Genomic DNA, 72,089 nt, shown 5'->3' on the forward strand with positions numbered 1-72,089 from the left:
AGCCAAATTCACAATTGCTGACATTTAATCCTAGTAAAAATTTGGATCACCATTTTAATTTAAGAATGTGAAATGTTAGAATAATAGTAGAGAGAACGATTTATTTCAACTTTTATTTCCCAGTGGGTCAGAAGTTTACATACATTCAATTAGTATTTGGTAGCATTGCCTTTAAATTGTTTAACTTGGGTCAAACATTTTGGGTAGCCTTCCACAAGCTTCCCACAGTAAGTTGGGTGGATTTTGGCCCATTCCTCCTGACAGTGTCACGCCCTGACCTTAGATCCTTTTTATGTCTCTATTTGGTTTAGTCAGGGTGTGATTTGGGGTGGGTATTCTATGTTCTATTATTTGTATTTCTGTGTTCTGGCCAGATAGGGTTCTCAATCGTTGTCTCTGATTGAGAACCATACTTAGGTAGCCCTTTTCCCACCCGTCTTTGTGGGAAGTTGACTTTGTTTATGCCACATAGCCTTTAGCATCACAGTTTGTTTTGTAGTGTTTATTGTTTTGTTCGGCGTCTTTTCTAATAAAAAATCATATGTACGCTCACCACGCTGCACCCTGGTCCTCTTCATTCAACGGCCGTGACAGACAGAGCTGGTATAACTGAGTCAGGTTTGTAGGCCTGCTTGCTCGTAAACGCTTTTTCAGTTTTAAAATGTTCTATAGGATTGAGGTTAAGCCTTTGTGATGGCCACTCCAATACCTTGACTTTGTGGTCCTTAAGCCATTCTGCCACAACTTTGGAAGTATGCTTGGGGTCATTGTCCATTTTTGGAAGACACATTTGTGACCAAGCTTGAACTTCCTGACTGATGTCTTGAGATATTGCTTCAACACATAATTTTACTACCTCATGATGCCATCTATTTTGTGATGTTCACCAGTCCCTCCTGCAGCAAAGCACCCCCACAACATGATGCTGCCAACCCCGTGCTTCACGGTTGGGATGGTGTTATTCGGCTTGCAAGCCTCCCCCTTTTTCCTACAAACATAACGATGGTCACTATGGCAAGTTTAATTTTTGTTTCATCAGACCAGAGGACATTTCTCCAAAAAGTACGATCTTTGTCCCCATGTGCAGTTGCAAACCGTAGTCTGGCTTTTTTTATGGAGGTTTTGGAGCAGTGGCTTCTTACTTGCTGAGCGGCCTTTCAGGTTATGTCGATACAGGACTAATTTTACTGTGGATATAGATATGTTTACCTGTTTCCTCCAGCATCTTCACAAGGTCCTTTGCTGTTCTGAGATTTGCACTTTTTGCTCAAATGTATGTTCATCTCTAGGAGACAGAACACGTCTCCTTCTTGAGCGGTATGACGGCGGCATGGTCCCATATTGTTTATACTTGCGTACTATTGTTTGTACAGATGGACGTGGTACCTTCAGGCATTTGGAAATTGCTTCAAAGGATGAACCAGACTTGTGGAGGTCTGCAATTTCTTTTGAGTTTCCCATGTTGTCAAGACAAGAGGCACTGAGTTTGAAGGTAGGCCTTGAAATGCATCCACAGGTACACCTGCAATTGACTCAAATTATGTCAATTAGCCTATCAGAAGCTTCTAAAGCCATGATATAATTTTCCAAGCTGTTTAAATGCACAGTCAAATTAGTGTATGCAAACTTCTGACCCACTGGAATTGTGATACGGTGAAATAATCTGTCTGTAAACACAAAGTAGATGTCTGAACCGTCTTGCCAAAACTATAGTTTGTTAAGAAATGTGTGGAGTGGTTGAAAAACGAATTCTAATGACTCCAACCAAAGTGTATGTAAACTTTCAACTTCAACTGTTTAAGGTAATCAGTCAATTTTAAAATAAATACATTAGGTGCTAATCTATGGAGTTCACATAACTGGGAATACAGACATGCATCTGTTAGTCACAGATACCTTTAAAAAAAAGTAGGGGCCGTGGATCAGAAAACCATTCAGTATCTGATGTGACCACCATTTTCCTCACACAGCCTTTATCTCCTTTAAGTAGAGTTGATCAGGCTGTTGATTGTGGCCTGTGGAATGTTGTCCCACTCCTCTACAATGGCTGTGTAAAGTTACTGGATATTGGTGGTAACAGGAACACGCTGTCATACACGTCAATCCAGAGCATCCCAAACATGCTCAATGGATGACATGTCTGGTGAGTATGCAGGCCATGGAAGAACTGGGACATTTTCAGCTTTCAGGTATTGTGTATAGATCCTTGCGACATGGGGCTGTGCATGAGGTGATGGCAATGGATGAATGGCAAGACAATGGGCCTCAGGATCTCATCACGGTATCTCTGTGCATTCAAATGCAATTGTGTTCATTGTCTGTAGTTTATGCCTGCCCCACCACCACGGGGCACACTATTCACAACTCTGACATCAGCAAACTGCTCCCCCACACAATGTCATGTACCATCTTTCCAGTACAGTTGAAACCAGGATTCATCCATGAAGACCACACTTCTCCAGCGTGCCAGTGGCCGTCTCTGGATCCGAGAGGTACGGGCTGCCTTAATCAACATCATAGGTGCAGAACTGCAGATTTGTCCACCTTGCTGCCTGGAACCGGCATTTCACTGAGCCAACCTTCCGGTTACTGACCAAACGCTCTTAATCGCTAAGCTAACTTAGTAGCTCTACGTGCTCTTTCTCAATGCTTCAGTGAATTCCAACTTAATACAAGAGACAGCTTACCGAGGTAGGGTATAGTAAAAAAACTACTTTCACCATGGGTGTTTGGGTCGTTTAGTTCAAACCCCATCTATGGTACAAACTCCTTACGAACTTGCCACTAAGCTTGACAACTGCAAAAGCAAATCACCAGTGAAATAGACTACCGATAGCGTCAGAGTACTTGATAATTGTATGGTGTAGTAAATAACTTTCAAAAGAGACAAATTACCTATGATTTTGAGACATACAGTGCCTTGCGAAAGTATTCGGCCCCCTTGAACTTTGCGACCTTTTGCCACATTTCAGGCTTCAAACATAAAAATATATAAAACTGTATTTTTTTGTGAAGAATCAACAACAAGTGGGACACAATCATGAAGTGGAACGAGATTTATTGGATATTTCAAACTTTTTTAACAAATCAAAAACTGAAAAATTGGGCGTGCAAAATTATTCAGCCCCTTTAGGTTCAGTGCAGCAAACTCTCTCCAGAAGTTCAGTGAGGATCTCTGAAGGATCCAATGTTGACCTAAATGACTAATGATGATAAATACAATCCACCTGTGTGTAATCAAGTCTCCGTATAAATGCACCTGCACTGTGATAGTCTCAGAGGTCCGTTAAAAGCGCAGAGAGCATCATGAAGAACAAGGAACACACCAGGCAGGTCCGAGATACTGTTGTGAAGAAGTTTAAAGCCGGATTTGGATACAAAAAGATTTCCCAAGCTTTAAACATCCCAAGGAGCACTGTGCAAGCGATAATATTGAAATGGAAGGAGTGTCAGACCACTGCAAATCTACCAAGACCTGGCCGTCCCTCTAAACTTTCAGCTCATACAAGGAGAAGACTGATCAGAGATGCAGCCAAGAGGCCCATGATCACTCTGGATGAACTGCAGAGATCTACAGCTGAGGTGGGAGACTCTGTCCATAGGACAACAATCAGTCGTATATTGCACAAATCTGGCCTTTATGGAAGAGTGGCAAGAAGAAAGCCATTTCTTAAAGATATCCATAAAAAGTGTTGTTTAAAGTTTGCCACAAGCCACCTGGGAGACACACCAAACATGTGGAAGAAGGTGCTCTGGTCAGATGAAACCAAAATTGAACTTTTTGGCAACAATGCAAAATGTTATGTTTGGCGTAAAAGCTACACAGCTCAACACCCTGACCACACCATCCCCACTGTCAAACATGGTGGTGGCAGCATCATGGTTTGGGCCTGCTTTTCTTCAGCAGGGACAGGGAAGATGGTTAAAATTGATGGGAGGATGGATGGAGCCAAATACAGGACCATTCTGGAAGAAAACCTGATGGAGTCTGCAAAAGACCTGAGACTGGGACGGAGATTTGTCTTCCAACAAGACAATGATCCAAAACATAAAGCAAAATCTACAATGGAATGGTTCAAAAATAAACATATCCAGGTGTTAGAATGGCCAAGTCAAAGTCCAGACCTGAATCCAATCGAGAATCTGTGGAAAGAACTGAAAACTGCTGTTCACAAATGCTCTCCATCCAACCTCACTGAGCTCGAGCTGTTTTGCAAGGAGGAATGGGAAAAAATGTCAGTCTCTCGATGTGCAAAACTGATAGAGACATACCCCAACCGACTTACAGCTGTAATCGCAGCAAAAGGTGGGGCTACAAAGTATTAACTTAAGGGGGCTGAATAATTTTGCACGCCCAATTTTTCAGTTTTTGATTTGTTAAAAAAGTTTGAAATATCCAATAAATGTCTTTCCACTTCATGATTGTGTCCCACTTGTTGTTGATTCTTCACAAAAAAATACAGTTTTATATCTTTATGTTTGAAGCCTGAAATGTGGCAAAAGGTCTCAAAGTTCAAGGGGGAACGAATACATTCGCAAGGCACTGTAATTACTATACCCACTCCACTGTGCTGTTCAAGGGCCCTGGGTTGTCCTGGGATGTGCCTGTTTCTACTAAATAATTGGCTGCAATGTTTAGGGGGCTGTGAGATTACAAGTCCTCCAGCTATGGCAGCTCCTGCCAGCCAAACAGTCTCCGAAGACCCCGAAACCGTTGATTCCTACAGCTTTTCACTGTAATTTGTGCTCTATCAAAAGGTCTCTAGACATCCAGATTATGTGCTAGTCAGTGCCTGTTTCATTTATGTGAAGGGGGAACGTTGAGAAATGTTGTAAAAAGGGTCCCGAGGCATCTGCCCACCCCTGAAGCGTCCCCGGACACAGCCGAGTAAATGAGGATAACTAATCGTTTGTTTACTATGTGAAATATGAATAACACAAAATGTATGATGTTGTCAGTTCAATTCATCACATTGTGTCACAGGCCAATGATTTGAGGAATGTTGTCTTGCGATGCATAGTTCTTTCCCCAAATACCTCGATTGAGATGGTAACAGGTAGCTGCACTACTTACTAACAGGTCTGTATACTATTTTGAGGTGATGTTTTGGTACATAACGCAATATGGGGATGACATTGTGTTAGCTGGATGATATGAGATGACTAAAGTTATTAACCTCTGCCGGTTATATTTGGATTGTGTACTTTAGTATTAGAGTACTGTATTCAGTATATGGGGCACAGAACGGCATGGATTATTATACACTGTATATTGTACAATGGCTGCCTCTGGCTTTGAATGACAGTATACCACTGTTGTTTTATCAGTAGTATAGCACAACATACAATGAGTACTTTTCAATGATTCAAGGAAGTTTCCCTCAAATCCCCACCCTGGTCTGGCTGAATATTCCTCAGCACCTGATTAGCGTAGCATTATAATACCATATTATGCTAATCATCAGAACTGCATAGAGGAAGCCGAAGAAGTAGCAGAGGCTCCACAGGTGTTGCGTAGGGACCCTGGTGTGTCTATGGATTTACGCCTCTAACAGGTTTTGTACTACAGGATGGGAAGCTAGACTCTCATTCTAAATTCACATGCTCTGCTTTTCATTAATGCTAGCTGTTGAAGAAGTACGTGGCAAAACAACAGAGGAGAACCCCCACCGGTGGTCACCGGAGGGTGTTTTTTGTTTGTGGTGTGCATTACCAGCGATCGGTAGATCTTTAATTCTTCAGTATCTCCGTCTTTCATCTCAGTCATTAGCTCGGTAGCTAACAATGAGAGACTGAGATAAATAACTGAACTGGCTCTTTGTTAGTGTTCCTGGCATAGCAGGGGGCATTGATGCCACTCCTGATGTGAAATCTTTATTACATCCATTGTTAAGCTATGTGAGAAAGTATAGATGTTGAAAATATCATACTCCAGAAATATTTCAAAGCCAATGAGGTGATTCAGTCTGAGTGCTCTTCTGATCTGAGTATGTCTCAGCTGCCAAGCAAATTGGCTTTTTTGGATGGAAATATGGGAGGTTTCATGTCAGTACGATGTAATTCATCAGATGAACAACATCCCTGTTCTTAGTGGTTTGGGCTTGTTTCATGACAGGTTTTGAATCTCCTGAAACCAGACCTGGGTACCAAATAGTATTTTTTTTAAATACTTTTGTACTTTCATTGCACTTGATTGAACTTGCCTGGTGCTGCAGGAATAGTCCCACATCTGCAAAACCTGCCCATCTGGCACTCCACACTAGTTTTTGGTTGCACATTGGTTGTGGGAACAAAGCCAAAGGTTTCCTGACTGGTAGTTTTTTGAAAGTTTTGATAAGAAAACTGACATTTTTTTATTTTTAGGTTGCAGGGAGGTTCTGAGAACATTTTAAGGCTCTGAGAATATAAATTATAGGTTATTTTTAGGTTGCAGGGAGGTTCTGAGAACATTTTAAGGCTCTGAGAATATAAATTATAGGTTATTTTTTGGTTTTTGAATAACTTACTTAAAACGTTACGTTTCAGTAATACTTCTAATAACACTGTTAGCTTATTTCAGGTTCACTTTTTTGAACTCCTAGTACAGATAGGACACATGGAAATTCATTATTTCATGCATGCAAACACATTTATTTTTTGTGACACGGTATCAGAGAGAAGCGAACCTATAATCTTCTGTTCTCTAGCCAGGATTTAGTCCACTGTGCTACCAGGATGGTAGGTGCCTGTTTTCTTTTCACCTACAAAGATGTTAGTTCTAGTCTATTCAACCATACCCCATTTTAAAAGAAAACAAGCACTCATTAAGAAGAGGTGTGGCCAATTAGTGGTCGCGGCCAACACACCTGAACACACTTAACAAGAGAGGATAGAGTGAGTCTTATTGATGCTGAGAATGGACATGTTTTTGAATAACATCTTAGCACGTTCTCTGAATGTTAATAATGTTTTGTGTTTTTTTATGCAATGTTTTCTTAACGTTCTGAGAAAGGACTGTACGTTTTTAAATAATATTATAAGAACATTCTCTGAACGTTATTAAAAATGTCTTGTGGTTTTTATGGAAAGTTTTCTTAAATTTCTCCAAACAATTTGAGAACATTACTTTAAATAGAACCATGAGGAAATGTTGTGCTGAAAGTACTGACATTTCCACAGAAGAACATTGTTTTTAACGTTCTCTGAAGTATTTGAGAACGTTCCCAATGTCAAACCAGTTGGAGAAAGTTCATAGAACATTACCAAAATTGAAATAAATGTAACCATGTTTGAAATTTAAGTAAACAGTCTGTTAAAGATGCACTATGCAGAAATCGCTCTGCCATTTCCTGGTTGCAAAGATTTGAATAATTTGCCTGATTTCTGTTTGTGACAAAGTAAGTACTGTGTAGTGTAGAGAGTCACTGTACCATCTAAACCACTGTGACATATCTTTTCCATAACCAAAAATATTGTATTTTCAGCTGCCTGAAGCTGGTGTATAAAACTGAAGTAAAAGACACAAAAATGGAACTTAAGAAATAGAAATAGTGCACATAGAACATGTATACCGCTTCTTAGACACGCTTTCAATGAAAATGACAGATCTACAACTTACAATTTTATGTGAATATGGTCTGGTCGCCCAAAAAGTTACATAATGCAGCTTACAGTAACCAATAAAATTATGTTTTTTTTGTCAAGTTCCTTATATGTGCTAAGAATGTTCCAGAACCCTATGTGCTAGCTGGGGTAGGTCTCAAGGATAGCTATAGAAATCTTTAAAAAACATGTTTGTAAAGGGTGCATTAAAATGATTGTGTCAAGTATTGTTGAGGGGGCTTGAATCTATTAACGATAAATAAAACCAATACCTTAGATGATGATTTGTATCATGTCATATATGCATGATGAGGAGAACATGTTTATATTCTCTTATGAAATACAGTTATCAGTCACTCGATGTTCAGTTACTGCTCTATCCCTGTGTGTGGATACATTTAGCTCACATGTCCCCTTTTCACACTATCGTGCCAACCAGAAACATACTATGTTGGATCATATATTTTATTTTTAACCTGTTCTTTCCAGCACGGTTCCAGTGGTGGATGCCTAACCCGGCCAGCACGGTAGAGCGTGGCTCAGCTTTAACAACAGGGCTGTTTTCATATAGAGGAACTGCTGTTGTACAATGAACACACAGATTTCTTGTTTGCTCTCGGTGGACTTCCAGGGCGAGTTCATTCCTTCCTGTGGATTGTCAGACATTATTTTTAATGCCTCTCCTGAGAGACTCCTCTCCATAAACTCTTCCTCTTCACCGCAGCCCGGCCTCCCCTCGCAAGCCCACTTGTAAAACAGACACACACATTAGTCTAACTCATGTTTCCTCCAAGGCCCACTGGCCTGTCAGCCCAAAGCCTCAGCTAATCATTCAGTGTGTGTGTGTGTGTTTCCTTCATCCTTCTATGCTCATCTCTCTGTGTGTGTTTAAAAACTCTACATTGGCAGATATAGGCCTATATGCTGTACAATCACAATCAAACACCATGATTACAAAATTGGACAGTTGTGAACAACCATTGAATTAACATATTTCAACAGAAAAAAATTGGCCTCCCTACTGAATGACGTTGGTTCCCTCTTGGTAAATAACATTTTGAAAGACAACACAGTGTAAAGGTTAGCGATCCGGGGACGTTGCAACCCCACAATCAAGGAGCATTATAAAGGGTTTGTTCAAGTACATTTGGGCCTTGTCGATGAAATGCTACACATGGGTGGCATAGCTGTTTGTTTGTTTACTCAGCCTTGATTTTAATTACTTTACTTTCCATTTGGATATGCAAATATAACTAGGACCTTTTTCTTTTTAATTGACTAGAAATCTAAACCTTGCCTCACTGAAAATGGTTCTGACAAATTTGGAAAGCAATCCAATTTACTTACAAATTAAACAACTGCATATTTTGGGGACCAGGAGTGCGTCATTTGTAGTGTTTTCAAGTCAATTGCTTCGGTTTCTACCCACTTTCTTTTTCCTTTAAATTAGAATTACAACAAAGGGAAGAGATGGGATGGATAACTCAGATTTTTTTTAATTTGATTTTTAAAAAGTCTGGCATAAATAACACACAAAATAACATGTACAAGCTTGTCACTATTAGACTACAGAAAAACACCCTTATACACAGTCGAAAAATACCCCCTGCCTCCATAAAGTACCATCACATTGCATAATCCCTTCAGCTCTCATCCTCTTTAAATTCAATATGAGCAGTGGTTAGTAGAAAATATCAGAAATTCAAGTCTCTCCTTTACCCCCAGGAGAAAATGTCTTATGAAAGATTACTTGACTATTAGTGACTTCTGCACAAGTGCTATCTAAGATTTACCCAATGGTCTTTGAGACTTTAAATCAACTCCCTCTTGCTCCGTGTGAGAACTACAGTTGAAGTCGGAAGTTTACATACCCTTAGGTAGGTTGGAGTCATTAAAACTTGTTTTTCAAGCACTCCACAAATTTCTTGTTAACAAACTATAGTTTTGGCAAGTGGGTTAGGACATCTACTTTGTGCATGACACAAGTAATTTTCCAACAATTGATTACAGACAGATTATTTCACTTATAATTCACTGTATCACAATTCCAGTTGGTCAGAACACTACATACACTAAATTGACTGTGCCTTTAAACAGCTTGGAAAATTCTAGAAAATGATGTCATGGCTTTAGAAGCTTCTGAATACCTAATTGACATAATTTGAGTCAATTGGAGGTGTACTTGTGGATGTATTTCAAGGGCTACCTTCAAACTCAGTGCCTCTTGGCTTGACATCATGGGAAAATCAAAAGAAATCAGTCAAGACCTCAAAAAAAATGTTTGACCTCCACAAGTCTGGTTCAACCTTGGGAGCAATTTCTAAATGCCTGAAGGTACCACGTTCATCTGTACAAACAATAGTACGCAAGTATAAACACCGCTCAGGAAGGAGACGCGTTCTGTCTCCTAGAGATGAACGTACTTTGGTGTGAAAAGTGCAAATGAATCCCAGAACAACAGCAAAGGACCTTGTGAAGATGCTGGAGGGAACCGGTACAAAAGCATCTATATCCACAGTAAAACGAGTCCTATATCGACATAACCAGAAAGGCAGCTCAGTAAGGAAGAAGCCACTGCTCCAGAACCGCCATAAAAAAAAGCCAGACTACGGTTTGCAACTGCACAAGATCGTACTTTTGGAGAAATGTCCTCTGGTCTGATGAAACAAAAATAGAACTGTTTGGCCATAATGACCATCGTTATGTTTAGAGGAAAAAGGGTGTTGCTTGCAGGCCGAAGAACACCATTCCAACCGTGAAGCACGGGGGTGGCAGCATCATGTTGTGAGGGTGCTTTGCTGCGAGAAGGACTAGTGCACTTCACAAAATCGATGGCATCATGAGGAAAGGAAAATTATGTGGATATATTGAAGCAACATCTCAAGACATCAGTCAGGAAGTGAAAGCTTGGTCGCTAATGGGTCTTCCAAATGGACAATGACCCCAAGCATACTTCCAAAGTTGTGGCAGAATGGCTTAAGGGCCACAAAGTCAAGGTATTGGAGTAGCCATCACAAATCCCTGACCTCAATCCTATAGAGAATTTGTGGGTAGAACTGAAAACGCTTGTGCGAGCAAGGAGGCCTACAAACCTGACTCAGTTACACCAGCTCTGTCAGGAGGAATGGGCCAAAATTCACCCAACTTATTGTGGGAAGCTTGTGGAAGGCTACCTGAAACATTTGACCCAAGTTAAACAATTTAAAGGCAATGCTACCAAATACTCATTGAGTGTATGTAAACTTCTGACCCACTGGGGATGTGATGAAAGAAATAAAAGCTGAAATAAATCATTCTCTCTACTATTATTCTGACATTTCACATTCTTAAAATAAAGTGGTGAGTTCTAACTGACCTAAAACAGGGAATTTTTACTAGGATTAAATGTCAGGAATTGTGAACAACTGAGTTTAAATGTATTTGGCCAAGGTGTATGTAAACTTCCGACTTCAACTGTATCTCTGATCATGGCCATTGATACCTAGTCTGTGTTTGATGCTTTGCATGTCTCTCTGCTTCCCTCCCTCATCCCTCACAGTAAATGTGAATGTCGGCCAGGTACAGAGTAGGAGGCTACTACTCTCAATCTCCCCACTACATGCTTGGTAATCTGTGCCAAGGATGCCTTCTCTCCCCATTGGAGAATAGAGACACTGTGAGACAATGTATTCTGCAGCTTCAGATGGTCAGTACAAACACAGCCCATATGCAGCGTCTCACTCCCCTTCCCTCTGCAGATGAATTGGATTGATACATATGCTCCAGTCGGGTGCATGTTAGTATCAATGTAATAACCAATTGATGGTTTGTTTCCTAAAATTCATAAAAGTACACAAATGAAAGCAATTTGAGTGATTCAAAACATCAAATTCAATGACACTTACATACAACTAAAGCCATGAACAGTGTACACCGACACAAATGGACCCATTGGACAAAATCTATAAGCTATGTGGCAGACATTGTCTCTGATTGGGTTAATACAAAAAACATCACATTGGCCCTGCCCACCGCTCATTATTAACTACATAGTTTGGTTGCTTCGTACTCCACAGAGTTTGATTGTCTGGCACTGAAAGCCTGTAAGGAAGCCAGTATTCTGGTCACTTCAGAGCTGGACAGTTTCAGTCTGTGACGGAGCAGACATGAGAACAGGTCCATCGGTTGAGCCCCTGGAGGAGAGAGTCGGTTGACCCTGTAGCGGATCTCCACCAGCTGCAGCAGGGCCGAGTCCTGGGATCCCTGAGTGTACGGGTAGTCCAGCTGCAAGATCAGGTCCTGGATGGTGTCCGGGTCAAAGTGCATGCTGTATCCAAACAGCTGCATGCTGTTGATCTTCATGTAGCCCATGTTCTGGGATGAAGATGCTACCACTGGTTCCACGGTGCCCTCTGGTGATTCCAGGTACACTGTACTAGCGTTCCTGTGTCCCCTAACCTCTGGCCCTGGAGCCAATCCTGGCACCGAATCCCTAATGCGGCTCCTCAGGTAGAAATGCACTGTCTCGAAAAAGCTCTTCCACCGGTTGCCCAGTGTCAAGGTCCAGTTGTAGCAGTCCAGGGGGATATCCAGCTTGGTCCGCTCCCAGTCGGGGTAGCCATGCTGGCCGATGGGCATGGTCCAGCTCTCCGAGTGGCTGCCCCCGAACGGGTTGACGAACACGGACAGCGCAGGCTCCAGCGTGCTGTTCTTGGTCAGGCACACCTGGAGCGCCACCCCCAGGAGCATGTGCACACGGTTGGACTTGTAGCGGTTGCTCTTCAAGGTCAGCAGCATCCTCTTCCGCCACGACGGGTCAAACCAGGCGTTGAGGCGAACGTCATTGCTGACGAAGATGCCGTGCAAGGTGATGCGTGGGTCCCGGTGCTGGAGCAGGTAGCACAGCTCCAGGTCCTGGAGGTCGCGGTCGCTCTCCAAGCCCAGGTAGGGGTCCGTGGGGTCAGGCACGGCGGGTCGGCACAGCCCCTGGCCCAGGGTAAACCCCGGGTTGCAGCTGGAGCAGCGGGTGCGGTTCTCAGTGGAACAGGAGGTGCAGCGGGGGCCCTCTCCTACTGAGCAGGGGACGGGGCCCTGGCAGGGGGGGTGGAGGTAGGGGCAGGAGCAGCTGCGGGTCTCCACCGAGTACAGGCCGATGTGGTCATTCTCACTGCAGTACAGAAGGGACAGGATGTAGCTCAGCCAGTAGCGAAGGGGTCTGAGGACAGAGGATAGAACATACTGTAGATGAGGATAACTTCTTAGTCACTTTACATTTTGATTGCTTAGTAAATTTACAATTTCTTTTGTTTTGGTCACTTTTGTTAGTCCATTTTCTTGTTTTCTGTCCATGAGATCCAGTCAGGTCCAAAATGATTGCCGCCCTTTATAAAGATGAGCAAAAAACCCAGTATAAAATAAATATTTGTATGCAAAAAGAAAAAGTGAACTTTACCCAGTACCAGGACAGAGGCTGAAACTTGGTTACAACTGGATCTTCCAGTGAAACAATAATCCCAAACACGCATCAATATCCACAAAGAAATGGTTAATTGGCCACAAAATCACAATCTCAGGACTTAAAACCTGTGGTTTGACTTGAAGAGGGGCAGTCCATAAGCACAGACAAAGGATATCAAAGAACTGGAAAGATTCTGTATGGAGGAATGGTCTAAGATCCCTCCCGATGTGTTTAGAAAAAGGCTCAGTGACATTATCCTCACAAGGTGAGGTTTTAAAAAGTATTGAAAACAGGGGTGCCAATCATTTTAACCCTTATCTTTTTGCGGGCAAAAAAATATTACTTGTTAAACTAAATCTTTCTCTGAGCAATTGTATTAGTATAAACATTTTCAAATTGGAGCATACAATATAGCTCAGTATTTATTTCATACAGTCTTATTTGCTAATCTTAATCAAGGGTGCCAATCATTTTTGACCTGACTGTATGTGAAAAACATCTCCTCAGACACAGCAGGATTCATACTGCACATTAACAGCAACAATATCGTAAATTGAGAGGGATAGGCAGATCAGAAGCCCCATTTCTGCTCTCGTAGGCTCAGCTGTTGCAATGCAAGCCAAATCAGACCAAAATGAACATGCTCATCTAGTCGTGAATTCCCCCTGAGTAGGCAGGTGGGTGGCGATGGAGGGAGCCACACACACACACACACACACACACACACACACACACACACATTTTTGTTCAATGTATGAATACGGCATATACTAACAACTCAGTACAATTACAGAGCTTTTAAAGAATAAAAGGTTTCATGGGAACACATGCAATAAAATGTACAAGTTTAATAATACTGCACCTCCATCAAATCCCCCTTTTACTACCAGCGAGGTGTGATAAAGCAGTGTAATTGGATTGAGGAAGCAGAGCTTGCCTATGGCAGGAGAACCAACGTAATTGTGCCATTTAGTTCATTTCCTATACAAAGAATGGCTATCGAAACAGAGCGGTCAGGAGCGAGGAATCCATCACAGTGAAGTTACGATAAAAGGAGAGCTGCTCTGGAAAGCTGGAGTAACTAATTACTGGTGGGCCAGGTAGCAGGGCATAGGGCTGAACCAGGAAACCACAGTAGTCACAGGGCGAAAACCATTCATCGTTTACTCAGAAACAGTATTTTTAGAGGTACAGAAGCATGGTCCCAGATCTATTTTGCCAGCCCCAGTAAAGCACAAAGCCGTCTGGGACCAGGCTATCCAAATTCTAAATTGAATGCACTTCCGACTGTAGTTTTTGGCGGTCAATGAAAGGGATTGAAAGGGATTGCATGTAATTAGTTACTGTAGAAGAGGCGGGATCTCAAGTGTGGACATCCCACATTATCCAAAGACTGATTGTGACCTAGTATGTAGGCCTAGCACAACTCCTGAGCACCGTGGTCTTAGATACTTCGGATAAGAAAGTAGAAACGGTTCTAATTGTACTGCAATAAGCTACTGCCGGTCGTCCAACTATCCTTAATTCGGGTTTTCCCAGGTGAGACTCAATTTCTACCGTCAGCACTTCTTGTCTCCTTTCAAAACCTCTCAGCTTTTGTTTCCCCAAAAGTGCATTTCTTTCTCGTACAGTGCATAAATCAGTTGCATAAATACGAGACAAGGTATTTTAGGGGTGACCTCGGGGTTAACGAGCCCCCTAAAAATACTCTGTACCTCTCCCTCTGCAGCACTATCCTGGGCCGATGGCGGCATCTCTTGCTAAGACTGAAGAGCTTGTTAGCGGCGCGACGTGCTTTGTCAAGGAGCAGGCCACTTGTGGTCTCCAGCTGCCTATAGCGTTGGAGCAGGCCCCCATCCATCCTCCACAAGTGCTCCACGACAGATGTGTTCACGGCGTAATGGGTTGGCAGCCTTCCAACAAAACTTTGGAACTCCTCTGGAATAAATACAAAATAAGAAGAGAAAAAAACATGGATAAGTAAAGTTTTATTTTCTGGCTGGGAGGAGCATGGGGTAATTGGGTAATGAGAAGAATGTGGCAAAAAATTGTCTGTTCTCACTGTCTGAGAAAAGAAGAAAAAAACAAGTATGAATAAACAACAGGTTGTTCTTATTGTTTATGACTTGCTCGAGAACAGAACTGACATGATTTAATTGGAGCGAAAATGTATCACATTCTATTTACCACCTGTCTGTAATTTGGAGTCGTGAGGGATGGTAATCCAACCTCAGTCATTAAAGTGGTAATTTATCAGATGGTGAGTAACTTGGAGTGGGTGCAAAAATACACGTCCAGCTGTCTACGGTATCGAAGCAAGACCATTTAAATCGCCGTGTTAACCTATTATATCAAGGTTTTTGTTGAAACAGGGGTATTTCAGAGGTCTTTCAAAGGAGTGAGAAATACATACGTTTTTGTTATGTGAAGGTTTAAAACTACTATGCACCCTATTCCACGACCATATCTCAATGAAAAATTGGACAATGGTGATTTGTATTATTTCCATACATATGAAACCTTATTGAATGTGAGCCTGAAGACCTGACTCCCTACACTCAACACTACATTGATGCAAGTCATCAACAAGCTGGCTAAAGCAGAAACATACTGGCACCCAGCCTACTCAATTGTCCGCTCATCACCAAGTACATTGGACTGTTGCATATTCAACTAACTCCAGTAAACACCTGATTCCACAAACTCCTGGTTGGCCAGTGTCCAAGCCTCCCTGAGGCGCAGTAGGTTGTTCTCCAGGGCATGGAGGTCCGTCTGCGGACAGTTGCACTGTGGGAAGTCCGGGCTGCACTGGCACCAGCAGTCACTGGCCCTGCAAACAAACTGGCCCTCCGAGTTACAGCCGATGTAGCTGAGGGCTGCCTGAACGAAACGGCTCCGCAGGTAGGCTGGTAGAATTACCTGGAGTCCTGGGGAGGCAAGTGAGACGTAGGTAAGTATTTCGGGAAGTAAGAAGGCACAACAATCAGGCACTGCAGCTACATTTCTTTTGAGGATGTACCAATTACAGTCATCCAGGGGTATGAATACGTTCCTTGTGGGTTAGCCTCGAGAGCCAATTTGATTGCAGATGGGAACTACTATCCCCTGTATTTGCTGCATTGGACCTTCTTAAGAATGCACCCCATATAGAGGCAGCTGTATTACGTTACTGTACAGTAGTCCCTTTAACTTGTTGGGAATAAATGAGTAAACCATGAAAGCCACACCTGATTCATTCATGTTCTTCCAGAGTGATACACCTGTTGACATTTTGTCTGTAGACTATGCCTGCTGACATTTTGTCTGTAGATCTAGTTTCAGAAGTACCTTGTAACTGGATCTTGTTTTCTGGACTGTGGACCAGTACTGAGCTGATAGAGTCAAGGTTGTCATAGTTACTGCATCCAAGCGGGCCCGTCCTGGTTTCAGTCACCTGGGAAGGAACGGTAACAAATGAACTGTTAATGTTGAATGTTCATTAATTTACCCATGTTTTGTTTCCTGCATCAAACATCTGAACACATTCTGTGGATCTGAATGAGTTCTGAGCAATTAGTGCTTTTTGAGGTCGGTTCGGTTTCGGTTCAATGATTAAAAAATAATCACGGTTTTCAATATTGGTTTTGATTGTTTTGTTTGAATGCTAACAACAATTTAATAATAATTTAAAAAAATAATAATAATAATAATAAAAGCCCTATGATGGTAGTGGTAGTATTATTTTCATTCCAAGGCATCATATCATCTCTATAGAACTGCTGTCTGACAAAATCACTATTTTTTTAGTTCTTCAAAGTCAATAAGGCATATTTTTAGGACTGCTGAATTACTACCCCCCCCCCCCCCCCCCCCCCCCCCCCCCCCCCCCCCTCCCCCCAACACCTCCACCCCCTTTGCAGGCAAAACATTTTAGCAGGCCCCCTCATGACACTGAAGAGAACAAATTTACGTTTTAAATTTCAATTCCTGCAATGCTACACATTTTGCCATGGGAGCAGAGAGAAGTTTTAGCAATTTTATAACTCTCATTTCATGCAATTCTAATCATTTTGGCATGGGATGGAGAGAAAAATGTGCAATTTTACTGCTAGCGATACCTCGAAGCAACAGCTGCCACTCTATATCCCCTCATGATTGTGCATTCTTCTGCCTCTTCCATAGCAGACAAAAAAGAAACACAGACCGGACAAGTAGATGCGCAATGGATTATGGTCATTGTAGTTAATTACCGCTACCTAGTACATCGCACAGTTTCCTGATTTATCTCTAGAGAAGCTGTGCAATATGCGCCTTGAGCTCACAGAAAACCCCCCGAAAAATAACTGACATTTCTGTTAATTGCTCAGCACTAATCTGAATGAATAGTATACTACATAACCAAAAGTATGTGGACACCTGTTCGTCGAACATCTCATTCTAAAATCATTGGCATTAATATGGAGTTGGTCCCCCCTTTGCTGCTATAACAGCCTTCACTCTTCTGGGAAGGCTTTCCACTAGATGTTGTAACATTGCTACGGGGACTTGCTTCCATTCAGCCACGTGAGCAGTAGTGAGGTCGGACCCTGATGTTGGCCGATCAGGCCTGGCTCACAGTCAGCGTTCCAATTCATCCCAAAGGTGTTCAAAGGGGTGGAGGTCAGGGCTCTGTGCAGGCCAGTCAAGTTCTTCCACACCGATCTCGGGCAAACCATTTCTGTATGGACCTTACTTTGTGCACGGGGGCATTGTCATGCTGAAACAGGAAAGGGTCTTCCCGAAACTGTTGCCACGAAGTTGGAAGCACAGAATCATCGAGAATGTCATTGTATGCTGTAGAGTAAAGCTTTTCCTTCACTGAAACTAGGGGGCTTAGCCCAAACCATGAAAAACAGCCCCAGACCATTACTCCTCCACCAAACTTTACAGTTGGCGCTATGCATTGGAGCAGGTAGCTTTCTCCTGGCTTCCACCAAACCCAGATTAGTCCGTCGGACTGCCAGATGGTGAAGCATGATTCATCACTTCAGCGAACGTGCTTCCACTTCTCCAGAGTCCAATGGCGTCGAGCTTAACACCACTCCAGCCGACACTTGGCATTGAGCATGATGATCTTAGGCTTGTGTGTGGCTGCTCGGCCTTGGAAACCTATTTCATGAAGCTCCTGACAAACAGTTATTGTGCTGACGTTGCTTCCATAGGCAGTTTGGAACTCGGTAGTGAGTGTTGCAACCGTAGACAGACGACTACGCACTTCAGCACTCAGTCCCGTTCTGTGAGCTTGTGTGGCCTACCACTTCGAGGCGGAGCTGTTGTTGCTCCTAGACGTTTCCCCTTCACAATAACAGCACTTACAGTTAACCGGCACAGCTCTAGCAGGACAGAAATTTGACGAACTGACTTGTTGGACATGTGGCATCCTATGATGGTGTCATGTTGAAAGTCAATGAACTCTTCAGACAATGTTTGTCTATAGAGATTGCATGGCGGTGTGCTCGATTTTATACACCTGTCAGCAACGAGTGTGGCTGAAATAGCCAAATCTACTAATTTGAAGAGGTGTCCACATACTTTTGTTTATATAGTGTATGTGTGTTCCAGTAGTGTACTCATTAAAGGAGAACATCAACTCTTGGCCAACCCAAAATGTTGATTTTGTGGACAATTAACCATTTCTTTGTCGATTTTGTTGTGTGCTTGGAAGATCCACATGGGGCCAAGTTTCAGGCTCCTAGCAGAGGCAACCAGGTTTATGGATAAAATGTCCTGGTACTGGGTAAAGTTCATGATGTCGTTGACCTTAACAAAGGCCCCAGGACCAGTACAAGCAAAACCGCCCCATAACATCAAAGCTCCACCACCATATTTTACAGTAGGGATGGGGTTCCTTTCTGCTTATACATCCTTATTTCGACGCCAAACCCACCAACGAGTGGCCAAAGAGCTTTATTTTCATGTCATCCAACAAATTAAACGTCTGGAGTTTGCTAAACACCACTGGCACTTGGATTGGAACTGGTGCTTTGGTCAGATGGCATGAAAATGAAGTTCTTTGGCCATGCACACCAGTGGTGGGTTTGATGTCGAAATAAGGATGCATAAGCAGAACAGAATACCATACCTACTGTAAAATATGGTGGTGGATATTTTATGTGATGTGTATATTTTGTTGTTATGGGTACACATTCTTTACAGACAGAATCCTGTCCATCTGTCCATCCCTTGAATATATCATTGGAACACGTGGGTACAGCCTGATGGAAATCACATGCAATTCTTATGACTTGAAACATGTTAATTCTCAGCAGTTTCATCTTGAGATAGACTATGCTGCAACTCGTACATACCAAATACGCACAGCGGGAGACCGACAATAAGGAAAATCAACACGCTACACTTAGACTATTTCACATAAATAAATGATCAACAATAAAATGTTGGCAGCAGCCTATCCACTTGCCCCCCCCCCCCCCAAAAAACAAAACAAAGTCCCCACAGCAGCAGCACAGGTTTAACAGTTTGACCTCCTATTCTGTATATAGTAACCTGTTCTGTAGTAACCTATATTGCATATACTAACCTATTCTGTAGTAACCTATATTGTATATAGTAACCTATTCGCATCTAACTCCGTATGCCCAGTGGCAGAGGGCAGTCGAGGGCCTCTTACCCTGATGGCAGTGGAGGCAATCTGGAGGTGGTGGAGCCGGCGCAGAGTGCTCTCCCTGTCGGTGAAGTAGGAGGCAGCCAGCTGGTGAAGGGCCTCCAGGGTCACCGCCCCTGCCATGGCCCCCGTACCGTTGTGTCTGCTGCCCTCAGCTCCAGTCCATGGTTCCGGGTCGCGGCTTAGCTTCCTCTTATCCACAAATATCGTCAAGGACTCCTCCCCTGATTACAAAGCAACAGGAAATGAGGAAATGGGAGACTGAGCGGCTGGGCCAGAGACGTTAATCAATGGTAATTATCTCCCATCTCTCCTTCAGGGAGGTTCCAATTATTCAATGACTGTGTTGAAGAATGGTAATGGGCAGAACATGTGATCTATGTTTAATCTCATCCCAGTTCAACAACCACACTGAACTGAGCCCTCTGCTTTAGTGTATAAAGCTCTTTATGCACATAACATATATATATATATATATATATTTTTTATATATATATATAACATACATCACATCCAAACTGTATCATTTCCAAGTTACATTTGGAATCAACCGCTTCTGCAGAAGAATCTGTTGTAGCTAAGTTACTGAATGTATCTCAGACACTGAGAAGAGTAGGTTTTGACATGAGAGTTAACCAAAATACTCTCGACAAAAACACACTTATTTTTAGTCTAAGACATCTCCCAGGGAACAATACTGCTGTAATGCGGGTCAAGTAGGAACCAACGTTCGGAGCCTCCCTTTACTGTACCTCCCAGCGTGGCGGACAGTAGGAGGTGAGTCCCGTACTTCTTGATGATTTTCTCAGTGATCCTGCTGAGTGTGGGCCGCCTCCCAAGCTGCCTGACCGTGTGCATGAAGTCAGGGTCGAGGGGCGGAGCCAGGCCGCCACTGTTGTCACGCCACTCCACCGCCAGGCTGTTGACCTTCCATCTGCCAAACTCCCTGTAAAACAATGTCACGATAACATGTTTCATACAATAGTTGATTTGAGTTCTTGATTTGTGGAAGGAGTTTTAAACTTTGTGAAAATATCACATTAAACTAAATAGGCTGTAGAGAACATTCAGTCGAATGTAATTGTGGAATTCATTCACAGATAAACCCCAATGCAAACAGACACAACATTTGCAGAGAGATACATGCAGTATCTCTCTTACTCAGACTCTGCCACATTTGCTCTGACAGACTGCCACTGGCTAATAGACAGTAGGTCACTCTCAAGCCACATATGTTCACAGGTCTGTAGGGGTGTTTGTGATGGTAGGACCTTATCTTGCAATTGTGTTTGTTATTGCGCAATCGCCATATTTCTTTGTAGCTTCAAGCTAGCTGTTGCGATGGAAAGAAACCTCAGTTGGGCAATGTCTTTGCTTAGGTGATCTCCACAGTACCATACTGCTACTGTAGCACGAGTCCTTATGGGAGTCCAATGCAGCACTATGAATGCATAACAAGTGCTATAAATTGTCAATGTGACCATGAACTACTATATGCCAGAGGGCCCATAAACCAGTGCAGCGTCCCTATAAGCATGGGTAACCATGTACCACAGCTTATCCTGAACCAGACCTGAGTGACCGTGAAACATCTTAAGACCTTCGAGCCATTTAGAACGCAATTAGAAACCTTTAAGGAAACCATAGAAATGCTTTGAGTATGAGCACTTGGGGCATCCATAGCAAAGCAAATACAGTGCATTCAGAAAGTATTCAGACCCCTTTACTTTTTCCACCTTTTGTTACGTTACATCCTTATTCTAAAATTGATTACATCGTTTCCCCCCCTCAATCTACACACAAAACCCCACAAGGATAAAGCAAAAACTGTTTTTTAGAAATGTTTGCAAACATAAAACTGAAATATCACATTTACATAAGTATTCAGACCCTTTAATCTTTGGCAGCGATTACAGCCTTGAGTCTTCTTGGGTATAACGAAAAAAGCTTGCCACAACTTTATTTGGAGAGTTTATCCCATTCTTCTCTGCAGATCCTCACAAGCTCTGTCAGGTTGGATGGGGAGTGTCGCTGCACAGCTATTTTCAAGTGTCTCCAGAGTTGTTCGATCAGGTTCAAGTCCGGGCTCTGGCTGGGCCACTCAAGGAAATTCAGAGACTCCTGAGTTGTCTTGGTTGTGTGCTTAGTGTCGTTGTCCTGTTGGAAGGTGAACCTTTGCCGCAGTCTGAAGTCTGAACGCTCTGGAGCAGGTTTTCCTCAAGGATCTCTCTGTACTTTGCTCCGTTCATCTTTTCCTCAATCCTGACTAGTCTCCCAGTCCCTACTGCTGAAAAGCATCCCCACAGCATGATGCTGCCACCACCATGCTTCACCGTAGGGATGGTGCCAGGTTTCCTCCAGACGTGACACTTGGCATTCAGGCCAAAGAGTTCAATCTTGCTGTCATCAGAACAGATAATCTGGTTTCTCATGGTCTGAGAGTCTTTAGGTGCATTTTGGCAAACTCAAAGCGGGCTGTTATGTGCCTTTTACTGAGGAGGGGCTACCGCCACTCTAGCATAAAGGCCTGATTGGTGGAGTGGTGTAGAGATGGTTGTCCTTCTGGAAGGTTCTCCCATCTCCACAAAGGAACTCTGGAGCTCTGTCAGAGTGACCATCAGGTTCTTGGTCACCTCCCTGACTAAGGCCCTTCTCCCTCGATTGCTAAGTTTAGCCGAAAGGCCAGCTCTAGGAATAGTCTTGGTGGTTCCAAACTTCTTCCATTTAAGAATGATGGAGGCCACTATGTTCTTGGGGGCCTTCAATGCTGCAGAACATTTTTGGTACCCTTCCCCAGATCTGTGCCTCGACACAATCCTGTCTCGGAGCGCTACGGACAATTCCTTTGGCCTCATATGGCTTGGTTTTCAATCTGACATGCAATGTCAACTGTGAGACCATACTTAGACAGGTGTGTGTCTTTCCAAATAATTTCCAAATGAATTTACCACAGGTGGACTCCAATCAAGTTGTAGAAACATCTCAAGGATGATCACTGGAAACTGGAAATGCACCTGAGCTCAATTTCGAGTCTCATAGCAAAGGTTCTGAATACTTATGTATATAAGGTATTCCTTTTTTACATTTTTTTATACATTTTCAAATAACATTTCTAACCTGTTTTCACTTTATCATTATGGGGTATAGTATGTAGATTTAATGAGGAAACATTTAAATTAATCAATTTTAGAATAAGAGTGTACGCAACAAAATGTGGAAAAGGGAAAGGCTCTGAACACTTTCCGAATGCCCTGCATGTTCACCATTTTATATCACAAAGCCCTTGTGATTCACCATTAACTGTTTGTGATGACCATTACTCGCTACATACAGAGTGTACTGACACGTGTCACATCGACCTCAACTGTTAATTACACAGTCACATCCCATTGGGGACATGCAAACTCTAGCATTCTTAAGACGCAATTCTCTCTCCAGCCGCTACAGTCAAGACTCCTACTGCTCCGTCCTCATGGGAGGCAATCAAATCACTGCCACGAGTTACGATCGGCAGAGAAATAATTGAGGAATAAGGCCAGTGTGGAGAATGTCATTACATCCAATCATCGTAACGAGAGGCAGACTGCAGTGCCTCTCCGGTTGTCACTTGATGGGCACTATAGATCGCACCCCGGCGTTAGCCTGCGGTCTTATTCACCGGTGAGCACTTATGGATTGGAAGCAGGGATACTACGATAATGCTACACTGGTGGATAATAGTCTGACAGCTTCCTGTTCAAGACCCGGAGCCATGTGTAATCAAATGCGGAGAAACGGGAAGGCCCCCCGGGGAAAATGGAGAGCCGGTCAAGAGGAAAAACGGACACCAGTGTTCTGTCGGTTTAATCACTTGTAACTGAATCTGATGTTAATCCACATGGTTACGTCGCTATGATTATATTCCAATCCAAACAGAGGACGTTTCAAAGCGGGTTCTTCATCTCAATTGAATGGATACCATGTTGCTTTTTCTCCATCCTCTAGAGAGAATTAAAATCAGTAGGAGCTGTTCAGGGAGATGGGTGATGGGACTCTGTGTGCTCTCAGAGAAGACTATATCATTCTCAGAGCCAGTAGAAAGTCTCCTTTATCTAGCTTACCAAAAGATGGTGAACAAGTATTGAGCCATAGTGGACCAGCAGGGCCATATTTATAATGGACAGAAATATAAACGCAACATTCAACAATTTTACTGAGTTATCGTTCATGTAATGAAATCAGTCAATTTAAGTAAATAAAGTTAATCTATGGAATTCACATGGCTGGGCAGGGACGCAACCATGGGGGGGGGGGGGGGGGCATGTGTAATGATCATGTTGTTTAATCAGCTTCTTGATATGCCCCACCTGTCCAGTGGATGGATTATCTTGGCAAAATTCAAATACTCACTAACAAGGATGTAAACAAATGTGTGCACAACATTTGAGAGAAATAAGCTTTTTGTGCATATGGAAAAGTATGGGGATTCAGCTCATGAAACATGGGACCAACACTTTACATGTTGCGTTTATATTTTTGTTAATTATAGTAATGTCATTATATTGTGAATTGCAGTGGCACAAGGCCAGCATCATCCTATACTTTCCAATGATCATATATGGTTCCTTGGAAGTTTGAGCAGTACAAACACTTCACCTTCAAAATACAAAAATGCAAAATGTAAAAGAACACCCACTTCACCTTCCATTTATTCCAGACCACTTAGGAATGTTTCAGACGATACTGCTTTTCTAAAGCAGTCTGTATCCTTTCTGATACAGAGCATGAACCAGAGTGGAGAGTGTATTCAACCAAGTACCACCAATCCAAAAGTTAATGTAATGTTAAGAGCATAGTGTAACACATGACCTCAATTTCAATTTGCACTAGTTCTGCAGACACCATACCCATCAATGCGAAGTTTGGTGGACATCCAGTGTATGTTTACTTATGGTCGTGTTGACGTCTGTGTTGACGCCGCATGGATTTGCATGTCCGTGGGGAATGTATGCAGTTGAGACACTAATATACAGCGCATTCAATATGAGGACTGAATTATAGCATACAGTTCATTCAGAAAGTATTCAGACCCCTTATATGCCATCCGAGAGATGAGAATCACAAACTATAGGAGTGAAGGGTTGTTCAGAGAGGGAGAATAGAATAGCCTCACTTGTGTAGAGCTATGGTAGAGGGAAAAAGAGGGGTGGGGGCAGGGGGAGAGATGAAGGTGGAGGGAGAGAGAAGAGAAAGCAAAGATAGATGTGGAGAGAGAGAGATCACCTGTAGATCTTGTATCTGGTGGTGTAGCCTTGCTGGTGTCTCTCCACAGACTCCGTGAACTCCAGGGAATTGTGGAAGGGCCCTTTGTCCGACAGCAGCCAGCCCATGGGCCCAGCACCACCGCCATCACTGGGTCCGGCCGCAGCGGCAGCAACCCCAGCCCAAGTCCAGCAGCAGAACAGGCCCAGAGCAATCCCCTCCCATAAGAGCAGCACAGGCACCTGTCTAAGACCGATACCCTGGCAGCTCATGCTTCACCCAGCGACTCCTCATCCTCTCTGGACTTTGCCCGTGTCCTGGGGGGACAACCCATTTGGGGGAATTTGCCAATTCAGGAATGTTAGCCTACATTAATTGTGATATTTTATAAGCTTTAGTATTGTACTGTATATGATATTGCATGAAATTGTACTACACTGAGATACTTGATATATTAAAGAAAGATTGAAAAGGAGGGCTGTGATAAATTCAATATAAAAAACGTTAAAAAAACAAGTATATAAATCAACATTAACATTCCTATGCAATTTCCCGTGCATTTCCACGTCATACTTACAGTTGCATACAACTTGTGAATAGATAATCCTTGTATTGTAAAATAATATGCTTGGGTCCTTACCTGATTTCTGAAAGTGTGGAGAACAATTATGTTTATTTTTAATGAATCAAAGAGATCTCGAGGTTGCACGAGCCCTGATAAAAGATATTTTCATTTTCCGTGTGGTCAAAATATGAAATAAATTCGCTCAACTGCCCGTGTAAGAATTGATGCGAGGCTGAAATACCAAACAAGGGGGAAAAAACGTTTATTTTTCCTGCCTTCTGAAAATAAACCACTTTATATTCCAGAGCACATACATCCAAATATTGGATGTAGATTGCAGACTCCTCTGTAGATTGCAGGTGGATCTCACATTTGTCTTGCGCAACAACTTCAGCCTCAAAACAGAAGGGGAAGAACTCTGGGCGTCCGCCTCAAACAAGTGAGTAAAAAAATTGCGGTCAAAAACAATAATTCACAATCAGTGAATTGAATACGCGTTCTTTCAACTTCCTTATTTTTAATTTAATTTGTAACCCCTAAAATTCCTACATCGGGTGCACAAATAGCCTGATCATTCGTTATCGGGGTTCAATTCCTAAGCTCAGGCAGTTGCTGCCTCCCTCTTGCAGTATCAGTTGTGTGAATGATGGAGGGGGGAGCAGATTGGAGAGAGCTCCGTTCTAGACAAAACGAAACATTGTTCACAATGCACATTAATGTATTTCATTTGGAATTTGGTGACTGTGAGCTCGAACTGCTCTAGCAGCCACAGCAATTTCAATGTTGATGAAGATGGCAATGATGATGATGATGATGATTGAAACGACAACAAGGCTACACAGCTGCTGGTACTGCATCTACTAATCACAATGATGCACAGCCTGACCTTAGGCTATAAATGTGTTATATGCATGTTGAAAGATTGGTAATTTCTACATAGCAATGTCTTGGATCTTTTTCAACAGATATTAGTGTAGTATAAATGCATATAGCTAGGTATTTATTGATATCTTACAACCAGTATGGTAGCCTACCAAAAACAAAACAACATCAAACTTGGTTGAAGGTCCTGATTGGCACCATGCTATAGTTCAAATGAGTTTTGGCTCAGAATTTATTTCCTTAAAGATGCAATCGATATGTCATTTCAGTGATGCTGGAGACAGGTGTGGAGCAGATGTATCATTTTGATATTTTCTCATCATGGCAACATCACAGCTAGCTGATGCGCCGGTCGGTCGACACCTCTCACAAGATATGGACGCTGGAGTGACAGTAGTTGAAAGTGGATCCTCTGGGACTGAGGATTAAGGAGGGGTGAGTGAGTGGCAGGTGCAGGCGATGGATCGCTAATTAGACTGTTTCAACTATGAGGGAGCAAAAGAATGAAAAGCTAAATGCCTGAACATGAGCACTTTGATGTCAGGTTGGTAATCCCCCTTTTTGTCGGTTGCTGTAGGAGCCCGCCCTTTGTTCAGGAACTTGCAAGTCATCATTATGTTTTGTCATTCAAAGTGCAACGAGTGACTGGCGAGAAGTGAAACTATTAAATGGTTTGGACTGACAGAGCACATTAGGGTAGTCTCTATTTCTCTATGCTTCCCGAATCCTTAGTCTGCAGCCATCGATTTCCCTGTTTTATTGTCATTTGGCAAGGGCCACGGGACTGTCAAGGGACTTCGTATTCTCGTTCAAACTCAAATTGAACGAGAACTCAATATGGAGGGGTCATGTCCATGCGCCCTAAATGACTTCAGTCAACACCGATGCTGGACGTGAGGATCAAATCAAATCAAATGTTATCGGTCACATGCTTCGTAAATAACAGGTTTAGACTAACCGTGAAATGCTTACTTCCAACAAGAAAAACTTCCTAACAACAAGAGAAATAACTTTTTTTGAGAAATATTAGAAAAGTATTTACACGGAAGAATTTAAGTCATGTAAAAAGTAATGATAACTTGGCTGTATACACGGGGTACCATTACCGAGTTGATGTGCAGGGGTACGAGGTAATTGAGGTAGATATGTGCATATAACTAGGAATAAAGTGACTAGTCAACAGGACAGATAAACAGTAGCAGCAGTGTATGTGATGACTTGGTACATCAGTACCACTTGCCGTGCGGTAGCAGAGAGAGCAGTCTATGGGTGGCTGGAATCTTTGATAATTTTTAGGGCCCCCCTCTGACACCGCCTGGTATAGAGGTCCTGGATGGCAGGGAACTCACTCCCAGTGATGTACTGAGCTGCACCCATTACGTTCTGTAGCGCCTTGCGGTCGGATGCCAAGTAGTTGCCATACAAAAGCGGTGATGAAGCCAATTGTGCAGCTGTATAACTTTTTGAGGATCTGAGGGCCCATTCCAAATATTTTCAGCATCCTGAGGATGCCCTCTTTTGATTGAGGTTGAGGCAGAATTACTTGTAAGTGTCCGTATTAGTATCCCGCTCCTTAAAAGTGGCAGCTTTAGCCTTTAGCTCAGTGCAAACGTTGCATGTAATCCATGGCTTCTAGTTGGGACATGTACATATGGTCACTGTGGGGACAACGTCATCGATGCACTAATATTAATGAAGCCGGTGACTGATGTGGTAAGCTCCTCAATGCCATCGGATGGTCCCAGTCTACATGAAATGGCTACATTTGAGCAATAACGTATCCCACAATTCATTATGTAGTTTCTGTCTGGAGAATTTGCTCCTTCAGCAACTGATGGTGATTTCCAACGATATGGAAGTCTACAATTGCTTTTGCTGCAAAAGGAATGCATTAAATATTCTGTCAGCAAAAATTAGCTTCCCCCTGGGATGAAGACTGTTATAGTCTCCTGAAATCTGGGCCTTGGCTGTCTGGGTATACGGTTATTGAAAAGTTCCTAAACCTATCTGTTCTCTTCCTTTTCCCCCACTCTCCCCAGTTATCTGTCTCTCTTTCCTTCCTTCCTACTCTCTCTCCACCTCTTTCTGTTTCTCTCAAGTCTATCTTCCTCGTCTTCCTCGTATTCCTCCCTTTTTCTTGTTCCGCCTCCTCCTCTCTGTCTCCTCTTTATCTCTCTAGCTCTAGTTCTCCTGCTCTTCTTTCCCTCTCCCCTGTTACCCACTGAGCTCCAGGATGCAGCTAGGTGATGTGGATTATTTGTGCAGTAATCATCCCCTGGAATTCAGTCTTTGAGGCAGACGGTGTGGAGAAACTCCGGAAAAAATTGCCATCCTGCCAACGTGGTGTGAATGGGCCTGGAACCTAATGCCCTGTTTTGCCAAAGGGGTGCCCAAGCTTAATCACCAGATTTTCTTTTGCAAATAGATGCTTTCTTTTCATCCTCCAGCCAAAAATAAGGCTTGAGGTGTCGTAGTACCTCGAATGTCATCGTAATCTGTTTGTAGTGGAGCGCATTGACAATGATGTGAAGACAGTGGCAGCGGAGAATAGGTCATGCAACTCCGTGTTTGGGAAAATATGCAGTGCTTCGTGTTGTCACCATCAAGATGCTGTTCAGAATCTCTCAAGAGAGTTCGCTCAGGAGTTCAAGGATGGTCCCAAAGAGTTGTGCATTGCAACTCTCCTGGATCTGAGTGATAACATGCGCAGCTCAATTTTCAATGTTTGCTACAGCAGGAAAATAATCCTGCAGCAACAGGAAATGTGAATTATGTGGATTATAATTAATGGACTTTTTTTTGTAGGGGTTGATACATTTTTCGTCAGGGCAAATCAAGTCTGACATTTTAAAGTGTCAATTACAAACTTTAGAAGCCTTTTGAAACCTTGAAAACACCATAAGTTTGCATTTCATGCTGTGCAGGCAAATTCTCAGCAATAAAAAAGTGAAGTAAATTAAGACCCTACATCTGTATGAATTGAAATGGAGTTGATGCAGCAATACAGCCAAATGCAGACCATGGCCAACACCTGAGCTACTCAGGTACCCTTTGGATTGTTCTGCCACTAAAAGGGTATTTAATGTAACTTGGCAAATGTGGACCTGAAAGTGATGTTAACATGGAATTGATGATCAAGTCTTGGCTGTGTGCTAACTCCATTTGGCCCTGATACGCACAGACAAAAGCCCATGCCAAAACCTCTCCAGCGCAAGTAATTGTCAAGGCTCTGCGGTTGGATGTTCTGAAATGAAATGGACAATGTCTCATGTTTTCAATTAGATTTACTTTCAAGGGTTTTTGGTAGATGCAAAATGTGACATATTTTTGGTAAATGCAAAATGTGACATCTTCCCATCTTGTAAGAGGTTTGAAGCAGACATGTGGTTTGCTACTGCAGTTTGCCACTGTAAGTTTATGGCTGTTGTTAGTTCATGGCTGTGGCATTCTGTATTCAGAAAATAAGTCATTCCATAGGTCTTGTGTTCATTGGGACATTGCCATTCTTTTGGACAAAGTAAATATTGCACATTTCTACCTGCATAATTGAGTTCAGGGAGCTGAAATGTCCTGGGCTTTATCAAACCTTTGACTTCTTAGCCCAGCTTGCTGCATCCCTGTATATGTAACTTTTGGGTGTTTAGTTTATCCACCTTTGTTGTATCAGGTTGAACTTTACGGATTGTCTCTTATCCGCTCGTCGTCCCCTTATGCCATAGTTTGTACATATCAATTGTCAGTAAAAAAAACATATTTGTTTAAATATGCAAGTCGGCCATATCAGCCATGTTTTTTTAAAGGTAGTAAATGAGACTGAATGAACTGTTTCACTGCCAGACAAGGCTCTGCTGATAGCCAGGTGTAGCGGTGGTAAGGATTCACTCTATGGTGCTGAAAAGAAAGCTCTGCTGTTGGGACAGCTTTATGTAGGTCCTAACAGTTTGTGGGCACTGTTTGTCACTGTTATAGTGCAATTAATTTGTGTTGTGTAGTGGCTTTGCTGGCATGCATCAAAACATTTTTGCCCACCAAGATTTACATGGCAAAATCGCCACTGATGTAGTGGAGTTAATGGTCTTGATACTGTACTTTAATATTCCTTGTGACATCCAAATGAGTTGTTGATGATATCAGTGAAGAGATCTTTAGTGAATCTCCATTAATTAACACTGTGCCACAGTTACTGTCGAAGTGTCACACTCTGACCATTATTTGCGTTGTTTGTTTCTATGTTTTGTTTGGTCAGGGTGTGATATGAGTGGGCATTCTATGTTGAATGTCTAGTTAGTCTGTTTCTATGTGTTTTGGCCTGATATGGTTCTCATTCAGAGGCAGGTGTTTGTCGTTGTCTCTGATTGGGAACCATATTTAGGTAGCATGTTTTGAATTGTGGTTTGTGGGTTATTGTCTATGTGTAGTTGCCTGTGTATGCACTCATTGTCATAGCGGTTTGTTGTTTTTTTTAGTTTAAGTGTTCTTTGTGTTTTTTTCGTAATTTAATAAAATAATGGATTCACACCACGCTGCGCTTTGGTCTACTCCATACGACGATTGTGACACGAAGTAATGGTTCAGTTTATATTTTGGCTTGTGATAAGATTGACGAGTCCACGAGTCCTGCCCCATGAAAATAACAATGCTTTTTATATTCAAAATGATTTATTCATTTTACATCTCCTTCTTTTGCACAAAGCAACATCAAATTTACCCTTGCCAGTGCTTGTCCTAGCAGGGTCATTACTCCAGTTAGCTCATCTTTTTGTTTATGACACCCAAGACCATAAAATGCATTTTTCATTTGTTTTTATAACTAACAACTTCCCAAAACTTGTCTCCTTTTTAAAAAACTCCTTATCAGCCTACACAACCATAAGAGAGATGAGCCATTGGAAGACATAGAACCACGTCAATTAAAGTATAAAACAATAGTATCCCATTTGACATATTTTGAAATAGTTTGAAATAAATTAAACTTGTCAAGGGGGGCCTAATGTCGGTTAACCCAAAACAAATCTCATGTAATTTGGGCCCCTGCTCGATTAGGTCCTGGGGGGGGGGGGAGCGTGTTAGAATTTGAGATTTCCAGTTTGCGGAGCCTCCCCCCTTGCAAAAGGAAACTCTTAGCCAAATCTCTTCCCATTATCCTTTTCTCCTAGCTGCAACTCCAACAGTAATGAATCATTGGGAACCGTGCTGGCTTGACCATTGAACTGCTTATTCAACCTCCGTTTTGAGGATGTGAGCACACAGGGTGGTCAGGGATGGGAGAGAGGCTGGCATTGGAGAGAAGGATAGTGCATACAGGTCCCCTTGAGGAATTACAAGGGCAGAAATTATGCAGCAAATATATTTTTACTGAATACTATGTGTTCGGTTCAGCTATGTGGTACTAATTAATTGCAAGGTAAGCATAGCTGTGCATGCATCATAATAGACCAATTTGACATATTTGCAAGCTTTGAAGATGATTACATTTACTGCAGACATTGCAATGCTGGAAAGGAAAACATGAGTATGGTCCACAATTGCAAAGTTGCGTATTGGAACCTACATTCAATTTACATTGGAACTCTGAAATGATGAAGCTATTGTATACTGCTATTATCTTAACACCACTGCCTTGATGCATTTCAAAACATTGTATTACCTTAAGAACATCCAGTATCTCTGAGAACAGTTTGGCCCACGATAAATACATCCATGTCATCCTGGAATTAGCAATATTTTCATGTCATGTGCTGGTTAGTTAAATGGCTAACTGGTCTTCATGCCACATGTACGGGAGTTAGCTAATCAGCTAACTAACATCCCATGTTATGTGCTCTGAACTTTATGCCACATATTGGAGCTAGCTGGCCTCCATGTTACATATGCTGAAATTAGCTCGACAGCTAACCGACCTTGCTTCACATGGGCCATGTCATATGTAGAGTTAGTTTAACAGTTAATTTACATTCAAGTTCAACAACCAGTGATTAATTGAAAAGTCTGCTCCGTAGCCCTCGGGTTCTCCAGCACTTCTTCAGTAAACACGACAGACTTAGAGAACTCCTGTCTTTGCTCCGAGGGATGTAAACATTGCCACAGGCTCATTACGCTCAAATGAGCCCCAGTCTGAAATGGTGTAAACACTGGAGAGCTTAATCAGGTCATTAGTAGGAACTCCTATGCAAGCTCTGAATGCCGCTGTATGTAGGGTTACCACATGTCCCGGACTGTAGGGGACAGTCCAGAACTGCCAGCTTGAATTTGAGGGTATGTTCATGTATATCGGGCGAACCGTTTAGAAATGACAGAACTTTATGTACATAATATACATAGTACCACCAAAAGTATTGGGACAAATGTGACCGACCGGCTCGATTCGGTCTTACGTAGCAACTTGAAATTGTGTTTTTTACATTGGATAACAGTTGAGGAACAATGGGAAAGTAATTCTGCTTTGAAATTTCATAAACTTGTAACCTCACTTTTGAGAAAATGGCCCTTGAATGTTTTGTGACCTACTGGAGAGCTCTTCTATGTCTACACCCATTCAGAATCATTCACACACTCTTAAGCTTTAGTCCCATCCGTCTTTTTAAGGATTCACATGTGAGGCTATGTACTAAACAGCCAGAGATTTCAAAACTAAAGGCTGGTTTATACTATGTGTGTGTTTGTAAATTTAATCTGGAGTGCCAGAGTGTAACCTGAACGTTCATAAACTCAGAGCGTTGTCAGATTGTCATTTCACTGGATGCTCTGGCCGAGGAGTAGGGTTTATCCGTTTGTTCCGCCTAACAACAGCAGTCAAGCACCCAAGCTAACAAGATAAGGTTGGCAAGCTTGCTAGCTACTTCCAGACATAAATGAGAGAACAGCTCAATCTGACCATTTTATTCGCCCTAGCAGAGCTGGTTAGGCTGTTTTTATGTTATCCACAGCATTGGTGAGTCCCAACTGTGCTGCTGGTAACAATATAATTGCTCTAAAATCGGAGTAGATAGCCAGAGCACATATTCAACGTCTATCGACAACGTCTATCGACAGTTGTCGCAGTGACATCATAAACATTCTATTGAAATAGTTACTTGCATAGTGGAGTCTTTTGTTTTCCCATGCAGCTAGCTAGCTAAACAATGAACCATAATCCCAACTCATAACAGGTAGCTAAACAACCAGGTTCAATGTTAGCTAGCTAACATTAGGCTATAACTAGCAATACAAATGGCTCTGAGATACGAATAATATTACTACATACAGTTGAAGTCGGAAGTCCAAGCATAACGATGGTCATTATGGCCAAACAGTCCTATTTTTGTTTCATCAGAGGACATTTCTCCAAAAAGTACGATCTATGTCTCCATGTGCAGTTGCAAACCGTAGTCTGGCTTTTTTATGGCAGTTTTGGAGCAGTGGCTTCTTTCTTGCTGAGCGGCCTTTCTGAATATGTCAATATAGGACTCGTTTTACTGTGGATATAGATACTTTTGTACCTGTTTCCTCCAGCATCTTCACAGGGTCCTTTGCTGTTGTTCTGGGATTGATTTGCACTTTTCGCACCATAGTACGTTCATCTCTAGGAGACAGAACACGCCTCCTTTCTGAGCGGTATGGCGACTGTGTGGTCCCATGGTGTTTATACTTGTGTACTATTGTTTGTACAGATGAACGTGGTACCTTCAGGAATTTGGAAATTGCTCCCAAAGATTAACCAGACTTGTGGAGGTCAAACATTTTTTTCTGAGGTCTTGGCTGATTTCTTTTGATTTCCCCATGATGTCAAGCAAAGAGGCACTGGGTTTGAAGGTAGGCCTTGAAATACATCTACAGGTACACCTCCAGTTGACTAGAATTATGTCAATTAGCCTATCAGAAGCCTCTAAGGACATGGCATCATTTTCTGGATTATTCCAAGCTGTTTAAGGTCACAGTCAATTTAGTGTATGTAAATTCTGACCCACTGGAATTGTGATACAGTGAATTATAAATGAAATAATCTGTCTGTACACAATTGTTGGAAAAAGTACTTGTCATGCACAAAGTAGATGTCCTAACCGAATTGACAAATCTATAGTTTGTTAACTTCTTGGATATAGGGGGCGCTCTTTTAATTTATGGATAAAAAAACGTTCCCGTTTTAAACAAGATATTTTGTCACGAAAAGATGCTCGACTATGCATATAATTGACAGCTTTGGAAAGAAAACACTCTGACGTTTCCAAAACTGCAAAGATATTGTCTGTGAGTGCCACAGAACTAATGCTACAGGCGAAACCAAGATGAAATTTCATACAGGAAGTGCCCCAGATTTTGAATGCGCTGTGTTCCAATGTCTCCTTATATGGCTGTGTATGGGTCACGAATGAGCTTAGACTTTCTGTCGTTTCCCCAAGGTGTCGACAGCATTGTGACGTATTTGTAGGCAAATCATTGGAATATTGACCTTAAGAGACTACATCTACCAGGTGGCCGCTTGGTGTCCTCCGTTGCAATTATTGCGTAATCTCCGTGTATTTTTCGTTTGCTTCGAGGAGAAACACAGCTGCCACGAATGATTTATCATCGAATAGATATGTGAAAAACACCTTGAGGATTGATTCTAAACAACGTTTGCCATGTTTCTGTCGATATTATGGAGTTAATTTGGTAAAAAGTTCTGCGTTGTAGAGATGCATTTTCAGATTTATTTCTTAGCCAAACGTGATGAACAAAACGGAGCGATTTCTCCCACACAAATAATATTTTTGGAAAAAATGAACATTTGCTATCTAACTGAGAGTCTCCTCATTGAAAACATCAGAAGTTCTTCAAAGGTAAATTATTTTATTTTAATGCTTTTCTTGTTTTTGTGAAAATGTTGCCTGCTGAATGCTAGGCTTAATGCTATGCTAGCTATCAATACTCTTACACAAATGCTTGTGTAGTTATGGTTGAAAAGCATATTTTGAAAATCTGAGATGACAGTGTTGTTAACAAAAGGCTAAGCTTGTGAGTGAATATATTTCTTTCATTTAATTTGCGATTTTCATGAATAGTTAACGTTGCGTTATGGTAATGAGCTTGAGGCTATAATTACGCTCCGGATACGGGATTGCTCGACGCTAGAGGTTAACAAGACATTTGTGGAGTGGTTGAAAAACGAGTTTTAATGACTCCAACCTAAATATATGTAAACTTCTTACTTCAACTGTAGATCATTCATGTAATGTTAGCTAGCAAGCCAGCTAACATGACCTATCTAACAGTACTTCTTAGGGCTAGACGTCCCGCTAGCGGGACAACTTCCTGTGAAACTGGAGGGCATGCAATTCAAATTTGTAATCATAAAAATGATGGATATTAAACATGTAGGTACATACAAGTGTCTTATATCAGTTGATAGCTTGATTCTTGTGAAACTAAATGCACATCTCAGCCAATCATGGCTAATGGGAAGGTTGCAGACTTTTTCCGTGGCTAAACCAACTAGGTTCATAATTTAACAATTTTATTTGTATTTACTGATTGCATACATGTTTGTTATTAAGGCACATGAAAGTTCACATGTTCCAGAAGACATTTCTTCCAAAAAACGCATTTTGATAAAAACATTATGTTTCTGTTCAAATGGCTCTCCTGTGAAGTAATGACGCGTGATATACATGTAATTTTGCAGTCACTTTTATTGTAAATAAGAATAGAATATGTTTCTAAACACTTGTACATTAATATGGATGCTACCATGATTATGGATAGTCCTGAATTAATTGTGAATAACGATGAGTGAGAAAGTTAGATGCACAAATATTATACCCCCTAGCCCAAAATGCTAACCTCCCCTGTTATTGGTGGAGAAAAAGGGGCCAAGAGGGGTGGCTGCCTTCTGAGAATTTGTAGGCGATCGAAACAACCCCTACTTCCTTCCAATCTGCATGGAAACGTGCAGAATAAAATCGATGGCCTACGCAGAAGATTAAACTATCAACGGGACATTCAAATCTGTAATATCTTATGCTTCACGGAGTTGTGGCTGAACGACGACACTATCAACATACAGCTGGCTGGTTGTATGCTGTACCTGCAGGATAGAACAGCGGTGTCTGGTAAGACTAGGGGTGACGGACTATGTAGTTTTGTAAATAACAGCTGGTGCACAATATCTAAGGGAGTCTCAAGCTATTGCTTGCCTGAGATAGAGTATCGCATGATAAGCTGTAGACCACACTATCTGTATTTTTCATAGCTGTTTAAATACCACCACAGACTGACGCTGGCACTAAGACAGCATTGAATGAGCTGTATTCCGCCATAATCAAACAAAACGCTCACCCAGAGGTGGCGCGGCTAGTAGCCTGGGACTTTAATGCAGGGAAACTTTTTTTTAAATCGGTTTTACCTCATTTCTATCAACATGTTAAATGTGCAACCAGAGGGGAAAAAAACTCTGGACTGTAACGGTTTTCTGGTGAAAGAGAGGCGGACCAAAATGCAGCGTGGTTAGTTTTGTACATCTTTAATAAAGATGAAAATACAACAATCTACAAAACAAGAAACGTGAAAAAAACAAAACAGTCATATTTGGTGCCACAAACACAAAGACAGGAACAATCACCCACAAGAGACCTAAAGAATATGCCTAAATATGGTTCCCAATCAGAGACAACGATAAACACCTGCCTCTGATTGAGAACCACTCTAGGCAACCATAGACTTACCTAGAGTACTACTCTAACCACAATCCCATAACCACAAACAACCCCAGACAAAACAAACCACATAAATCCCCATGTCACACCCTGGCCTAACCAAAATAATAACGAAAACACAGAATACTAAGGCCAGGGCGTGACAGGACCCCCCCAAAGGAGCGGACTCCCGTCCGCCACCTAAATCCATAGGGGAGGGTCTGGGTGGGCGTCTGTCGCTGGACGTGGACCCCATTCCATCATAGTCTCTGTCCACCTCCTTCGCGTCCCTTGATTGGCGACCCTCGCCGCCGACCCAGGCCTACTAACCCCAACAAAGGGCCCACCTGGACTGAGGGGTGCCTCACGACTGAGGAAGTTCAGGACCGAGGGGAAGCTCGGGACTGAGGGGAAGCTCGGGCAGGTTGATGGATCTGGCACCGGGCTGGGGACACGCACCTCAGGGCGAATGCCTTGCATACTACTCCAAATCAACTGCTCTCCTTCACACTCCCCCAATTCTATTAACACCTCCTCGAGTGTCTCCTCATCTCCCATCCGTTCACTCTCCTCCATTCTGTCCAATAACTCCTCGACCCTCTCAGACTCAGCCCTCAGCTTCGCCGATAGCTCCGATAACATCCATGGCTCCTTACGGTAAACAGGGGGAGTTGGCTCAGGTCTGGCTCCTGACTGCCACACTCTCCCTGTGCCCCCCCCCCCCCCCCCCCCCCCCAAGACATTTTTTGAGGCTGCCTCTCGGGCTTCCAGCCGCTCTAGCTCCTCATAATGCCGCCTCTCTGCTTTCGCTGCCTCCAGCTCGGCTTTGGGGTGGCAATATTCCCCTGGCTCTGCCCAGGGTCATTTCCCGTCAAGGATCTCCTCCCAAGTCCATTCCTCCAAATAGTGCAGCCTCTCCCACTGCTGCTGCTGCTGCTGCCTCTGTTGCTTCTCCTGCTGCTGCCTTTGCTGCTGCTGCTGTTGCTCCTGCTGCACCTGTCGCTTCTCCTGCTGCTGCTGTTGCTGCTGCCTCTGTTTACCACGCCGCTTGGTCCTTGGTTGGTGGGTGATTCTGTAACGGTTTTCTTCTGGTGAAAGAGAGGCGGACCAAAATGCAGCGTGGTTAGTTTTGTACATCTTTAATAAAGATGAAAATACAACAATCTACAAAACAAGAAACGTGAAAAAACCGAAACAGTCCTATTTGGTGCCACAAACACAAAGACAGGAACAATCACCCACAAGAGACCTAAAGAATATGCCTAAATATGGTTCCCAATCAGAATACTAAGGCCAGGGCGTGACATGGACCACCTTTACTCCACACACAGAGACGCATACAAAGCTCTCCCTCACCCTCCATTTGGCAAATCTGACCATAATTCTATCCTCCTGATTCCTGCTTACAAGAAAAAATTAAAGCAGGAAGCACCAGTGACTAGATCAATAAAAAAGTGGTCAGATGAAACAGATACTAAGCTACACACACACACACACACACACACACACACACACACACACACACACACACACACACACACACACACACACACACACACACACACACACACACACACACAGTAGGCTAACAGTATGTCAATGGTTTTAGGAACAGCAGTAACATCAGGCAGGATTTAGGCTACCAACTGCCTAGCCAGTTGTAGCTTAATCTTGGGTGCAATGATCACGCTCCCGCACTGACTGACTGTATTGTACAGTTGTCGGCTGTATTAGCCATGACTTACCTTTCTTTGTGCAGCTTCAATGTCGAACAAAGTTGTAAATTGTTGCACCTCCGTCTGTCATTTTCTTCTTGCATGTTTTGCAAGTTGCAACCCGTTTTTTTGTTGATAACAGCGTCGTCTTTATAAGTGAAAATAATCATTTGGGGTATCATCTTTCCAAGGGCTCCATCTGAATTCACCCGCCATGCCACGCACAACGTTTTCTCAGCTGACAGAATTTGATTGGCTGCTGTCCGATTCAAACTGTAATCCGTTAAATGAAGAGTTGATGCGCTGCACACTTTTTTAATAGTATCATTTTTCATATTTGGGCTTGGGGAGGGTATCAAGTCAGGTCGAGTCAAAAGGCTCAAGTCCAAGTTAAGTCACGAGTCATTAGTGTTAAAGTCAAGTTGCAAGTCATCATATTTGTGACTCAAGTCTGACTCGAGTCCAAGTCATGTCACTCAAGTCCACACCTCTGCTATATACAGGGAGTACCAGTACTGAGTCGATGTGCAGGGGTACGAGGTAATTGAGGTAGCTATGTACATATAGAAGGGGTAAAGTGACTAGACAACAGGATAGACAGTAGCAGAAGCGTACTGTATGTGGTGATGAAAAAGTGTGTGTATAAGTGTGTGTGTGCGTGGTGTCAGTATGCATATGTGTGCATGTTTTGTGTGTCTGGACGTGTGTATGTGTGTGTTTGGGTGGCAGTGTAAGTATGTTTGAGTGTGGGTAGAGTCCAGCGTGTGTGCATAGAGAAAGTGCAAGAGAGTTAATGCAACCCTCTGTAGCGCCTTACGGTCGGGTGCCTTGCAGTTGCCGTACCCAGAGGTGATGCAGCCAGTCAATATGCTTTTAATGGCGCAGCTGTAGAACTTTTGAGGATCTGAGGACCCATGCCAAATCCTTTCAGCATCTTGAGGGGGAAGAGACATTGTCATGCCCTCTTCACAACTGTGTGGGTGTGTGTGGACCATGTTAATTCCTTAGTGATGTGGACACCAAGGAACTTGAAGCGTTCAACCAGCTCCACTACAGCCCCATCAATGTGGATGGGGGCGTGCTCACCCTTCCTTTACTGTAGTCCACGATTAGCTCCTTTGTCTTGCTGACATTAAGGCAGAGGTTGTTGGGTCTCTGACCTCCTCGCTATAGGCTACCTCACTGTCGTCAGTGATCAGTCCTACCACCGTCGTATCATTCAACATATTTGCTGCTACTTCTATGACGTAGTGAGGTTGGACCCAGGTGCAGAGAAGAGACCAGACGAGGGTTTCGATGGTCACTCTGACAGAGCTCCAGAGTTCCTTTGTGGATATGGAAGAACCTTCTCTGCAGCACTCCACTAATCAGGCCTTTATGGTAGTGGCCAGACGGAAGCCACTCCTCAGTAAAAGGCACTTGACAGCCGGCTTGGAGATTGCCAAAAGACACCTAAAGACTCAGACCATGAAAAACAAGATTATCTGGTCTGATGAAACCAAGATTGAACTATTTGGCCTGAATGCCAAGCGCCATGCCTGCAGGAAACCTGGCAACATCCCTACTGTGAAGCATGGTGGTGGCAACATTATGTTGTTGGAATTTTATTCAGCGGTAGTTACTGGGAGACTAGTTAAGATCGAGGGAAAGATGAACGGAGCAAAGTACAGAGATATCTTTGATGAAAACCTGTTCCAGAGCACTCAGGACCTCAGACTGGAGGAAAGTTTCACCTTCCAATAGTACAACAACCCTAAGCACACAGCCAAGACCAATACAGCAGTGGCTTCGGTACAAGTCTCTGAATGTCCTTGAGTGGCCCAGCCAGAGCCTGGACTTGAACCCGATCGAACATCTCTGGAGAGACCTGAAAATAGCTGTGCAGCGACTCTCCCCATCCAACCTGACAGAGCTTGTGAGGATCTGCAGAGAACAATGGAAGAAACTCCCCAAATACAGATGTGCAAAGCTTGTAGCGTCGTACCCAAGAAGACTTGAGGCTGTAATTGCTGCCAAAGGTCCTTCAACAAATTACTGAGTAAAGTAAAGGGTCTGAATACTTATGTAAATGTGAAATCTCAGTTTTGAATTGTTTTATACATTTGAAAAATGTTCTTAACATGTTTTTGCTTTTTCATTATGAGGCATTGTGGGTAGATTGATGTGGGGGGAAATGATTTAAGGCTGTAAACATAACAACATGTGGAAAAAAGTCAAGGGGTCTGAATACTTCCCGAATACACTGTATTGGTGTTAGTTCAAGCACACACTGATAGATAGACATAAATTCCCATAAAAGATAGCTCCTGGCATATTGTTTGATTTCTGAGTTATATATAGTTTGTATAGTTAAACAGTACGACAGTGGGATACCACTGTATGTCTGCGTGGGCATTGTATAATGTGGAAAATTATAGAAAACTGAAGGACCCATTTTTTTAACATTGTGGTCAGGTATAATAGAATGTGACAAGGAATGTGACATGGAACGTTTCATTTTCATCTATGGGCTATGTCACGGTCTTATGTGGAGCTGATGTGTGGGATTGTTGCATGTTGTATTCCCATAGTTGGTATTCTGTCTGACCTGCCGGCTGTCATCATTCTCTACTTTCAGTTTTCATAAAGAACAGAGACTTTCTAACTTACTGACAACTATGCTCCTACAGTTTTAGCTTGAATTTTCAGCAAAGTCATGACTCTTTTTTCAGTTTGCCTCACTACAAGGCAAAATCCTTTCTGTCAGGCTTAAACCTTTTCCTTTTTTGGGCAGAAAAAACCCACTGAACAATTGAAAACATTGACATTTCAATTTGGCCTCAAGTGGCTTGTTAAATTTATGCAAGCATCTGTGTGCTTTGTGAATCAGAATCCAACTGAGAGCATGACGTTTTTCCACTTATGGTCATTAGGTTCTGCGCTGCTCATTAGATTGACAGACCTCTTTGCCTGACACTGGGACCTGTGTTGGGGCCCGTGGTCCTCATTAACCTCTGCACTGGTATGGTTTCTTGTCAACACCCAGCATCGGCGTCCATTTTAAATGGATGTCTGTCCCGGGTAAGATAGTCGTTTGTGATTGTGCTGTGTAGCGGATGCTCTGCTACGTTCATTCATTATTCAGACACTTTGTGTGTTGACTTGACGTCTACTGGGCCCCCCGAGCAGATAAACGTCTCTCACTCGGTTCAGGATAATGAGTCATGATGGGGCAAGAGGAGGCTGGAGCGGTAACAGCCTCCCCAGCCAGATGTGTAACACCATGCCCACTGTAAACTGCACGCATGTGTCAACAACAACAACAAAAAAATCCAAATGTATTGAAGTTTTATTGACAGATATAGATTAGAATATGAGATGGGGAGATACAGTGAGCTACAAAAGTATTGGCACAGTGACACATTTGTTGTTGTTTTGGCTCTGTACTCCAGCACTTTTGATTTGAAATTATACAATGAGTATGAGGTTCAAGTGCGTACTGTCAGCTCTAATTTCACATTTGACACATTTGATATATTTTCATCCATATCGGGGTGAACCGCTTAGAAATTACAGCACTTTTTGTACATAGTCGCCCCATTTTAGGGGACCAAAAGTATTGGGACAAATTCACTTACAGTATAAGGAAGGACAAAAAGATCATCAAAGACAACAACCACCCGAGCCGTGGCCTGTTCACCCCACTATCGTCCAAAGGCGAGGTCAGTACAGGTGCATCAAAGCTGGGACCCGAGAGACTGAAAAACAACTTCTCAATGCCAACAGACTGTTAAATAACCATCACTAGCACATTAGAGGCCGCTGCCTATATACATAGACTTGAAATGGCAACTTGAATAAATGGAACACTAGTCACTTCAATAATGTTTACATATTTTGCATATGTATATACTGTATTCTATTCTATCCAACTGTATCTTGGTCTATGCCGCTCTGACATTGCTTGTCCATGTATTTATATATTCTTAAATCCATTCGTTTACTTAAATCTGTGTGTATTGGGTATGTTGTGAAATTACTAGATATTACTTGTTAGATATTACTGCACTGTTGGAGCATGAAACAAAAGCATTTTCACAACGTGTATGTGACCAATAAAATGTGATTTGATTTGATTTATGTGTATCAAAGTGGTCAAAAGTTTAGTATTTGGTCCCATATTCCTGGCACACAATGATTACATCAACTTTGTGACTTGACAAACTTGCTGGATGCATTTTATGTTTGTTTTGGTGTGTTTCAGATTATTCTGTGCCTCCAAGGATTGCTAACCTCTCACCATTACAATAACAGGGGAGGTAAAAAAAAATTAGAGAGGGGGGGGGGGGGGGTATATGATATTTGTGCATCTATAACTTTCTCACTCATCATTATTCAAGATGAATTCAGGACCATCTGTAATCCTGGTAGCATCCACATTCATGTAGAAGTGTTTAGAAACATATTCTATTCTTATTTACAATGAAAGTAACTCCAAAATTCCACATGACTTAATTTACTATTCATTTCTACCGGGCATAAAATCATCTGAAACGCAACCAAAACAAACAGCAAATGCATCCAACCAGGTCGTAGAGTCACAAGCTTGATGTAATCATTGCGTGCCAGTTGTATGGGACCAAATACTAAACCTTTGACTACTTAAATACACACATAGGTGAATTTGTCCCAATAATTTTGGTCGCCTATAATAGGAGGGACGATGTACATAAAGTGCTGCAATGAAAATAACCTCAAATTAAAGCTGTCCGTTTGCACTTTAGCCTCATAGTTATTGTACCAAAGTGCTGAAGTACAGAGCCCAAAACAACAGAAAATGTGTCACTGTCCCAATACTTTTGGAGCTCCCTGTAGATTAGAGGGAAACAGAAAGTGTGGGGCGGAAAGGGGGACCGAATCGCTGCCTCCAAGGGGCTCATAGGGCCCAGGGGTGGCAGCACTACCACTAGACTAGCCTGCATGCCTTTGTTTTATACCGATGTCAAGCAACTCTGTCACATTTAGTTTTCCAAATCCTGCATGCATGTTTTTGGTAACGTGATGTTAGTTATTACCACATAGTTCTACTTTTTGGATTTCATCATAACCTTTTGATACCCACTATATTTCAGCTAAGAAATTATGTAATGGGAAGTTGCTTCGGGACACTAATTGGGGCTGACTTACTCCAATTGATTTAAAACGGATGGCTTTATCATGAGAGCTTCAAACACTAGTCCAGGTACCACCGCTAGTCCATGCTGCTCTTTCTTTCCAACTTCTGCAATAAGCAGCGACCTTGTAAGTACATTATGGATGTCAAGCATCCACCCACTCATGGCACAGAGAAAGAAAGCATTTGATGTATTTATCTTTTGAAAATTACAGTTTCCGGGCTTAATGTCAGCCACCCCGCTAGGCTCATTGGGTATTGGCTCGTCGTGCAAATTATCATAACTAATGTATTTTTAATACTGACCAGATTTAGAGTCCCGCTGAGAGGACTGGCTACATCGGACACAGTTCTTGTGGAAATGTAACGGGGAATCACCATCCTCTACTGACAGGGGTTAGGACACTGATTTAAAAACCCTGGCTGAAATATTAAAAGAGTGATATTTATTCTCTTTAGCCACCCGAAGTGTCAGTTGGGTTGCCAGTTAGTGAATCTGGGTTTGGAAGTGGCTCCAACATTTCATTAGAATTAGATGTGCTCTACAGAACTATGATCAGTTCTATCTCAGGTTAGACCATGATGAGACATTGTGGTTTTGAAGGGATGTAGTCAGATACTGCCTGATTACAAATGAACTGTTCAAGGGTGTTATTTATTTCATAATCAAATCATGTTGTTGCCAAAATGACTACAAATGAAGATATACAAGAGGAAGGACAGACAGGGTCAACTTCAAAGTTACACCTACAGCTTTTTCGAATCAACTTATCAATTTATTTCATACAGACTTGAAAAACTCATACAAGTCAGATATTGTACAGATATAAAATCTTAATTTGAGCCAGTTTGCTGCAGCAGGTAAATAATCCAACAGGAATTGTTAATTATTATGTGGATTATATTTAATGAACATTTTTGGGGGGCGGGGGGGGGGGGGGGGGGGGGGAATGAGGTCTGAAATTTCCAAGTGAAAATTACAAACTTCAGAAGCCTTTTTAAACCTCAAATACACAGCAAGTGGATACTTTCCTGCATTGCACAAACGTTATCCTAAAACATGGTGATCAAATTAAGATTGTACATCTGTAAATCAAATAGTGCTTTGAAGTAACACTGGCCCTGAGTTTCTTTCCGTAATGTTCTGTAATGGGGTGGCTAGATCCCATAATGCCTGAAATATCTTGAATCCAAAAATATGAAAGAATGTTTGAAGGACATTGCAGTTAATGCAGATGGTCATTCTCGGCTAGCGTATCCCATTTCATAGTGAGTTTGTGGTTTCAATTCTACTCGGAGGAGGGCCTGACGGGAGAACAGGGAGAAGCTCTGAGGACAGATCAGCCAGTGTGTGTGTGTGATCATTGATCCCACTCAGGGACATCTGAGAGGTGAGAAGGTTTAAGAACTGACGCTGTGCAGGGAATACTTGGGCCAAGGTAGGATGGCCCCCCAGCTCACCTGGTGTGATAGATAGAGAGCCTCTAAATAGAAGGTGGGGAGTGGGGGATCCTCTCAATATTAGTAATATCCAGCAGCCAGTCTTATTTTCACCTTTCAGACCAAAAGTACAAAATCAAGGGAGACAAACAAACATTCCTTATGGAATATTTCACAAATGCAAAGGTGTTCTATATTTATACGTACTGTACAGTATGTGTAGCTAAATCAGGAAATTCCAGTCTTCTATGTCTCTCGGCAGTCTGCATATCATCCCAAAATAATAGATAACCATTCACCCATTCTCCTTACCACAAAGCCAAAGAGTCACGATATCCGTCCTCAAACTTCATCTGCATTCCAAATGTGCCGTACAAATGAGATCATGTGATGAACACCAGAGGAAGGCGCAAGCTTCCACGCTTCACTAAGCCAAATTGAAGACATGTTTTTGTACACACTAAAATGGGGAGCCATTAAAGAAGTTCTTAATAGCCACTCAACAGCAGCCTGAATCACAATCAATAAAAATCCGGCAAGCCATTAAAAACGGCAGATAACAATAAGAGCCTGGAGGAGATGACAGCTGGATTTCTGCAGTGGCTTCCGCAGTTTCCGAAGAGGTCAGCGCCCTAGTCCGATCTGAAGATTGATCGACCCAAGATGTGATCGTTAGGTTTCCCGTGCATCTTAGAGCTCTTTCAATTGATACATTATTCAGGAAATTGGGTAAAAGTTGCAGGGTAGTAATACATTTACTTCCATCAATTAGGTCCATTTGCATCTTGTCCACCATTGGAAATGTAACGGTGCTAACCTGATCAAGAGTTGTGCCATGCTCTCGGGACTTATTTTCAATACCCCAAAAGCTTCTAGTATGAGGCATTCCACATTGCCTATAAAAAATGTTAACCGTGGGCTGCATGTAAACACAACAAATACATTTTTCAAAACTTTACTATCACAAATTCTTTATGTGATCTGAACATGATTCCGCGGGCCGTATTGAATAAGGTCACGGCATCATATGGCCCCGGGGCCAGCCATTGTCCAGACCTGCACTATATACAAGATTATGTGGACACCCCTTCAAATGAGTGGATTTGGCTATTTCAGACATACTTGTTGCTGACATGTGTATAAAATTGAGCACACAGCCATGCAATTTCCATAGACAAACATTGGTGGTAGCATGACCTTACTGAAGAGCTCATTAACATTCAATGTGACACCATCATAGGATGCCACCTTTCCAACAAGTCAGTTCGCCAAATTTCTGCCCTGCTAGAGCTGCCCCGACCAACTGTAAGTGCTGTTATTGTGAAGTGGAAACGTCTAGGAGCAACAACAGCTCAGTCGCTAAGTGGTAGGCCACACAAGCTCACAGAACGGGACGGCCGAGTGCTGAAGCGCTGAGCGAGTAAAAATGGAGCAGTGTAAGCTCGCTCTCTGGGGTGATTAATTAAGTTTCACCATCTGGCAGGCCGACGAACATACCTTGGTTTGGCGGATGCCAGGAGAATGCTACCTGCCCAAATGCACAGTGCTAACTGTAATGTTTGGTGGAGGAGGAATAATAGTCTGGGTCATTTTTTCATGGTTTGGTCTAGGCCCCTTAGTTCCAGTGAAGGGAAATCTTAATGCTACAACTTTGTGGCAACAGTATGGGGAAGGTCCCTTTCCTATTTCAACATAACAATGCCGTTGTGCACAAAGCGAGGGCCATACAGAAATGGTTTGTTGAGATCGGTGTGGAAGAACTTGACTAGCCCGCAGAGACCTCAACCCCATCGAACACCTTTGGGATGAATTGGAACGCCGACTGTGAGCCTGGCCTAATCGCCCAACATCAGTGCCCAACCTCACTATTGCTCTTGTGGCTGAATGGAAGCCAGTCCCCGCAGCAATGTTCCATCATATAGTGGAAGGCCTTCCCAGAAGAGTGGAGGCTGTTATAGCAACAAAGGGGGGGGATCAACTCCATATGAATGCCCATCATTTTGGAATGAGATGTTCGATGAGCAGGTGACCACATACTTTTGGTCATGTAGTGTAAGTATATATATTGGAGTCATTAAAACTTGTTTTTGAACCACTACACAAATGTCTTGTTAACAAACTATAGTTTTGGCAAGTTGGTTAGGACATCTACTTTGTGCATGACAAAAGTAATTTTTCCAACAATTGTTTTACAGACAGATCATTTCAGTTATAATTCACTGTATCACAATTCCAGTAGGTCAGAAGTTTAAATACACTAAGTTGATTGTGCCTTTAAACAGCTTGGAAAATTCCAGAAAATGTCATGGCTTTAGAAGCTTCTGATAGGCTAATTGACATAATTTGAGTCAATAGGAGGTGTACCTGTGGATGTATTTCAAGGCCCACCTTCAAACTCAGTGCCTCTTTGCTTGACATCATGGGAAAATCAAAATAAATCAGCCAAGACCTTTGTAGACCTCCACAAGTCTGGTTCATCATTGGGAGCAATTTTCAAATGCCTGAAGGTACCATGTTCATCTGTACAAACAATAGTATGCAAGTATAAACACAATGGGACCACGCAGCCGTCATACTGCTCAGGAAGGAGACGTGCTCTGTCTCCTAGAGATGAACGTACTTTGGTGTGAAAGGTGCAAATCAATCCCAGAACAACAGCAGAGGACCTTGTGAAGATGCTGGAGGAAACAGGTAAAACAGTATCTATATCCACACTAAAACAAGTCCTATATCGACATAACCTGAAAGGCAGCTCAGCAAGGAAGAAGCCACTGCTCCAAAACCGCCATAAAAAAAGCCAGACTACGGTTTGCAACTGCACATGGGGACAAAGATCGTACTTTTTGGAGAAATGTCCTCTGGTATGATGAAACAAAAATAGAACTGTTTGACCATAATGACCATCGTTATGTTTGAAGGAAAAAGGGGGAGGCTTGCAAGCCAAAGAACACCATCCCAACTGTGAAGCACGGGGGTGGCAGCATCATGTTGTGGGGGTGCTTTGCTGCAGAAGGGACTGGTGCACTTCACAAAATAGATGGCATAATGACGAAGGAAAATTATGTGGATATATTGAAGCAACATCTCAAGACATCAATTAAAGTTCAAGTTAAAGCTTGTTCGCAAATGGGTCTTCCAAATGGACAATGACATCAAGCATACTTCCAAAGTTGTGGTAGAATGGCTTAAGGACAGCAATGTCAAGGTATTGGAGTGGCCATCACAAAGCCCTGACCTCAATCCTATAGAAAATGGGCAGAACTGAAAAAGCATGTGCGAGCAAGGAGGCCTACAAACCTGACTCAGTTACACCAGCCCTGTCAGGAGGAATGGGCCATAATTCACCCAACATATTGTGGGAAGCTATCCGAAATGTTTGACCCAAGTAAAAAAAAATAAAAGCAATTCTACCAAATACTAATGGGGTGTATGTAATCTTCTGACCCTGTCACGGCTATTGAAGGAGGAGGACCAAGGTGCAGCGTTGTGAGCATACATATCCTTTATTTAAGATGACGCTGACAGAAACAATAAACACTACAATAAACACTACAAACAAACAAAGTCAACTTCCCACAAAGAAAGGAGGGAAAAAGGGCTACCTAAGTATGGTTCCCAATCAGAGACAACGATAGACAGCTTTCCCTGATTGAGAACCATACCCGGCCAAAACATAGAAATACAAAATCATAGATAACAAAACATAGAATGCCCACCCCAAATCACACCCTGACCAAACCAAATAGAGACATTTAAAGGCTCTCTAAGGTCAGGGGGTGACAGACCCACTGGGAATGTGGTGAAAGAAATGAAAGCTGAAAGAAATAATTCTCTCTACTATTATTCTGACATTTCACAATCTTAAAATAAAGTGGTGATCCTAACTGACCTAAGACAGGGAATTTTTACTAGGATTAAATGTCAGGAATTGTGAAAAACTGAGTTTAAATGTATTTGTCTGAGGTGTATGTAAACTTCCAACTTCAACTGTATATATACAGGATACATACGCATACTCATTCATTGTCCTGTTTTTCAACAGGACAATGACCCAACACACCTCCAGACTTTGACCAAGAAGGAGAGTGATGGAGTGCTTCATCAGATGACCTGGCCTCCACAATCATCCGACCTCAACCCAATTGAGATGGTTTGGGATGACTTGGACCACAGAGTGAAGGAAAAGCAGCCAACAAGTGTTCAGCATTTGTGGGAACTCCTTCAAGACTGTTGGAAAAGCATTCCAGGTGATGCTGGTTGAGAGAATGCAAAGAGTGTGCCAAGCTGTCATCAAGGCAAAGGGTGGCTATGTGAAGAATCTCAAATATAAAATATATTTTGATTTGTTTAACGCCTATTTGGTTACTACATGATTCCATATGTGTCATTTCATTGTTTGGATGTCTTCACTATTATTCTACAATGTAGAAAATAGGAAAAATAACAAAAAATCTTGGAATAAGTAGGTGCTCTACAGTATATATAAATCTCCCCTTGAGCTAGGGTTGGCAACAGCTTTTATTCTCTATTTGGCTCTGAGATGTGATTGAACTTTTTTTGACATGCAAATAGATTCATATAGTAATTATTGGAGCTTTATTGTGCAGCCAGCTATAGCCTGGGAAGATTACATAAAAAACTGCACTGCATTCATTGACAGTAAAATCCCATCTCTGATCTGGCTTACTGCCAACCATAAACATGGCAGAGATAACGCGGGAGGAATACACGTGTAATGAAAGAGTAACAAAGAGCTCTGAAGTCGTAATGAAAGTAAGGAGAAACAGACAGATGGCGATGCACATAATGCCCTCAATATTGCTATCGAAGGAACTAAGCCACCCCTATTTGAAAATCAAATTCACCTAGTTCGGATCCTTTTCATCCTATGTGTGCCTCACTGTTTTCCTGATGCATAGCACAATATATCAAAAGAGTTTTGAGATCAAAATGTTAGATGACGAGGAATCCGTACACAATGTATCACAGGATGGACTGTGTGTGGATGATTTGTATTGAGCGTGTTGCTCCTGTATGATAACCAGTGATAAGTTATGCTTGCATGTGACTGGGATTATATGGGTTGGAGAAATTGCACAGTTATTGTGATTGATGTCAAAGTGTCGTCATTAATGTGTGTTTGGTGTTACGGCTTTAACTGGGTTCTTGCCAACACTGGGTGCTTTGTTACACCCTATGTTCAGTTTTGAGATCTCATGATTGCTTTATAATTTTGAGTGTGCAATAACCTATAATGACAAATCATCATGCTGTTATTGGTGAGCATTGCCTCAAACAGCTCCTTTTTTTATTGTCAAAATGGCCATTCATGATCAGCAGGCTTACATTGTGTATTGGTGTTGCACAGTAATACACAAGTGCATCCTGGGCATTTGCAATTTGACATTTGATCTCCACACAATTAACTTTCTTCATGCATGAACCCTATTCAAAATATTATTTCTAGATTACACAAAATGTTGTTATTCAACAGGAAAAAGAGACGGGCCAAAGTTTCTGGAATTGCAGTGCTTTGCTTGAATAATTAACTATAATGTGACACCAGGCCACAACACCATTATATGACACCAGGCATAAAAGCTTTCAGACGCACATTAGAGAATTTGGGGTTTATGGCTCTGGGAAGACTGTGGAAAGGCAAAGCGCTGTCCATTCAGAACTAACAAAAGTTAACCTTTCAGGACCACGGACAGAGACTCATTGGTTCATATCAGGGCCAAGGACAGCACCAACCAAAACCTGAACTGAACAACCTCACAGTCTGAAAAGCTTGTGGCACAAAAATACTAATGCATATTAGTTCATACAAGGAAACATTCTAGTGGAATTATGTGTCTGACATTCATCTTGAACTGAGCATAATGCCCTTCCAGCTCTTTCATTACGTCCTGTTCTTCATCGACTGAAAATATTACATTAAATAGCCTCGCTTTTTGTTTGTTGAATGTGCATTGGTTTCAAGGTCTCATTTAGATATAATGAATCTTACCATCTGAGGCAGTTTTTTTTTCTCTGCAAGACGGATTTCAGGTTAACTCCTTGGCAACGCTGGGCAATATCCTCCCTATTGAACATCTTTGTGGGCTCAGCATAGGAATATAAAGACACCATGGGGGTTGGCTAATTTACTAGCCATGTATTAAATGCAGACATCTTCATCAGCTTTTCTCATCGTCTTTTTTTGTGCTCATAGCCATGTTTTTTTAATATTACTAATCTTTAAAGTGACTAAGCAGCCTAGATACTTTTTGTTCTTCTTGTGTTGCTGCTGCGAGGGCAGCTATAGAGCACAAAGCCACTTTACAATGGCTGATATGCCTAGTCACTTTAATGCACTGTATTGCAACACGTTTAAATGATTTCCTTTGTTTAGTTTGTATAATTGTTTCCATTCATAAACACTTTACTCACCGTCATCACGGTTTCTGAAATGTCAAAATCTGGAAGGTACACGGTGTCATTTAATGATGGCAATGCAATAAATGGCCATGGCAAACCTTCAAAATACACGGTCAGATCTAAAGCTCCTGAATAATTGTGTTTTACCTGTTCAATACTTATTTGTAATGCAAAATACTAACTCATTTGAACATAAACAGAAAATGTGTGTGCTCTACGGATGAACAGTACCAGCAGCACTGTGCCCACCTAGGCACACAAGAACACACTCTGCCTCGGTGATAACTACATGCTCTGCATACTCGGGCAGAATCACACAGTAGTTCTGACAGCACACACGCACACATGAGAGACCGCCACACAGACCTGTGTTTTTTACGACCATCTGTTCCGCCATTTCACAAAGACATAAAAAGCTGCCACCTCCGTTCATACATATAAACATGTCCTTATGAGTTATTTCCCCACAATTGAAGATTATATGTTAACTATGTAGAGCCTGAGGTAACGTATCTCCCTGTTGGCAATTCTGCTTGTTCGTCGACTAAATGTTTTAGCAAAACTTCAGTTTACATTCCTCCATGGTTAAACGCCTTGCCCGAAACCAGAATCCACCATCCACCATCATGCATCAAACACAATGTCACAAAGTTCTCCTTTGACCCACTTTCGATAAAGTTCTGTGATGTCTTTTGAATAATGACATTCCAGTGATTGATGCAGCCATCAGTTACACTAACATTCAAGGCCATTGCGCACATATGCCCTTCATTAGTCAATTGCTCGGTGTCACCGTCTTCAGTTAAGCAGAGCGTCGATACAACCCCAGTTATACATTCCACCAAGGACTTTATTTAAACAAAGAATCTACATTTTCATCTTAGGTATGTGATTGAAAATGCCATTTCAAATGACACCTGCAAAACTGCAAGCCAAGCATTTTATGTGGGCGTCATCGTTGACAAGATTTTTAATGAATGATTGGTGGATGATTGATAATGAAGGAGAGCAAGCCTCGTATTCTCAATGACACCTCAGAATATACACTACCGTTCAAAAGTTTGGAGTCACTTATAAATGTCTTCTTTTTTTTAGGCCATTAAAATAACATCAAATTGGTAAGAAATACAGTGTAGACATAGTTAATGTTGTAAATAATACCGTCTGCCCAGATGTTTGTCCGCCTCTGTCGTCGTACCTGGATGAGAGCCCGGTCGGCCCTCCTTAAGACCCCCTCCAGGTATTGATCAATAGCCTTCATTTCTAAAAAAAAAGAATAGACTGACGAGTTTCAGAAGAAAGGTCTTTGTTTCTGGCCATTTTGAGCCTGTAATCGAACCCACAAACGCTGATGCTCCAGATACTCAACTAGTCTAAAGAAGGCCTGTTTTATTGCTTCTTTAGCTTCTTATGGCTGCAAGGGCAGTATTGAGTAGCTTGGATGAAAGGTGCCCAAAGTAAACGGCCTGCTCCTCAGTCCCAGTTGCGAATATATGCATATTATTATTAGTTTCGGATAGAAAACACTCTGAAGTTTCTAAAACTGTTTAAATGATGTCTGTGAGTATAACAGAACTCATATGGCAGGCAAAAACCTGAGAAGAAATCCAAACAGGAAGTGGGAAATCTGAGGTTGGTCGATTTTCAACCCAGCCCCAATTGAATACACAGTGGGGTATTGGTTATGTTGCACTTCCTAAGGTTTCCACTAGATGTCAACCGTTTTTAGAAACATGAATGAGGCTTCCACTGTGATGTGGGGCCGGATGAGAGCTCTTTGTCAGTGGTCTGGCAGAGAGCCAGGTCCTGGTCATGCGCATTTCACATGATAGCGACCTGCATTCCATGGCTTTTCTACAGACAATGGAATTCTCCGGTTGGAACGTTATTGAAGAGTTATGATAAAAACATCCTAAAACATTCAAAAACATTGATTCTATACTTAGTTTGAAATGTTTCTACGACCTGTAATATAACTTTTTGAAGTTTTCGTCCGACGTTCGGCTGGACCTGCACGAGCGTTTGGATTTGTGTACTAAACGCCCTAACAAAAGTAGCTAATTGGACGTAAATAATGGACATTATAGAACAAATCAAACATTTATTTCGGAACTAGGATTCCTGGGAGTGCATTCTGATGAAGATCATCAAAGGTAAGGGAATATTTATAATGTTATTTCTGATTTCTGTTGACTCCAACATGGCGGGTAAAAAAAACAAATTCTTAGCGCCGTTCTCAGACTATTGCATGGTTTGCTTTTTCCGTAAAGTTTTTTTGAAATCTGACACAGCGGTTGCATTAAGGAGAGGTATATCTATATTTCCATGTCTAACAATTGTATTTTCCTCAACATTTATAATGAGTATTTCTGTAAAATGATGTGGCTCTCTGCAATATCACCGGATGTTTTTGGAACTAGTGAACGTAACGCGCCAAAGTATACTGAGATTTTTTTATATAAATATATGAACTTTATCAAACAAAACATACATGTATTGTGCAACATGAAGTCCTATGAGTGTCATCTGATGAAGATCATCAAAGGTTAGTGATTAATTTTATCTCTATTTGTACTTTTTGTGACTCCTCTCGTTGTCTGGAAAAATGGCTATGTTTTTCTGTGAGTTGGTGGTGACCTAACATAATCGTTTGTGGTGCTTTCACTGTAAAGCTTATTTGAAATCGGACACTGTGGTGGGGTTAATGAGAATTTTATCTTTAAAATGGTACCTAATATTTGTATGTTTGAGAAATTTGATTTATGAGATTTCTGTTGATTTGTATTTGGCGCCCTGCAATTTCATTGGCTGTTGGCGAGAGGTTCTGCAAGCGGAACAGGTTAAGTCATTGAGTAATCGATGCACGGGCGCAGGGTCTTGTCCTTCTTCTCAACAAAGAAGAATCCTGTGCCGGCTGGAGAGGACAAAGGACTGATGAAGCCCGCAGCTAGGGAGTCCCCAATGTACAGTAGGTCTCCATCACCTTGGTCTCTGGTCCCGACAGAGTGTACAGTCATCCCCGGAGCGGAGTAGTGCCAGAAAGAAGGTCAATCCTGCAGTCATATGGTCAGTGCGGCGAACGCAAAGTGGCCTTACTGAACTCCTTCCGGATGTCCTGGTTCTACGCAGGAATGGAGGAGAGGGCCGGGGCAACTTTCGAGCCCCCCGGGGCAGGTTGTGCTGACTTCAGGCAATGGGTGTGGCAGAACAGGCTCCAGCCTATAATGGCACCAGTAGACCAGTTAATGAGGGGATCATGTCGCTGGAGCCAGGAGAATCCCAATACCACGGGAACCTGAGGAGACTTAATGAGCAGGAACTGGATGGCCTCGCTGTGGTTACATGGCACACATGGGTTGATGGTAGTGGTAGTGTGGGTGACCCGGCCTATAGAATGCCTGTCCAGTGCTCTAACGTCTATGGGAATGGAGAGGGCCTGCATGGGGATATCCAGCTCAGAAGCCAGGGTAGCGTCCAAAAAGCTCTCATTGGCCCCAGAGTGAATGAGGACCCGGAGAGATTTCGACTGGTTTCCCCACAGTAGAATGGCATGATACGGGGTGCGAGTAGGAGGTGCAGAAAAGTTCTCCATATGGCCCATCAGAGTACTCGCTCCTACCGGTGAGCCAGGTCTTTCGCCATTCCGCTGGCGACACCCCAGCTCTGCCTAGTTGCATAGGCTTGGGAAACGGTGACTCGAACGTCTTGGGGAACGGTGACTCTCGGGGAACCTCGGGTAGCCTCGGATTCTCTCGGCAATGGGTCCATCGGGGGCTTCCAGAATGCCTCGGAGGCGAGGTGGAATCCTTGGACAGGCGAGCGAAATCAAATCTCTTCTCCCTTCATTGTTCCCGTAGTCGCCCATCTATCCTTATGGTCAAGGAAATGAGGGAATCGAGATCCATGGGTAATTCCCGGGCTGCAAGCTCGACCTTGACCTCCCCCGTGACTGAGTAGGAACATGTCGAACAGCGCTTTCTGGTCCAGGCACTGTCCGCTGCCAATGTGCGGAAATCAACCGCATAGTCTGCCACACTGTGGGAGTCCTGCCGCAGCTGGAGTAGCTTCCTGGCAGCCTCTCCCGGAGACTGAAGCTTCAAACACCTTCTTTACCTCACCCACAAATTCCTCCAGCCTGCCGCATATGGCCGGCTGTTGCTCCCATACCGCTGTAGCCCAGGCGAGTGCCCTCCCGTACATCAGCGTGATAAGGCACATTAGTTTAGAGCGGTCCGAGGAGAAGGAGGAAGGTTGAAGCTCAAAAATGAGGGCACACTGGGCTAGAAACGCCCGACAGGTGCCCGGCTCTCCATTGAAATGTTCCAGGGGAGGTAAGCGGGGCTCCCGGGAAGCCGGAGTGACCAGTGAGGCGGCGTTGCTAACTGCCGAGTTACAGAGGAGTAGGGTGTAGTAGGCTGCCCCCCAGCCAATTCCTCGTGCCTAACAATGGTGGCTCCTTAGGAGGAGAAGGCGTTGCGCAGCTGGTCCGAGTCTGCTGGGTCAGTCATGGCCAGTTCGTACTGTCAGGTTTTAAGGTAAAACCCAGATGCAGATGACGTCGGAGTAACAACAGTTTATTAATCCGACAGGGGCAGGCAAAAGACGGGTGAAGGGCAGGAAGGGCTCAGGAATCCAGGTAGGTGGGGCAAAACTACAGGACGGTAGACAGGCTCAGGGTCAGGGCATGCAGAATGGGCAATGAAACAGGAAAACAAGAAAACAAGCAAACAGGAACAATCAAGAGACAGGAGCAGAGGGGAAAACACTGGTAGGCTTGACGAAACAAAACAAACTGGCAACAGACGAACAGAGAACACAGGTATAAATACACAGGGAATAATGGGGAAGATGAGCGACACCTGGAGGGGGGTGGAGACAATCACAAAGACATGTGAAACAGATCAGGGTGTGACATTTCTAATGATCAATTAGCCTTTTAAAATGGTAAACTTGTATTAGCTAACACAACATGCCATTAGAACACAGGTGTGATGGTTGCTGATAATGGTCCTCTGTACACCTACGTAGATATTCCATTAAAAAAATCTGCCGTTTCCAGCTACAATAGTCATTTACAACATTAACAATGTTTACACTGTATTTTTTTATCATTTTATTTTAACGGACAAAAAATGTGCTTTTCTTTCAAAAACAAGGACATTTATAAGTGACCCCAAACTTTTTAACGGTAGTCTAAATTATGAAGGTATTGACACGATGACAGGTGGTTAGAGCATTGGGCCAGTAACCGAAAGGTTGCTGGATCGAATCCCCTCAGCTGACAAGGTAAAAATAGGTAATTCTGCCCCTGAGCAAGACTGTTCCCTGGGAGCCGTGGATGTCGATTATGTCAGCTGACTCAGAGTGGTTGGGTTAAATGTGGAAAACACATTTCAGTTGAATGCATTCACTTGTACAACTGACTAGGTTTCCCCCTTTCCTTTTAATGACAAGCCTAATGTGAAGTTCAAGGTTAAAACTATCATAATGCCATTATAAGCATTGCAATGTGAGACAACCTCTTTCACGCCAATATCATACACAACATGTAAAACTACTAATGATGTGCAACTACTAATGATGTACAACTACTAAATATGTGCAAGTACTAATGATGCACAACTATTAACGATGTACAACTACGAAAGATGTACAACTACTAAAGATGTACAACTACTAATGATGTAAAACTACTAAAGATGTACAACTACTAATGATGTACAACTACGAAAGATGTACAACTACGAAAGATTCCGGGTTGAAACCATGTTCTGTCCTTGGCCACAGTGCACACTTTATTCTCCTTAAAGTTGGGGTAACTGTCTAGTGCCCAAGCTTATGGGCCTGTTAAAAAGGCTATCTGTCACTGGGCGGAGTCAACTCATGGCATGGAGAGATCTGCCAGTGCCTCAGCTTGGCAGTCCCCCTCACTAAGGTCACTGAAATGTCTGTTTGGCAGCCCCCCATTTCAGGTCACTGAAATGTCTGCTCTGGACCCCACTGCATAGCAATGCTGCCAACTCTGAGAGACAGTGATCTGTTAACACTACTTGAAAAGGCTCATGGTACATAGCCCTGTCATAATAATGATATGAGCTGTCATAGATGGTTGTGACAGCTAATGTCAGCTACGGTCGGTCACAGATTTTCTTCCGGATATCACCGTGCAGCCACTTTTTAACGAGAGCCACAAGCGACACAGGATGTTATTGAGAGAATAATTGGGGCCGTTTGCCAGCATGGAACTGCTGTAGGTTGTTGTGTACATTGTGTCAGTGTGAGGATGACTGTCTGGGACAATTTGGCAAATGGAAAGCGTTTCTACCGGGAATGCGATCTCCACATTTGTTTTCAATTATTTAGATTATTTCCAGTCAGAAGACTTTTCAAATAATCTAAACCACAATTATGTACCTCTGAGTGTATCTCAAGTCTCTCCTTATTTGTGTTTTCTTTGTTGTATTCAAAAGTGTGGCATGTGTAAAGCTACCCTAACAAATTGACAAGTGTGGCATTAACCATCAATTCTTAAAAAGATGAGACTGTGGGGCTGTCTGTGCTGACAGATTTCCCTTCCTAAAAATCAATGATGAAAGCTGAGAAGACACACTGCATCTCTGCTTACTCTAGTGTGTGTGTGTGTGTGTGTGTGTGTGTGTGTGTGTGTGTGTGTGTGTGGGTGTGTGTGTGTGTGTGTGTGTGTGTGTGTGTGTGTGTGTGTGTGTGTGTGTGTGTGTTGATGGCTGATTTCCCAACTCCTGTCAGTCAAAGTGTGCATGTGGGCAGCTCACCTTGGTGCCTGTCTGTGGCTTGATCTGCCTGGGGGCATGTCCATATGAGCTATCCTGTCATCTGACACAGGTCACACCAAGGTCATTCCTGTCTGTCATCTCCATCCCAGACCCACCAGCACCAGATGGTACCCTCCTCATTACAAAAAACAGATGTATCGTCATTCTGTCATTCAGGAGTTTCTCTCCTTGGTGGTATGAATAATGTTGTACTGTGGAAACGTGTTCAACTTACTGTATGAGTCACTAATACTGAATAAATCCATTGTTTTGTGTACAATGCAGCCACTTTTAATGTAGGCTTTCATGCCATATGTAGTGGCCATAATTTTTACCATGTATGATATTATAAATACCTCACATGCGACTCGTAATAAGACTAAGCAATTAGCCTATTAAATGAATTATCTTTATCTGACTCCATAGGATAAACAGAAATATGCAAGAGACTATGGCTGAGTTACAGTAATAGGCAATGAAGAAATGTTTGATAATAGAATTCTAAATACAAGTGTATTTAATTAGTTTGTAAAAATGGATTCACATAAGGCATCAACTTAAGTTACAAAGCATTAACACGCATTACAAGTCACTATTTTAAGGAGAGAGAGAGAGAGAGAGAAAGAGGGAGAGACAGAGAGAGAGAGAGAGAGAGAGAGAGAGAGGGAGAGAGAGAGAGACCCCATAGCCCAAAAGTTCATGGGGTGGAGAGAGATAGAAGGAAAGAGTATCTCACCACATCAGGTCAGGAACAAATAATAAATCATAGACCCTTTTATAAGCACCTGAGTTGTTTAGAGTTGTTGACCAATAGTACTCCTGTAAAGTTAACCTCCAATCAGATATCAGACCTACATGATGTTACTGCTGCTTCTCAGAGGTGTGACAGTGGTGGTTGGCAAGACCAACACAGAAAATGCTGAATACATAAGACAACACATAGCAAATGCTTGCCTACAGTTGGTAAGAAGAGTCACTAAGCTCCCCTACATCATTCTCTCTTGGACACATCTGATTCTGGATCAGAAGTGTTCAAAACTGGACAGCCTGCACTGTAGTCAATGTAGACAATCTTCAGACCATCAGTTCATGGTCCTAGCAGCATCACTTCAGGAGTGTGCTTTTGGCGCTTAGCATTGTCTTCTTCTTTAGACATTCAAATGTCCTTAGGTAACACCTTCCTGCAAGCAAGCTAGAAAGGAAAGCTCCATTCTTCTTTGTAAAAGCAAAAAGTACATCATAGATTAATTGACATTTCAATGTACATGTTTACAAAGTCAAAGTATTGGAGTGGCCATCACAAAGCCCTGACCTCAACCCTACAGATAATGTGTGGGGAGAACTGAAAAAGTGTGTGTGAGCAAGGAGGCCTACAAACCTGACTCAGTTACACCAGCTCTGTTAGGAGGAATGGGCCAAAATTCACCCAACTTATTGTGGGAAGCTTGTGGAAGGCTACCTGAAATGTTTGACCCAATTTAAACAATTTAAAGGCAATGCTACCAAATACTAATGGAGTGTATGTAAACTTCTGACCCACTGGGAATGTGGTGAAAGAAATAAAAGCTGAAATAAATCTTTCTCCCTACTATTATTCTGACATTTCACATTCTTAAAATAAAGTGGTGAGTCCTAACTCATGTTTGAAATGCAAGAGAAAGGCCATAATTCAGATTTTGGCCAATAGATGGCAGCAGTGTATGTGCAAAGTGTTAGACTGATCCAATGAAGCATTGCATTTCTGATCAAAATGACGTATCAAGACTGCCCAAATGTGCCTAATTTGTTTATTTATAGCTTCTCATGTTCAAAACTGTGCACTCTCCTCAAACAATTGCATGATTTTATTTCACTGTAATATGTCCTGTAAATTGAACAGTGCAGCTATATTAACAATAATTTAAGCTTTCTGCCAATATAAGATATGTCTATGTCCTGGGAAATGTTGTTGTTACTTACAACCTCATGCTAATTGCATTAGCCTACGTTAGCTCAACCGTTCTGCAGGGGACCCACCAATCCTGAAGAAGTTTTAATGTCAAACCATTTTGAGGACGTTGGAATTATATTTTGGACAAACGTGTGCATGCCTACAGGAGACTTTTGAAGTAGCCTAATCAGATTAAAGCATTGTGAATTGTTGTGTTTATGCCACATATAAAATGTAAAATATTTTAAAAGTTAAATGACAAATATTTAGGCTTTATTGGAACGTTAGGTTGTAGGTGCGTGAGGAATTTTGAATTGTCGCTATCTGTAATTCGATGATGCACTGTTTTTGGCATCGACTTTGTGCCTTGAGTGTGAACATTGTTGCTGTGTCAGTTCCTGCAGTTGTTTTGGTTCCCTTTGCTAGCTTCCCTGTTTCTATATTGTCTACTTAATACTTTTAACAGATGTCATCCCTCTAAGACCTCTAACCACTTCGAAATAGAAAAAGGATACACCGCAAATTCATGTTCTGTCAACTCCAATCTGTACTAGCAGTTGCCAAGGCCAGTAACTGCTTTTTGAGAGAAGTTAATATGTATTTAATACGTATTGTTAAATGCGATGCGACTCTATTGTCGAAGTAAGAAGTCTATTTGAGGAAATATCGGCCTTATTTTGACAGGATGTTCTCGAGCAATCTGGCGCCACTGACAGGAAGCATAAAGTCATCGTTCTCACTAGGGGACCCATGGAGAATGTGGTCATATGGCCCTGTCCCCTTGTCTTTCGCCATCTGGAGACTTGTCACATCAGACTGTCAAAATGTAGTAATATAGTCACGATACAAAGACGAGAAGAAGAGGGGAAAAAAACGCACTACCCTCCCCTGTGCCCTATAAAAAACTACACAACCCTCCCCATAGCAAAAAGTGCTGGGGAGGACTTGATGTTGTAATGTTTGCACAGCTGGTATGCTTTATGTAGAAGAGGACCCTCAACCTTAGTTGTCAATCTCACTGTCTCCGTGTGCACCATTTATCACCTTTTGCTGCTCTGCGTGTCCTGGGTACGGGCTACAGGGAGCGTGCTTAAGACGTGTGCAAAAGTACACAAGTTTCTGCCCCGGGCACCCCACCTCTAAAAAGGTGTTGGACTCCCGGATTCTTCTAATTGCATGTTTATATATATATATATATATATATATATATATATATATATATATATATATATATATAGATATATTGCACATTTCAATGACTCAAATTACACATCATCCAACACAGGAGGTTGGTGGCACCTTAATTGGGGAGGATGGGCTTGTGGTAATGGCTGGAGTTGAATAAGTGGAATGGTATCAAACTCATGGTTTATATGTGTTTGATGCAATTCCCTTCACTCTGTTCCAGCCATTATCTTGCCAAATATCTGAAGAGGTCAAAGAGAACTCAAATAGATCCAACAGAATATACAGTGCATTTGGAAAGTATTCAGACCCCTTGACTTTATCCACATTTTGTTACATTACAGCATTATTTTAAAATGGATTAAATCATTTTTCCCCCTCATCAATCTACACACAATACCTCATAATGACAAAGCAAAAACTGTTTTTTTAGAGTTTTTGCAAATGTATTAAAAATAAATAATAGGAATATCACATTTACATAAGTATTCAGACCCTTTACTCAGTACTTTGTTGAAGCACCTTTGGCAGCAATTACAGCCCTGAGTTTTCTTGGGTGTGACGCTGCAAGCTTGGCACACTAGCACTTGTGGGAGTTTCTCCCATTCTTCTCTGCAGATCCTGTCAAGCTCTGACAGGTTGGATGGGGAGCGTCACTGCACAGCTATTTTCAGGTCTCTCCAGAGACGTTCGATCGGGTTCAAGCCCGGGCTCTGGCTGGGCCACAATAGGACATTCAGAGACTTGTCCTGAAACCACTCCTGCTTTGTCTTGGCTGTGTTCTTAGGGTCGTTGTCCTGTTGGAAGGATGAACTTTGGATCTCATGAACTTTGGATCTCGAATCAATTCAAGGATCAGGGAATTGGGCAACGCCTTAAGAAGAAAAATACTGACAGAGGATCTTCACCACCATTCAAACCCCCATGGGACTTACGTAACCTCAGGTAAGATGAGGTGAGGGTAAGGTACTGTAAGAGAGCTTCAGAAAAGGATGAAGTGAGTGGAAATGTGTGTAGCATGACGCCCGGTGTCTTCAGGAACGAGGGCATAGTGCTAATGAGAACCAGAGAGAAAATAGAGAGTGGGAAAGTAAAAGAAAGAAAGAAAGAAAGAAAGAAAGAAAGAAAGAAAGAAAGAAAGAAAGAAAGAAAGAAAGAAAGAAAGAAAGAAAGAAAGAAATGGTCAATATGGACAGGAGTCATCAATGGAAAAGGTGAGGTGTTGTGTTTTATCAAGTCACAGGTGGTTATTTGGATTCAAAGGTTAGTGGGACCTTTATCAGGTGATGTGGTGAAGTATTTCATTCACACATTCTAAATACTAATCTGCTCAGGAGACGAGTGCAGTTTCTTAATGTGCATAATTACTCTTTAAGGGCTTGAAATCCTTTGTTCGTTATCTCACATCATTACAACAGCTAAATGAGTCATCTTTTATTTTGTTTAGCTAGCGAGACGGTATGTGGATGTCTATTTCAAGTCTGCAAGTCTGAAATCCAGAAAGATATTTACCTTCAAAGGGGAAACATCACACATCATGAAGAACATGATACTGGCAGACAAACCCACACTATTTCCCAAGGTAGCATGCTTGAGCTCAGTTTGCCAGAACATAAAATGTCAAATTGCAAATAAAACGACCTGCTCCATGCATAAACAATGCAACTGTAAATGTGTTCCATTTCCCTCTCGATCAGACTAACATCGGAGTGCATTTCTCCAACCACTGCTTTTTCTGTGAGTAAGCAACATAAGTGCTGCTGAGATTGGCACAGTGATATAGGAACTTTTAATGGCAAAAGCCTGACAGCTCTGTGAGGAACAGGTAGAAACGCAGGAGGCTTCAAATTGCTTTTAGCTCCATCTGTAAGAAAGAGGCCTTTCAGAGTCAGAATATCAGTGCCGATAACATCACAAGTCACAACCACATATAAGAATATCCATATTCTTTTGTTTTATTTTCTTTCTTTTAATGCATTTTGTTTGAATTTGTTCAAAAATAATTAAAATAATTGCCTTTAAATGATTTTTTGGGACTATTTAAATCCACAAATTATCTGGAAGTGAAAACAGAACAAATCAATGTCAACCGCCATCAACGAAGGTGACGCACCGACCCAAGAGGCTCAACACCCTGCTCAGAATGCACCGCGTGTCCTGAAGCATCCCCAACCAGATGGGGTATTTGTTCTTATAAACCCACAGGGAACCGCCGCTGCTTGGCACAGCAACGAGTGGGGAAAATAATGACATGACATCTGATAATAGCTGCGTTCCTGATGAATTGGCTCTTTTAATGGATTTATAATTAATGCCTTTGTGTTGCCGTTGCTGCCGATGCCACTGATGGCTGTGGAAGGGAAGGGGTTAACCTTCTGGATCAGCGGAGGCCAAAGACTCATTGATGAGAGGTACGTTTGTATTCCATCAGGGGTGCGGTGACTACATTACTTACCACCAATGTTCCCTCTCATTTTTTTCAGCACTGAGCAAATTTCTGGTCTGCTGGGCGCAAACTTGAACACTGTGAACATTCTGTGCAACATCCAGCATGTGTTTACTGTGAACACTGAGGTTGTACCCACTTTAAGTTACAGTTTCAGACAGTGGTCAAATGGGTATTTGAGCATAATGTACGCCTACCAGAGTGACCTCCCATCAAAAACAAAGGATAAAATGCATCCCATAACATTTTAACATGGACATAGCTGTTCTCTCATTCAGTCTACAGTAGCAGTCAATGTGTGATGTTCAATGGAAGCCTACATTCCATGAAACATTCCATGCAGGGCTTGACAGGAACCTGTCAATCCACCGGTCCTTCAGACAAGGTGGTGATTGAAAATGTTGCTGTGGTGTTTGAGGAAGACCCCTTTACAAAATAAAAGGCATTATTATTGCCATACCATTATTACAGAGAATCAGACAAATTATGCCACCCTCTGCCTATTGGCTACTTATCTTATTCAAGACCTCAAAAAAACAACACTGCCCCTTTAAGACAAATAAAAAGGTCTTTACCCAACTCGCTTTTCAAAGATTTCCAGAAATGTAATGTTTTGTGCTCTTGTAGAAAGCAACCACTCCCCCATTGCTGACTACAAATGAGCTATAACAGGTCTAATAACTCACTAACTAGAAAAGGATATGAACTAAATGTGCACACATGACTACATGCAAATCATGTGTTTGGGGCGCTGCGCAGTGGTGCCCTGCTGCGTTTGTTTGTTTCTTGTTGGTTGTTTAAATTTCTTTCAACTCGTCCATTAAGCTACGGTAGAGCGACATGAAGTGCGTGCAGTGGATAGTTCTCCTATTGGGATTCCTTTTGCTATTACCTGAAACAGCACGAGAACTTCTGAGAAAGTCGACGGCGCCACACATCCGCTACAGCAGAAACTGTCTTTCACAATGTCATTAACTCATGTTGGGGAGAAGGGATCAAAGGGGACATACCTGCGGAGATCGTGAGACAAAACAACCCGGGTTGAAGGACTACTAAGACGGAAGAGGAAAAGGGGCAGGGAAGGCGGTGTGCGGCAGAGGTCGAAAAAGGAACAAAACAAAGATCCGCTTCCAACTACCCTGCTCTCCAATGTCCAATCGCTTCAGGGGAAAATGGACGAATTGCGGGTAAACTCACGGTATCTGTATGAATGCAGGGAGGCCTGTGTGATGGTCTTCTCTGAAACTTGGCCCAACTCTGAAGGCACCCCTGACGGATTCACTATCACTCGTACGGACAGAGACAGTGAAGCTACTGGTAAAGGAGCACGGAGGCGGAGTCTGTGGTCTGATAAATGATAGATGGTGTAAAACTACGATTGTCAGGAATAAAATATGCATTCCTGATATAGAGCTACTGTCAGTGTCGCTGCGCCCCTTCTACCTCCCCCGTGAATTCCCCCCAGCTTTTTTTGACAGTTGTTTTTCATCCATCCAAGAGCAAACAGTGTCAATGCAGCTGACATCATTTTTAACCTCACTCAAGAGCTTGATGCAATTTCCCCCGATGTGCCCAAATTCATCCAGGGGGATTTCAATAGCTGTACTCTTATGCACAATTTGAGTACTTACACCCAGTATGTGACTTGTCTAACAAGGAAAAATAAGATAAATGACTTATGTTACGGCTCGATCCCCAAAGTGTATTCATCCTTGGCTAGACCTCCACTGGCTGGATCATAACACTGTTTTTCTACAACCAACTCATAGACAGTTACTCAAAAGGGAGAAGGTGGTGGAAAAACAAATACAGGTGTGGGACAATGACAGTATTGATCAGTTGCAGGGATGCTTTGATTGTACCTCCTGGAGCGTATTTGAAGAATCATCAGCTGGCCTGAATGAGTTCACTAACGTAATATCTGGCTATATTGAATTCTGTGTTGATTGGGTGATCCCCAAAAAAACATGTAAGATATTTCCGAACAACAAACCATGGGTGACCAAATAGCTGAAAGGGGTGCTTAATAAGAAGAAACAAGTGTTTGCCTCCGGGAATTCACTCGAAAGAAAATAGGTGCAGAGAGGTGAACAAAAAGATTAAAAAGGCAAGATGCCAGTACAAGGATAAGGTGCAACAGATAATGTTACAGGGAGACTGTCTGCCTGGTTGGGCATTATGAACATGGCCAATGCCCCCTTCAAAGGTAGGCAACGTATCGATCCCTGCCTGGACAAGAGGGTGTGCCTCTCTACAGCCAAATGAACAAAACAAGTTCTTCGCCCGCTTTAAACAGGGGTCGCCCCCGCTCCCCTGGCCTGTCTGGATGAGGATGTCATGGCAACCAAGAGCGCGCTTGTCAGCGATGAGGAAGTCTTACAACGAGTGTTCAAATGGGCTGGAGCACGAAAGAGCCCAGGGCCTGATAACCTACGGTTGGAGTGGGACGTTTGCATACACTGTAGCCAAGTACATTTAAACTCAGTTTTTCACAATTACTGACATTTAATCCTCGCAAAAATTCCCTGTTTTAGGTCCGTTAGGATCACCACTTTATTTCAAGAATGTGAAATGTCAGAATAATAGTAGAGAGGATGATTTATTTCAGCTTTAATTTCTTTCATCACATCCCAAGTGGGTCAGAAGTTTACATACCCTCTATTATTTGGTAGCATTGCCTTAAATTGTTTTACTTGGGTCAAACATTTCGGGTAGCCTTCCACAAGCTTCCCACAATAAGTTGGGTGAATTATGGCCCATTCCACCTGACAGAGCTGGTGTAACTGAGTCAGGTTTGTATGCCACCTTGCACGCACACACTTTTTCAGTTCTGCCCACATATTTTATATAGGATTGAGGTCAGGGCTTTGTGATGGCCACTCCAATACCTGGACTTTGTTGTCCTTAAGCCATTTTGCCACAACTTTGGAAGTATGCTTGGTGTCATTGTCCATTTGGAAGACCCATTTACGACCAAGCTTGAACTTCCTGAGTGATGTCTTGAGATGTTGCTTCAATATATCTACATAATTGTCCTTTCTCATGATGCTATCTATTTTGTGAAGTGCACCAGTCCCTCCTGCAGCAAAGCATCCCTACAACATGATGCTGCAACCCCGTGCTTCACAGTTGGGATGGTGTTCGTCGGCTTGCAAGCCTCCCCCTTTTTCCTCCAAACATAATGATGGTCATTATGGCCAAGCAGTTCTATTTTTGTTTCATCAGACCAGAGGACATTTCTCCAAAAAGTACGATCTTTGTCCCCATGTGCAGTTGCAAACCGTAGTCTGGCTTTTTTTATGGCGGTTTTCGAGCAGTGGCTTCTTCCTTGCTGAGTAGCCTTTCAGGTTATGTCAATATAGGACTCGTTTAACTGTGGATAGAGATACTTTGTACCTGTTTCCTCCAGCATCTTCACAAGGTCCTTTACCGTTGTTCTGGGATTGATTTGCACTTTTTGCACCAAAGTACGTTCATCTCTAGGAGACAGAACGCGTCTCCTTCCTGAGCGGTATGACGGCTGCGTGGTCCCATGTTGTTTATACTTGCGTACTGTTGTTTGTACAGATGAAGATGAATTGCCTCTTTGAGGACATTGAAGTTTTTCTGAATCTGATCTCTCGCTTTGATCTCAAAACAAACTCACAACCGCTCAGGCTGTAAACAGAGTCCAGTTCAAAGTGAATGGCACAGATCCATAAATGGCAATGGCCTATTTGCGTATAGCCCTACTGCAGCTCTGATTGGTTATGCCGCACCTCTGTGTAGAGTACGGGCTGAGTCGTGGGTGTCAATGCAATCGAATCCTTCTCTGATGCCTTCTGCCTACAATAAAATATCTTGCATAGTTAGTTTTGCATACTAAGTCTTTCATAGTTCGTTTTATTTTGGTATGTGGCATTGAAAATTGCTAATATTGCATTGATTCGATCACAATTCCCAGAGTAAAGGGAAATGTTGATAATGCTTCTCTGTGATATCTCTTCAATGTGGCGGCCCCAAGGGAGCTGCGCACCCACTCACTCTCACAGCTTATTGGGAACATTGCTTACCACTCATTCTCCTCTCGGTCTGACTTACACACACTGGTGTAGTCATGCTTTGTGTCAGAGGTGCTTGACTCTTGAGGCTGTTCGATACCTATCACTTTAAGAACATGCTGCCCTTGGTGCGTGGCATGATTTGACTCTTGAGGATGTCCGATACTTATCACGGTAAGATCAAGAGCGATGCCATATCGCCATTGATGCCCATACACTGCGGCCTGATTTGACTCTTGAGACTGTTCATTGGTTCTCACCATAAGAGCACGAACAATGCCATACTGCCTTTGATGCCCACACAGTGTGGCCTGGCTTGACTTGCTGACACTTGTTTTGTCCAATATATTTTCTAATGATTAGTTAGGCTTGAATCACTCTACTCTTGCTATCATTACGGAGACACTTAATTTGCCCAACCGTTCGGGCGAATATGCCCAACCAGTCAGATGAAACCATAACCTCGAGGCCCTACCGAGTGACATGATTGAGTTTGTGTATTCCATTCCTCGCTCCTGTGTTCTTCAGCTTTCTCCACCACCTTGGAAAGGTGAGAAAGCAAAAAATACAGTTTTTAATGAGAGAGAGAGAGAGAGAGAGAGAGAGAAAGGAAAGGGGAAACCAAATAGAGGCTTTCATGGACATCTGGTGTTTCTTTGTGATGGTGTATGCTACTAGACTCCAGAGGGTGCATTCTTTGATATTGTTGTGTTCTCTTTTTTTCAACTTCTGCATGGAAACCTGTAACCAAAGGTGATTTAATTTGAGGAAAATGACAGCGAACTCGAAATAGGGCTTTGAAATGACGTGGTATTGTCAAAAGGACGCACTATATTCTGTTCTTTGCCAATATCACAGTGTACCTGCCACAATGGGTTCTCATCGTAACAGACTTTTGAGTGTCAAATCACTCCAAGTCAATCACTCTTATTTGGAAAAGGCTGTCATTGGAAAAAACATGCTGTGTTAAAAGTCATCCATCATTATGAACCTCCTCCCCTTTACAGATGGGGTCACTGCTCCTCAATTGGTGAATAACCGGGGCGATTATGTTTCTGTTCAACGCTTGTAATTAGAGTTTTACATACACACATTTTTCAATTGTAGATACAGGTCTGACAGTAGAGTGACTCCATTACAGACTTTCGATTTAACAAATGCTCGCTATAACAGAGCGCTTATTTGAGCAATGGCATTAGGCTTGATCCTTCATTTAGGACATCGATTCTCAACTGAGGTTTTGAAAGGGTCGCGAGTGTCTAGCTTTTTTATTATTATTTTTAAGTAAAAAAATACTCTGGTCTGAACTTAAATTACTTATACCAGGTAAAAAGTGAGTAGAAATTATGATGAACCTATAAGGGAAACTTCACCACTGGACACTATTTGGGGTGTTTGTTCCAGTCTCCCTACATGATAATGATTTTTGAAAGGGTGTTTCAGACAGAATTATGCACTATAGCTGTATTGGGGGGGGGAGAAGGGAGAATGACCTCATTGGTTGATTGAGCTTGCAGTCTGATCTAAAAATGAACGGAGTCATGTTTTGTAGCAGTTTGTGTTTTGCTGATTACAAGATATCGTGTCCTTTTTCAATAAAGCCATTGGACTTGTCTCAACGATGTTCGTATCTGACAGGACTATGCAGTACAGTTGAAGTAGGAAGTCTATTCACAATTCCTGACATTTAATCAGAGTAAAAATTCCCTGTCTTAGGTCAGTTTGGATCACCACTTTATTTCAAGAACTTGAAATGTCAGAATAATAGTAGAGAGAATGATTTATTTAGGCTTTTATTTCTTTCATCACATGCCCAGTGGGTCAGAAGTTTACATGCACTCAATTAGTATTTGGTAGCATTGCCTTAAATTGTTTAACTTGGGTCAAACGTTTCAGGTACACTTCCACAAGCTTCCCACAATAAGTTGGGTGAATTATGGCCCATTCCTCCTGACAGAGCTGGTGTAACTGAGTCAGGCTTGTAGGCCTCCTTGCTCGCACACGCTTTTTCAGTTCTGCCCACAAATGTTCTATGGGATTGAGGTCAGGACTTTGTGATGGCCACTCCAATACCTTGACTTTGTTGTCCTTAAGCCATTTTGCCACAACTTTTGAAGTATGCTTGGGGTCATTGTCCATTTGGAAGACCCATTTGCGACCAAGCTTTAACTTCCTGACTGATGTCTTGAGATGTTGCTTCAATATATCCACATGATGCCATCTATTTTGTGAAGTGCACCAGGCCCTCCTGCAGCAAAACACCCCACAACATGATGCTGCCACCCCCGTGCTTCCGGGTTGGGATGGTGTTCTTCGGCTTGCAAGCGTCCCCATTTTTCCTCCAAACATAATGATGGTCATTATGGCCAAACAGTTCTATTTTTGTTTCATCAGACCAGAGGACATTTCTCCAAAGATGTGGCGGTTTTGGAGCGGAGCGGCCTTTCAGGTTATGTCAATATAGGACTTGTTTTACTGTGGATATATTTAGTTTTGTACCTGTTTCCTCCAGCATCTTCACAGGGTCCTTTGCTGTTGTTCTGGGATTGATTTGCACTTTTCGCACCAAAGTACGTTCATCTCTAGGAGACAGAAAGCGTCTCCTTCCTGAGCGGTATGACGGCTGTTTGGTCCCATGTTGTTTATACTTGTGTCCTATTGTTTGTACAGATGAACGTGGTACCTTCAGGCATTTGGAAATTTCTTCCAAGAATGAACCCGACTTGTGGAGGTCTAAAATAACATTTTTGAGGTCTTGGCTCATTTCTTGAGATTTTCTCATGATGTCAAGCATAGGCACTGAGTTTGAAGGTAGGCCTTGAAATACATCCAAGAGTCAACCTCCAATTGACTCAAATGATGTCAATTAGCCTATGAGAAGCTTCTAAAGCCATGACATAATTTTCTGGAATTTTCCAAGCTGTTTAAAGGCACAGTCAACTTAGTGTATGTAAACTTCTGACCCACTGGAATTGTGATACGGTGAATTATAAGTGAAATAATCTGTCTGTAAACAATTGTTGGAAAAATTACTTGTGTCATGCACAAATTACATGTCCTAACCGACTTGCCAAAACTATAGTTTGTTAACCAGAAATTTGTGGAGTGGTTGAAAAACATGTTTAAATGACTCCAACCTAAGTGTATGTAAACTTCCGACTTCAACTGTTTATTTTAAGTAGACAAATTTTACCTGGCTTTGTTAAGAATACTGCCTGACGGGAGCCCTACTTCCTTGTTCCCACACCCCCCTTTAAGGCAGGCTTTTCAAAACGGAGGTCGGTACTAGTTTACGGGTCTACAGGAGCTACAGTATGTTACCATGCACTGTCTATCCGAGATTGCTAAGTAATTACAATGGCTGCTCCTGATGATTCCTCTCTCCAAGAAAAGCTGGATGACAAAACATTTTCTGCTGTTCTTTTACATAGGAACATACAGACCTGTTTGTTTGAGCCAGAATACGTTGAAGAGGAGTTGAGATGGCGAGAAAAATAATTGCGAGACCAGCAAGCAGGGGTGGCAGCCTAGACCAGCTGGACCAGGACTCAGGAGGGCAAATGACAAATTAGTAAATGTTTTGCTGTCGGTAGCTAACTAAGCAATATAAGCTATGTTTTTACAGAAGGCATTGTTGTTCAATATAATTTGGTGATCGATTCGGCCATAACGGGGCAAGATTGCTACAGGGCATACATAAAAAAATGTACCGTAGTCTAACATTAAAGCTAACTAGCCTAGCTATCCTTAATGCTTTTTTTGACATTGACATTTTTGAGAAATGTTTTGATGATGATGGCGGAGAGTAAAGGAATGACTTTGGCTTTATGACTCATATTAGTCTTGGAGTAACTATACCGTGTGTTGTAGCTAGCTAGCTAGCGTGTATCTGTGATATGTCTCGTAACCTACACCATGCTGCTAACTCTAAGAACACAGACAGTACACAATGATTACCCATGAATGTGTAAT

At 42.4% G+C, this 72,089-nt stretch overlaps 1 protein-coding gene across 1 annotated transcript; it reads right to left on the reverse strand.

The window, feature by feature from the left end:
• Positions 1–10,947: 10,947 nt before the first annotated feature.
• On the reverse strand, positions 10,948–26,088 carry LOC109875392 (BMP/retinoic acid-inducible neural-specific protein 3-like). The gene is made up of 8 exons (XM_020467737.2): positions 25,543–26,088; positions 24,924–25,219; positions 20,414–20,607; positions 19,668–19,885; positions 16,346–16,451; positions 15,709–15,945; positions 14,734–14,956; positions 10,948–12,775 (listed from the first exon to the last, which is right to left on the reverse strand). The coding sequence occupies exons 2-8, from the start codon at positions 25,172–25,174 to the stop codon at positions 11,602–11,604; spliced, it is 2,403 nt and encodes an 800-aa protein (XP_020323326.1). The 5' UTR covers positions 25,175–25,219; positions 25,543–26,088; the 3' UTR covers positions 10,948–11,601.
• Between the last annotated feature and the right edge of the window lie 46,001 nt (positions 26,089–72,089).

Source organism: Oncorhynchus kisutch, linkage group LG30, assembly GCF_002021735.2.
Source record: "Oncorhynchus kisutch isolate 150728-3 linkage group LG30, Okis_V2, whole genome shotgun sequence".
Taxonomy (NCBI): domain Eukaryota; kingdom Metazoa; phylum Chordata; class Actinopteri; order Salmoniformes; family Salmonidae; genus Oncorhynchus; species Oncorhynchus kisutch.

Excerpts from the sequence above, each read along its gene's own strand:
- LOC109875392 (XM_020467737.2), bottom strand. The coding sequence starts at position 25,174 with ATGAGCTGCCAGGGTATCGGTCTTAGACAGGTGCCTGTGCTGCTCTTA. Across the intron at positions 19,886-20,413 it reads ACTGTCCGCCACGCTGGGAG|GGGAGGAGTCCTTGACGATA; the intron begins GTACAGTAAAGG and ends CTTTGTAATCAG. Across the intron at positions 14,957-15,708 it reads CCAGGAGTTTGTGGAATCAG|AGGAGTTCCAAAGTTTTGTT; the intron begins GTGTTTACTGGA and ends TATTTATTCCAG.